General features: G+C 42.6%; 2 protein-coding genes, 4 non-coding genes and 1 pseudogene across 8 annotated transcripts; 1 reads left to right on the top strand and 6 right to left on the bottom strand.

Moving 5' to 3' along the window:
- Positions 1-35,357: 35,357 nt before the first annotated feature.
- On the bottom strand, positions 35,358-35,484 carry LOC119243865 (small nucleolar RNA SNORA54). The gene has a single exon (XR_005124867.1). It is a non-coding gene; the product is annotated as a small nucleolar RNA SNORA54 (small nucleolar RNA).
- Positions 35,485-36,313: 829 nt separating this feature from the next.
- LOC119243050 (UPF0729 protein C18orf32 homolog) lies at positions 36,314-40,518 on the bottom strand. 3 transcript variants are annotated; one of them, XM_037508534.2, is made up of 3 exons: positions 40,466-40,518; positions 37,670-37,860; positions 36,314-37,051 (listed from the first exon to the last, which is right to left on the bottom strand). In XM_037508534.2, exons 2-3 carry the CDS (start codon positions 37,832-37,834, stop codon positions 36,986-36,988), a joined length of 231 nt encoding a protein of 76 aa, XP_037364431.1. In that variant the 5' UTR covers positions 37,835-37,860; positions 40,466-40,518; the 3' UTR covers positions 36,314-36,985. The 3 variants fall into 3 exon arrangements, with proteins under 3 accessions (XP_037364431.1, XP_037364433.1, XP_037364432.1); XM_037508536.2 differs by lacking the exon at positions 40,466-40,518 and adding an exon at positions 39,827-39,957; XM_037508535.2 differs by lacking the exon at positions 40,466-40,518 and adding an exon at positions 39,711-39,757.
- A 2,299-nt stretch (positions 40,519-42,817) lies between these two features.
- LOC119243049 (60S ribosomal protein L17-like) lies at positions 42,818-46,180 on the bottom strand. The gene is made up of 6 exons (XM_037508533.2): positions 46,090-46,180; positions 45,159-45,210; positions 45,027-45,067; positions 44,468-44,602; positions 44,122-44,220; positions 42,818-43,136 (listed from the first exon to the last, which is right to left on the bottom strand). The coding sequence occupies exons 2-6, from the start codon at positions 45,196-45,198 to the stop codon at positions 42,900-42,902; spliced, it is 552 nt and encodes a 183-aa protein (XP_037364430.2). The 5' UTR covers positions 45,199-45,210; positions 46,090-46,180; the 3' UTR covers positions 42,818-42,899.
- Positions 42,828-42,891, bottom strand: LOC119243847 (small nucleolar RNA SNORD58). The gene has a single exon (XR_005124849.1). It is a non-coding gene; the product is annotated as a small nucleolar RNA SNORD58 (small nucleolar RNA).
- LOC119243845 (small nucleolar RNA SNORD58) lies at positions 44,315-44,378 on the bottom strand. Its single transcript, XR_005124847.1, has one exon. It is a non-coding gene; the product is annotated as a small nucleolar RNA SNORD58 (small nucleolar RNA).
- LOC119243849 (small nucleolar RNA SNORD58) lies at positions 45,287-45,352 on the bottom strand. Its single transcript, XR_005124851.1, has one exon. It is a non-coding gene; the product is annotated as a small nucleolar RNA SNORD58 (small nucleolar RNA).
- A 337-nt stretch (positions 46,181-46,517) lies between the features above and the next one.
- On the top strand, positions 46,518-57,330 carry LOC119242781 (L-lactate dehydrogenase A chain-like; annotated as a pseudogene).
- Positions 57,331-60,070: the final 2,740 nt, after the last annotated feature.

Raw genomic sequence — 60,070 nt, 5'->3', positions numbered from 1 at the left:
GTTGAGTTGTACCCTACCATTCCTGCTCTGTTCCCTGTCCCACGGGGTGGGGGGACGAAAAACAGCCCCCCAAGGACAATAAGAGAGAGATCTCTGGCGCCACCTAGTGACCAGGAAAAAAAAAGTCACTAACACCCCATAGAACAGGAAATTTCTTAAGACTGCTTGAAAAGGCAGCAGAAGCTTCTGCAGTGGCCAGCCGGGAAGTTATTCCACGCCAGGCCCCTTCCGACCAGCAGTCTGAGCCCACAGAGGGAGCAGGCACCCACGTCCGGGGCAGACGGGGCGCGAGAGAAGAGTGTGCCTGAAACCGGAGGCGCAGGGACTGCATCCCGCTTCACCTTTGAGAACAGGGACATTTCTTCAGTAAAAACTGCCTAAAACCAGCAGAAAGCTCCCCCAGAAGCCAGAGATGGCTCCTGGAAGAGCCAGAGGGGAGCGGAGAAGTTCACCCAAGATGCCAGTCAGTCGAGCATCACAGTGTCCCAACGCATACGACAAATTAGAAAACAGACAGTAGGGAGTAGAAGAACCACACGCAACCTAACAACTCCTCAGGAAAGAAGCACACCACAAAAAGAAAACCACTCCCCAGATTGCAACGACAGCAACTTGGAAGAACTTCTGAGCCTTCCAGAAAGAGAATTTAAAATTGCCATGATTAAAAAAGTGATAGATCAGAAGAAGGAAATTGAGTCCCTAAAGAGGGAAAACAATGGTCAGAAGAATGAAATTGAGTCCCTAAAAGGGAAGTAAAAGAATGCAGGAGATCAAAGAATTAATGGAGGAACTAAAGAACTCCGGGAAAAGCAAGGAAAGCAGAATAGATGAAATGGAAGAACGAATAAGTTCTCTTGAAGACACAGAAATAAAAAGAACCAAAACAGAAAAGGAAAGAGAAGTACGAAGGAAAAAGAATGAAGAAAGACTTCGAGAAACTATCTGACTCCATGAGGAAAGGAAATATAAGAGTTATAGGAATTCCAGAAGGAGAGGAGAGAGATGTAGGAACAGAGAAAATATTCCAGGAGATAATTGAAGAGAACTTCCCAAATGCGAAGAAGGAGCTGAAAATTGATATACAAGAAGCAAGAAGAACACCAAACTTCCACAACGAAAGGAAAAACACAGCAAGACACATAATAGTAAAGCTCCCAAGAATCCAGGACAAGGAAAAAATAATGAAGCTGACAAGAGGGAAGAAAAGATAACATTCAAAGGAAAACCAATCAGGCTGACATCAGACTTCTCTGAAGAAACACTACGGGCAAGGAGAGAGTGGAGGGACATAGTCAACAGACTCCAAGAAAACAGATGCCAACCAAGAATACTCTATCCGCAAAGCTCTCTTTCCTCCATGAAGAAAGAATGTGGACCTTCCCAGACAAAGAGAAACTCCGGAATTTCATTACGAATAAACCCCCACTCCAAAAAATACTACAAGGAATCCTAAAGCCAGAACCTCAGAGGGACGAATAACAACGAAAGAAGACCAAAAAAAAAAAAGTTATTAAAAGAATAAATAAAATCAAAGGAAAGACAAACATAATGGCAAATACAGATGCTAACATATCAATATTAACTCTAAATGTAAATGGACTAAACTCTTCAATAAAAAGACACAGAGTTGCAGCCTGGATTAAGAAACAAAACCCAACCTTTTGCTGTCTCCAGGAAACACATTTAGCTACAAAAGATAAAAATAGGCTCAAAGTCAAAGGATGGAAAACAATCCTACAAGCAAATGGGCCAAAAAAGAAAGCAGGAACAGCTATACTTATATCAGATATAAACAGACTTCAAACTCAAAAAAATAAAAAGAGACCCCAATGGTCACTACATTATGATTAAGGGGACAATACTTCAAGAAGAAATAACACTCATTAACATATACTCACCAAACGAAAGAGCACCAAAATATATCAGACAACTGTTGTCCTCTCTGAAAACAGACATCAGAGAAAACACATACGTAGTGGGAGACTTCAACACACCACTATCAACAATGGATAGATCAACAAGACAAAAAATAAGTAAAGAAACTAAAGCTCTAAATAAGGACCTAGAGCATTTGGGCTTAACAGACATCTATAGAACACTAAACCCAAAAAAAAAACGGAGTACACATTTTTCTCAAGCGCACACGGATCATTCTCCAGGATCGATCACATACTGGGGCACAAGACAAACATCAACAGATACACCAAGATTGAAATCATACCAACCATCTTTTCTGACCACGAAGGCATCAAACTAGAAATAAATCATAAAAAGAAGGCAAGGAACTATCCTACCTCATGGAGATTAAAAGCCACACTACTGGAAGACCACTGGACTAATGAGGAGATCAAAGAAGAAATTAAAAAATTCTTTGAATTGAATGACAAGGAGGACACCAATATCCTAAATGTATGGGATGCAGCAAAAGCAGTAATAAGAGGAAAATATATAGCAATAGAAGCTCACATCAAAAAACAAGAAAGAACTCAAAGAAACAACCTAATCTCGAAGCTCAAAGATCTAGAAAAAGAACAACAAAAACACCCCAAACCAGTAGAAGAAAAGAATAATAAAAACCAAAGCAGAAATAAATGAAATTGAAACTAAAAAAACAATCCAAAAGATCAATGAAACCAAGAGCTGGTTCTTTGAAAAAATCAATAAAATAGACAAACCCCTAGCCAGGCTCACAAAGGAAAAAAGGGAGAAAGCACAAATACACAGGATCATAAATGAAAGAGGAGAAATCACACGGACACAGCAGAAATCAAAAGAATAATCAGTAACTACTATGAACAGTTATATGGAAACAAGTTCAACAATCTAGAGGAGATGGACAAATTCCTACAACTCTACAATCACCCAAAGCTAGATAAAGAAGAAATAGAACACCTAAACAGACCAATTACAAGCAGCGAATTGAAATGGTAATCAAAAACCTCCCCAAAAACAAAAGCCCAGGACCTGATGGATTTACAAATGAATTCTACCAAACATTCAGAGACGAATTAGTGCCTATCCTTCACAAACTCTTCCAAAAAATTGAGAAGGAAGGGACAATACCAAACACGTTCTATGAAGCCAATATTACACTAATACCAAAACCGAATAAGGACAACACAAAAAAGGAAAACTATAGGCCAATCTCCCTAATGAACACTGATGCAAAAATCCTCAATAAAATTTTAGCTATCAGAATCCAACAATGTATCCATAAGATAATTCACCACGACCAAGTTGGATTCATTCCAGGGGCACAAGGATGGTTTAACATCCGAAAATCAATCAACGTTATCCAACACATCAACAAAAAGAAATATAAAAACCATATGATAATATCAATAGATGCTGAGAAAGCTTTCGACAAAGTGCAACACCCATTCATGATAAAAGCCCTTGAAATTCTTGGGATACAAGGAACATACCTCAACATCATAAAGGCCATCTATGACAAGCCAACAGCCAGTATCATTCTCAATGGTGAAAAGCTGAAAGCAATTCCTTTAAGATCTGGAACAAGACAAGGATGTCCACTCTCACCACTGCTTTTCAATATAATACTGGAAGTCCTAGCCAGAGCAATAAGACAAGAGAAAGACATCCAAGGAATCCAAATAGGAAAAGAAGAAGTCAAACTATCACTATTTGCAGATGATATGATAATATACATAGAGAACCCCAAAATCTCCACAGAAAAACTAATTCAACTCATCAGTCAGTTCAGTAAAGTGGCAGGATACAAAATCAACACGCAAAAGTCAGTAGCCTTCCTATACACAAACAATAAATCTGAAGAAGAAGAAATCAAAAAAACCACCCCTTTTATTATTGAAACAAAAAAAAATCAAATATTTGGGAATAAATCTAACAAAAGAGGTAAAGGACCTATACAAAGAAAACTATAAAACACTGTTAAAAGAAATAGAAGAAGACACAAAGAAATGGAAAGACATCCCCTGCTCATGGATTGGAAGAATAAACATTATTAAAATGGCCATCCTACCAAAAGCGATATACAGATTCAATGCTATTCCAATCAAAATCTCAATGGCATTCTTCAAAGAAATAGAACAATTATTGATGAAATTCATATGGAATCACCAAAAACCCCGAATAGCCAAAGCTCTACTGAAAAAAAAAGAAGGAAATGGAGGCATCACACTCCCAGACTTCAAACTATACTACAAAGCCATAATCATCAAAACTGCATGGTATTGGAACAAGAACAGACATACAGACCAATGGAATCGAATAGAAAATCCAGAAATAAACCCACAGATTTATGGTCAACTAATCTTTGACAAAGGAGCAAAGACTATGCATTGGAGCAAAGAAAGTTTGTTCAATAAATGGTGCTGGGAAAACTGGGTCGCTACATGCAAAAGAATGAAGCTTGACCACTACCTCACACCATACACAAAAATCAACTCAAAATGGATTAAAGAACTAGACATAAGACCTGAAACCATAAAATACATAGAAGGAAATATAGGCGAAACACTACGGGATTTGCACATCAAAGACATCTTTACAGACACATCACCCAAAGCAGTGATAGTGAAGGCAAAGATAAACAGCTGGGACTACATCAAATTAAAGAGCTTTTGCACAGCAAAAGAGACAATAACAAAAACAAAGAGAAACCCCACCAACTGGGAGAACATTTTTGCACCCAACACTAATGATAAAGGACTGATCACAAAAATCTGCAAAGAGCTGATGAGACTCAGCAACAACAAAGAAATAATCCAGTCAAAAATGGGCAGAAGAGCTAAAAAGAAACTTCTCTGAAGAGGAAATGCAAATGGCCAACAGGCATATGAAAAAATGTTCAACATCACTTGCAATCAGGGAAATGCAAATCAAAACTACCATGAGATACCATCTCACACCAGTGAGAATGGCACATATTAAAAAAACTAGCAACAACAAATGTTGGCGAGGATGTGGAGAAAAAGGAACTCTTCTGCACTGTTGGTGGGAGTGCAAACTGGTCCAACCACTATGGAGAGCTGTGTGGAGATTTCTGGACCTACTAAACATAGAGCTTCCATATGATCCAGCAATTCCACTCCTAGGTATTTACCCAAAGGACACAGAAACATCAATTCCAAAGAGCACCTGCACCCTATGTTTATAGCAGCACTGTTTACAATAGCTAAGCTTTGGAAACAACCCAAATGCCCAAAAGTAGATGACTGGATCAAGAAGATGTGGTACATATATACCATGGAATATTACTCAGCATTCAAAAAAGATAAACACATGCAATTTGCAGCAACATGGATGGCGCTGGAAGGGATCATGCTCAGCGAAATAAGCCAAAAGAAAAAGAAAAATACCGGATGGTCTCACTCATAGCAGGAATCTAGAAAACTTAAATAAGGGACCAGGAAAATGAATATAAGAAAGTGAAAATCAAAATCAACAAAAAACTATGAACCAGAGACACATTTTGGGGGGTGGGGGGGCGGGAGGGGAAGGATTGGGGTCAGAATGGGGCGTTTGCAATTGTATGGGGAATATAAAAATAAAATTTAAGATTAAAAAAAAAAAAAAAAAAAAAAAGACACAATCTATGAAGCTAACAGCAGCCACTGCAGCACGAGTTCAATTCCTGGCCAGGGAGCAACCCACATGGCAAGGCAGACCTCTCCTGACTCGCCCGCTGCTCCTCTCAGCAGTGTATTTCAGTCAGTCTGCCTATTCTGTTCCCCACTCTGTCTCTGGTGAATCCTCTCACCCCCCCACACCTCTGGCCTGTAACCTCATTCTTGTATATGCATAAATTAAAAAAAAGAAGGAAAGAAAATCTTCAATTGTTTTCCACTGACACTAGCTGAAAGGTGAAATTCCTCACTATTTTTTTACAAGATTCCTCAAATCTCCAAACGTCCTCGCCTCTCCATTTCCCTTCAGCTTCACATACTTGACACGCTCTTCCTCATCCTGGGCTTTCCTCATGTTACTCATCTACCTGGGCCCGTCTTCCCCCATCCCCAGAGCCCCTTCCTCTTACTCAGAATCAGCTTAGGGTCTTCAATCTACAGGTCAATTTGGGAAGAAATGACATTCCACAAAAATCTTGTAATCTTTAAACATGGGATGTGGGCCATCCTGGTGATGCAAGGGATTAAGCACTGCACTACGAAGCGGTCCACAGCCTCTGTAGCATGAGTTCGATCCCCGGTCGGCCAGGCAGCAACCCACATGGCAAGGCAGACCTCTCCTGACTCACTCACTGCTTCCCTCAGTGGTACACTTCGGTCAATCTGCCTGTTCTGTTCCCACTGTCTCTGGTGAATCCTCTCACCCCCTGCACCTCTGGCCTGTACCCTAGCTCTTGTATGCATAAATAAATAAATCTTTAAAGAAAATAAAATTTAAAAAAAATAAACATGGGATATAACTCTGTTATGTTTAGTCCACTTCAATGTCCTTCAAAAGCGCACAAATTGTACTGCAGTCTACATAAAAGGAAAAATTATTACGGGAAATAAATGACACACTTTGCCCTTTTTTCCTCTAAGTCTTATTACTAAAATATAACCAGTGGTACTTAATCCTTTGCAAGGATTAAGGGGAAATCTGTGGATGCTAAAGCTCAGCTCCAGTTTGATCTCTTCCAACAATCTGCGGACACCTTTACTTTTCCAAGGATCCCTGAAGCAGCAATAAGTAGCCACACATCACACAATATATAACTAATTCATTCTATCACCTAAGTTACAATAAGTTAAACTCCTTTTTGTTTTCTTAAATGAGGTAACAGTGGTTTACAACACTGCATATGATTTAAGGACTCAGTTAAACTTCTGAAGGCCATTCGAAGTACATTTTATAGCCTTGTGGCTTTTCTGCTGGTACATGTATGTCAGATAAAGAGGGTGGGTGGAACAAAATATTTTAAATTGTTTTTAATAATAATAGTAATAATAAAACAATAAGTGAGCAAGCAACCATAAATAAGAGACATTCTGCAAGGGAGCGGGAGGAAAAGGGATCAAAACAGGTGAGAGAAGAGCACAGGGGACTATGGTAAAGGTTCACGGGTGAACTGGTGGTGGGAATTTTATGGGGACTATACAATGATATAAAAGATACAGATTATAAAAAAATGTAAATAAAATTATTTTAAGTCAGCACACCATACAAGTTTATGTGGTACTCTGTAAGAATTTTCAGTCTCCAAGTAATTTCTTACCTGCTGGTTGGTGCAGGGAAAGAAAATGAGAGAAGCTGATTCCAGAAGGGGTCATTCTCAGAGACAGATTCTGTGCCTGATAACTTCTGTAAATACTCATTTTTAGGAAGATCACCAAGCCTGCTGTTATTTGATCCCATCTTCTAATTTGGTAAATAATTTGTTATTAAACCTTCATTTCCACAATACAACCTATAAGGAATAAAAAGAAATGTCAAATTTATTCAAAGTTCAAAATAATCATTATACTTTTCCTACCCCTGACCTAAATATAAAAACCTGTAAACCTCCTAAAGTAAATCACATCTCTCTTTATCTTTAAATAGATTAGACATCGGAAACAAAGCTACAAAGGGAAAAATGGAACTAAAATCTGTCATGGTCAACACAAACATAAAAGACCAAACCTATACTGTTACTGTAAATTTCAGAAAGGACCCAAGAAAATACCTTAAGGCAAATTCATAGCAATGGTAACTTATTAACAAATAGTTTAAAAATGAAACTAGTTTACAACAAAAGCAATGGTAAAGAAAAACCGAAAAAGGGTGTCACCAATATGCTGAGAAGGGGAGACAGTAAGTAGTTCAAGTAATTGCCATGTGCCAGCTACACTTCAGGGCAAAATGAGGACTAAAATGAGCTATCTGCTTAAAGCGAAAGAGCTCCCAGTTCCAGAGGAATCACATTTTGCATCTCATTTTGTTGGGGTGCATACAGTATTTGGTGACATGCCTCTTCTCCAAAACCCTGAGGTTTTTTTGTTGTTTTTTTACAGTAAAAATGTTCATACTCAATTTCTATCCCATTTACAGTATAACAGGCATTAAAACCATGTAAAGGTAGTGAGGAAAATTACCACAGTTGGCAGGTTCTCATCCATGCACTTACAACTACAAGTGAGGACATGACTCAGACTCAGGGTTCAACAACAACATGGTTTATTTACAAAGGGGAGAGAAGTTGGGGGAGAGGAAAGAGAGGCAGGGCCAGAGGGAGCAGCAATGGTCACGCAGCAGTTTGAAGCAGAGATCAGATAGATGCCAAGTTCTAGAAAGTCAAAGGTCTCTGCAAAAGTCTCTGCAGAGGTGGCACCACAGAAGTTCGCAACAGCAATCCAAGGCCAGGCAAGGCAGCAATGGACACTGGACCAGACAGCGCCAAAGGCAAGAGCACCAGGGGTAGTGCCGGACACATCAGAGGCAGGCACCAGTGTTACAACTCTCAGAGACGCTGGGCAGAAAGCCAACAGCAAACACCTTTTTTTTTTAACTACTAATCAATTTTTTATGAATTACTTTATTTTTTAATTGTGGTAACATCGGGATTCTCTCCATCATGTACTGCTGTAAAGAAACTTTTTAGTTTCATATAGTCCCATTTGTTTCTGTTCTTTGTTTTCCTTGCTGCTGAAGAGGAATCCACAAAGATGTTCCTGAAGCATATGTTTTGCCTATGTTTTCTTCTATGTATTGTATGGTTTCAGGTCTTATATCCAAATCTTTCATCCATTTTGAATTAGCTTTTGTGTGTGGTATAAGATAGTAATCTAGTTTCATTCTTTCACATGAGGCTGTCCATTTTTCTCAGCACCACTTGTTAAAGAGGCTTTCCTTATTCTAGTGTATATTCTTGGCTCCTCTGTCATAGATTAACTGTCCATACAGGTGTGGGTTTCTCTCTAGGCTCTCTATTCTATTCCATTGGTCTCTGTGTCCAAATAGCTCTTTTAGAGCTGCCTAGCACAATGCCAATGGGATCATTTAGCAGGTGATGCCAGAGTCAGAGTTGAAGGTCAGGTCTGCAAAGGAATGGTGCCAGAGGACAGGGACCAGTGTCACAGCTCTACAAAGGTCTTCCCAGGAGAGAGTCCAGACAAATCTGACTGACTGACTTTGTCAAAGCTGGCTAGAGCCTGACTACTCTTCAGGGTGCCCGCCTTTCAAAGCTGATTGGTTCCTTTTTAGTTGTTTGGCACCCATGGGAGCGCCAATCAGACTTGCCCATTTTCAATCCTGTGCTGATTTCATGGCCTATTCGGACAGTATCCCTAAATACCATGTTGAAGAAGTAAGTAAGTGAATGATCAGTATCTTCAGAATTTGCTTTTGGTTACTAAGAGGAAAATTAATAGCTGAGTTAAAAACATAAATAATTATCTTGTTAGTACTTACTATCTTAAAAATCACACTTAACTTAGTTCTAGATATTTTAGCTCCACTTATTCAGAAAAAGTCTCTGAAAATAATAATTTACACTATGTTAAAATTACCATCACAATAAAAGGAAACTATATGTTGGCTCAGTGGCCAAAGGAAACTGAAGTCAAACATATGCATTAGTGACTTTCTTACTTATGTCCCTCCTCATTTCTCAAAGGCATCAAAGTCATGATCAGAATTAGGAAGCATACTTTCAAGTTCTCCGGGAAGTCTGGGACTGGCCTAAACTGCTTATCTGAGGACATGAGGTTTTCCCAGTGTACATGGACAGTTGGGTCTTCTGAATATAAGTGAGAAATACTGGTCCAGCTTCTTAAATCCTAAACCCAAGGCCATCCTCTACTTTCTTCCTCCCTATTCATGAGGACAGGCAGGCCAGTAACAGCTGACTCCAACTAAGCCTCCATATCAGCCAACTCTATAATTCAGTAAGTGGCAAGGCCAGAATTTAAACCCAGGATGTCTAATTCCAGAGCCCTGGGTCTTGCCACTTTATTATGCTGAGTCTCCAGTGACATCAACAAGTCCTAGGTTCTTCCACAAGACCTACAATTCTACACAGCTTTTAAATCTCTCTCTTTCTTTATATTTCTGTACCTCCTTCCTAGAGCAAGTTTCTGCAACCTTGCAGTAAGTTTGACAGTATTCTTATTCCTTGGCTTCCAATCGTTCCATTTCAATTCACTTTGCACACTCCACTACTGTATTTATCAATTCTTAAAGCTTGAAATTCAGTTCAGCATCACAATTAAGAACAAAGGTTCTTAGGGCCTCCCTGGTGGCGCAAGAGGTTAAGCACCGCACTATGAGGCAATCCACAGACTCTGCAGTACAAATTCGATCCCAGGCCAGCCAGGGAGCGACCCACATGGCAAGGCAGACTTCTCCTGACTCACCCGCTGCTCCCCTCAGCAGTGTATTTTGGTCAGTCTGCCTGTTCTGCTCCCCACTCTGTCTCTGGTGAATTCTCTCACCCCCCGCATCTCTGGCCTATACCCCAGCTCTTGTATGCATAAATAAATAAATCTTTTAAAAATATAAATAATATAAACTGAGTTCTAGAAACCGTCCTCCTAATCAACACACATTAAAAAAAAAAAAAAAAAAGAACAAAAGTTTTTAGCAGGTAAGCTAGCCCCACTAAAGTCCGTACAGAGTCAGTTTGAGTCCCCATTTTACCACTTATAAAACCCCACTATGTAGCAGATAAAGCAGCACTTGTAACTCATAAGATTTTCTGAGAATTAAGTAAGATGATGCATGCAAAGCATTCAGTAAAGGAGTTAGCACAGAGAAAGCTCAGCCAAAGAAAAGTTCAAATATAATTTATTTTTAATATTAGTAAAATTACCACTCCCATCATTTCTCTCACCAGCTCAAAAATATTCAGTGATTCTTCATTAGCAAAAAAAAAAAAAAAACAGAATACTGACATTCAAAGACCCTCCATAGTCAAAAAGCTCACTGTCCAATTTTATTTCCAACTACCTTCCAAATCAGTGGCTCTCAAAGTTAAATGAATGGGGAAAAAAAAACCATGTGTGAGAGGCACATGGTTAAAAATGCAAATTCCAAAAAACTCAGAATGTTAGGGTAGGGCCTAGGCATTTGCATTATTTAAAGCACTCACAGTAACTGATATCAATGGTCTGTGAATTTACAAACACAAATGGTCTCAGTTTGCAAATAAATATAGCAAAGTCTTCTCAGTATCTAACATGCCCATCCACACCTCTGCCCCTACCATCCAAACCTGTCTTCCACTACTTCTGTCCCTCTTTACTAAGCACCAGGTGATGAACGCTCAAGATCTTTACTCAGAGATCCTCATTCAGAACCTATTGCCCGTCTACTAATGCCTCTGTTTTGCTTTCTGGTTCTTACACTGCTATTTTTCAGGTCAGTTATTTCTACAAGTTAATTCTACCAGCATAGTCAAAAACAATACTTTGAACAAGAAATCATATGCACAGTATTCTGTATTTAATTTATGAAATATTTTATATATATATAATTAAATCTCCTGTTGTATGTGTACTGATTCACCATCTCCTGATTTAGTATGCCTCACCTGGAAAGTAAAAATTAGTGGATCTGAAAACCCATGAAGCCAATTTTTCTCCTGACAACCTCAAAAAAATGCAACCTAGTGCACATTGTCCCAACTTAGGTTGAGAATCCACAAACCACAAGCTACATTCAAGAATCACCTGCTTCTTTAAAAAGAAAAAAATACATGTACAATTTACATATATAATTTTTAAATGTTTTAGGTAGATTAGCTAGATAGACAGATGGACAGGCAAAACAGATCTCCCTTGCATACTCCAGAGACTTTAAGACAAACCTCATGATTGAAACAGGAGACAGGGAAATAGTGAGCAACTATCGCTAGCCAAAGGACACGCTAAATGCCACAGGTCCCACTAGTCCACCAAACAATGAACACTCACCAAAAGGTTAACTATGTTCCAAGTGCACAACTGGATATTCCACTCCAATGAAATGAGTGATGAAAATAAAAAATTACAAAAAAAAAACCATAAACCCCACAAAAGTAAGATCAGAGAGGTAGAGAAGAACAAAAGGGGACCCAACTGGCAGACTGAGAAAGCCCCAAGTCAAAGTGTCTGCCAAAGGGAACACTACCAAGCAGCAAAGTCACTCCACCCGGTTGGGGCCATGGGAAGGTGAAAGGCTGAATGAAGGAAAGCACCATGGGGCACTGTGCAGGGCTCAAGTCCGTGGCTCTCACCCCCACCCCAATCCCCCAGCAGGAGACTCCATGTGTGCTCTCTGCGTCTACTGGAAAGACTCAAAAGTTCAAAATCAAGGTTGGGGAGGGTAAACCTTAAATGGAGGATGAAAACAGGAGAAGGAGTAAAAGTCAGCTTGCTACAAAGTTACACAGTGGGTTTCCCAGCCCCCAAGGTAGGAGACAGGAAGATTCTTCTCAATGAAAGGGGACCCAAGGAAAAGATAACAAACATTTGGGATTCCCTGCCACCTACAGCAACGAGCACCACTCAACAAAATCCACTCACACAAAGAGCTTCCCATCACTTTTTTGGGGAGGAGGGGGGAATCTCAATCTTAAGAATGGGAAACCAGAAAAACCCCAATATTAAGAAACTGAAACAAACCAAAGAAATCTCAGTAACAGATGATTCTGAGAAAAGAAAAACTTCAAACTAAAATTAATGTCCTAAGAACAATAATAACAGTAAGTACAAACACATATGTAGAACTGACTATCCTGAGACCCTATTTAAGTACACATCTTGACTCATTTAATCCTCACTACATCCTATGAAGTAGTGCATTTATTATTATTATTGCCTAAATCACGAGTTAGCAAATTATGATCCAAAGGCCAAATATCCAGTCTATTTGCTGAAGAATGATTTTTACATTTAAAATGGTTGAATAAAGGAAAAGGACATTTGGTGGCATGTGAAAATTGTAAATTAAATTTTCAGTATCCATAAACCTGTAAAAGAACACAAAAATGCTGCTCATATATTATATATGTCTACTTTTGTGACAAGAGCAGAGTTGAGTAGAGTTGATGCTCTCCTTCCTTCGTACTGCTGTTATAGGACAGAGAGAGGGGCAGCCCAAACCCCGCAAACCTGCCTATTCTAAATGGGTTCTGCCATCCGCCGCATCAACACAAAACATAGGAGACTTTAATGGGAAGGAACTTTAATAAAACTAGGAAACAATACAGGTAAGGCAAAGAGTCTAGTTTCTAAATGAAGCACCCAAAGTTACCCGTCCCCTCGTGGGTAAAAGTCCATCCATATGGGATCGGCCCAGAACAAGGCCCCACAGCCTGCTACAAGTCTAAAGCATCTTCCAGTGGGGACCCACAGCAAAGGGTCACAAACAACCGGACAAGCCCGGAAGGAAAAGAGCAAAATCAACATCAAGATAAAAGCTGCCATTGTCACCTCCCCACGGGTCTCACCCACATCTGTGTCACCCAGTCCACGACCAAAAGACAAGCGCAGTTTCTTCACGTGTCTCTAGGCTCCATGCGCCTCCTCCAGGTCTCCTGGCTCCATCCTGCTTCCTTCCTTCCTCAGTCTCTTCTGCAGCTTCTCCTCTTCCTGCTCAGCTCCACCCTCCCTTGGGTGGGGCAGGGAAATTCCCCCTTTCCTGGGGACCACCCTGTTACAATCCCCCCTTTTAATTTTTATTCCACCATATCTATGGTGGCACAGATCTCATGGTGTAATCTTAGGAGACAGTCTTTTTTTCAGGGTTACAATGTGTGTAAGAGAAGCAACAATTAGTCAGCAGCATTGTCCATGAATGTTCAGTATGACAGTTTTATTACTTAAAAATAGTCCATCATCCAAACCAAAAGAAAAAAAAATTGGAGCATTGGCTAAAACAAGATAGCAAATATATCAAAATCACAGGGAAAAAATGTTAAAAAATCTCACCAACACATGTGACAATGACAACACTTCAAGTGTTGTGCTTACTGCAACACTACAATATGTATTTTTACCACCAGTGAGTATCTATCACATCAAAACAAGAAAAGAAAAAAGATTTGATGTCACATTTTTAAGTCAGAATGGAGTGCAGATTTTATTATCTAGATGTCAAAGCGTTATGCTTATTATATAATAGCATTATAGCCATGCCAGAAGAACACAATACAGGAAGCCATTAACAAATAAACACTCATCACTGTAGCCTGACAAGCCCTACCATGCAGCTACTCCCAACTCAAGAGAGCAACGACCAGGAAAATTAGAAAATTTAAAACATGACAGCAAAATACCTGCCAAAAAATAAAAATAAGGCTGCAACCAAAGTAAGTTTCTGAATGGCTTATTTGTTAACTAAGCAAAGAAAGTCCTAAGCTAAATGAAACTGTTTAATTATAGCAACCAAAGAAATGTATCCAGAGAAAATATCTTCAAGACTTGTCTTTCAGTGAAAATAGTTGTTCAAAGAACAGTCTGTATGGTATAACTACAACCATAAAGATTTTTCCAAAAAGTTGAAAACCATTATCAGTCAGCAGGTATTCTGGTAAAATATTTCAATCTATGTGTTACTGAATCATCTGTAACAGTTAACTTCATTCACTCTCATAAACTTAACTATCATAAACTTAACTCTCTAGGAAATTTCTGTCAGAAATAGAAGTTTGAAAAGATTGATATAATGTGAACTTCTACTGCTACTTTGTCACCCATCCACCTGATCATTACCTCAGCTTTAACCTCTTCCTTCCTTTCCTCACTATTAAAAAAAACCCTGACTTTTGTTCTTCTGAGAGACACTATTTGGGTTTCTACTTGAATCTCTGCTTCCCAAATGGCAATTCTCTGATTCCAAATAAACAAGTTTTGCCTTTAAAAAAATAAAATCACCATCATGATATGCACCACTCAACAATATGATTGGTTTTGCACGAGTATCATTTTACTGAGTTTTTTCAAGCTCAGGGGTGAGAACGAAATTTTTCTGAATAAGAAGAACAAACCCAACACTATTACTGAATACTGAATGGCTCTGGAAATTAGTTTTTGCTGCAGATTTGACATTCCTCAAATCTGAATTCCTCAAATTCCTCAAATTCCTCAAATTCCTGAATTCAAATTAAAATTAGAGGCCAAAAACACAGGTAAACGTATACAGAGATAATCTTTTTGAGGACAACTGACATTACCTGAATCACAAGTAATATAAAGCTGCTCTATATACTTCCTGTAAGTATATAAAATAAGACACAAGTTCTCCAGTTCAAATCAAGCTATAGTTCTAGAAGCACTTTTCAGACCTCAATGCAAATACAAAAGTACTTTTCACAACTCAAAAACTATTTTAACTGTATGATGAGGGGCTTCCAACTAACCCTTAATTGGAAGTGATTAGTCTGTAATGGAATGATTTGCTAAAAAGTAAAAATAAAAAAAGAATTTAACAGAATTCTACAGTTGCCTTCCAAGTAATAAATATGCTCTTTTAAAAGAATATGTTCTTAGAGCAGTATCTATATCTGGCAGTACTTTTCTGTATAAGAAGATATTTTCAAAGGTGAAATACATAAAATCTCATTACAAATCAGCATTCAGTATGAACATTTGTAATTAATTTTGAAAACAGGGAACACTAACTTTAAACCCTAATTAAGTAAAATGTTATCCAATTCCCTGACTTAAAAAAAAAAAAAAGATTTCAGCAAACCTTTATTACAAAACAAATTGTTTTGTATTAAATAATTGTTAATACTTTATTTTAATCCTATATTTTTAATTTCATCAATGAAAAAACTTGTGGAAATTTTTGTTCTTGTTACATAAGGTTTTTTTTTTTTTTAAAGATTTATTTATTTATTTATTTATTTATACAAGCACTGGGTACAGTCAGAAGCACAGGAGGGTGAGAGAATTCACAAGAGCTAGAGCGGGGAACAGAACTGGAGACTGACAAGTACACTGCTGAGGGGAGCAGCGGGCGGCAAGAGAAGTCTGCGCGTCATGTGGTACCCTCACTGGTGGGTGGCCGGGGTTTGAACTGGCGCTACAGAGGCTGCAGGCAGCTTTACAGCCCAGCGCTCAACGACTGCGCCACTGGGGAGGCCCTTGTTACATAAGTGTAAGGGCAGGAACTGGACAAGGTGCAGGTTTTCTGATCCCATGCAGACCGGGTAAAGGAGTCAGAGTCCTCAGTGGTTTTTTGCAGGTCTTTTATTGGGGTTCACCAGGCATATGGCAGGCAGGGGTGCTGGCTAGGGGGCTGCTGGCTGGGAGGCTACTGCTGCTGCTACTGCTGCTGCTGCTGCTACTGGCGTCCCCGTGACGCCGCCCTTAAAAAAGCACAGTCTTAACTCAGCTGAATCCCATCTACCTATGCCCACACCCTATTCCAGGTGCCCGCCATCAGGCATGCATTCAGGACAAGGATCCATCATCTATCCTGATGGCGGAAGGGCAGAAAAGCCTGACATTTTCTTTACCCTACAATAAGTTTTTGTTCTTCATTTTGCCTCTTGGCCTACAAGGCCTAAAATATTTATGATCTAGCACTTTATACAAAATGTCTGCCATACAAAATGTCTGCCAATTCTTGGCCTAGAAGAGTAAACTGAGGCAAAGAAAAGTAAAGTGACTTGCCAAAATGACAGACCTAGAAAGTGACACTACAAGGTTTCAGAGCCAGGCAGGCTGGGTACAGAGACAATACTCTTCACCACTTAACTATATTGCTTCCACAAACCAATAAGAAGTCATTTTAAAAAAGAAAAATAACCAAAAAACATGAAAGGACACTCAAGATTAAAAATAGGATAAAAGATGCAAAAAAAGGAGAAAGGTCGAGAAAAGGGCCATAATAAAGAAAAAGAAGACAAGTCGATGAAAAAGAGGAGACAGAAAATTAGAAAATCAGAAAACCCACTGAGCAGGGGTTAATATATTAATAATAGGAGTTCCCCATGCGCCCACAAAAAGAGAAAAGAGGGAGGGATGTTACTTTGTTGAGCTGAGAATTGTGAAGTGCCTGAAATTTTACCTTACACGCACACTAACAGAGAAGCTCCTGGGACAGGGCGGAAAAAAACAATGCATTGCTCACAGCAACAGCAGTAGCTTGCATCAGTTTCCTGAGCCCCAATCCCCACAGGTCTTCCAAAGTATTTGATAAAAATTAGTATGGGCATGGCAAAATAAGGGGGACGGGGGAAGGGCAAGGTAAACTACTCAGCTCAGCAGTGAGCAATATTTATGGAGTCCTAATAATCTAAACAGTGAATATTAAATTAAGACGCTTATATACCTGTACTGGAAGGGCTGGGAGGGAAGAAGAAGAGCACCTCATCTACCATAACAAGGAACAGACATTATCTAAAATTGATAAGCCACAAAATAGCCAGTAGACATATTATTTATAAACAGAGTTCAAAGCAGTTGCCCTAGGGACCAGATTAAAAAGAAAGGATAGGTAAGGCAAAGGACTGCTGACTTTTTATAATGTGATTTCTAGTAAGATTTATCTTTCCTAATAATATACAAGTATTATTTTACATTGGAAAAAAATAAATTTTAAATAATCATTAGTTCATATAAACAATTCAATGTGCAAATACCAAAAAACAGTGCTGGGCTGAAAGAACAAGCTAGCAATACCCAAGCTACCTAACACTATGAGCACATTAGCAAACAGAGTCGGTCAATACTTCCTGAGTGCCCACTATGTGGCCAGCACAAGGCTAAGTACCGAGGTTAAAATTGCAAAGAATGTATTTTATAGTCGAGTAAGACATACAGATAAATCAATATGAAATTATAATACAGCAACTATTCAAGATTCAGTGAAAGTTTCCCAAAAGTCACGTTATGAAAACTAAGGCCTGAAGGGTAAGAAGGACTGGCCTGCTTGGGCATGGGGTTTAGAAAATGTTCAAAGTAAAGAGAATAACGCAGATGAAGGCCTAGGGTTGAGAGAAAAATAGGCAGGATCATTCAAGGAACCAAGGGAAGTCCTACAGAGGTGGGGGAGAGAATGAATCAAAGTGAAAGCAATAAAAGCCAAAAAGGAAGCTGATGTTTTATGAGCAGACTTGCTGAAGGCTGTGTGTTCTACCTGCACACAGTAGCCGTGACACTGCACACATTCCTAAATCTTCCACATCAGTGACCTCTTCCCCTATATATTGATGATTTCAAAATATCTATATCCAGTCCAAACTGTTACTGGGAGTCAGACCATGCAACTGACTACATGCCATATATCACCAACTGGATGCAGACAGGCCATATATCACCAACTGGATGGAGACAGGCCATACACTAGGGATGAGAGAATAAGGAACTGGAAAGAGGCTGGGTTCCTAATGACAGTTGAGGTCACCATACCGGACCAGACCTGTCTACCTCCAGAATTCTTTCATGAGAAACAAATAACATGTTTAAGCTATATTTTTCCAGTATCTGTTACAGTCAAATCTCATCCCAACTTATATAAGAAGCTTTGATAAGTTATCTAAGATGAAGGGTTATAAGAGATATTTTGAAAGAATTGTCAATATTCAGTGACTGACTCAACCGAAAAAAAAAATTTTATTACCAGTCATGGGAGACAAAAGATTTTTTTTTTAACCTCCACCAGTATTCTTACTGGAGAATTCAGCCACTTTTGGCATCTGCAGTTTTTGAGATATGACTAACATAACTTTATATTAGTTTCAGGCATACAACAAGGATTCCATGTATGTACATACTGCAAGTGGAGTCAACATCCATCACCACACATGGTTACAAGTTTTTTCTTCCCAGGAGAGCTTTTAAGATCTACTCTTGGCAACTTTCAAATATAATATCTGATATCATTAACCATAGCCACCATGCTCTGCATCACATCCCCATGATTTAACTATTTTATAACTGGAAGTTTGAACCTTTTGACCCCCTTCACCCTTTTTGCCCACCCCCTACCACCTATCTGGTATCTGCATTTTTAAGCAACGTGATAAAAATTAGGGAAGAAAGCAAAAGGTCCTAATCAAACTAATGGGGAAAAAAAAACAACAGAAAAGTTTAGTAATAAGACCTGTTTGTAAGTTGTTCTCAACCCTACTAGTAGAGGTTATTTTGTCTAGAAACATGTGAAGGTAACTTAGAAAATGTTTACAAGCAGTTTTTAAGCAGAAGTTTAGAGTCTTCCTGCAGAATTGGGGATGCTTCCATCACCCAGTGGGACAGACAGTCCCTGCCTGCTCACTCTGGGCAGGGCATGATTGCCCCAGAACAGCCTGTGACTTATCAAGTAACAGCTAAGCATTATAAACACTCTGATGTAAGTATACAAAACTTAAAAATGATGACTATGAAAAAGAGACCAAAACAAAGAAAAACTTTAAATGTTAATATTTCTTTTACACTTGATCAGTTTTAAAAGTCTTCTTTTACTAAAGATTACATTTCATGTGTCACAGGTATTTTCCCCATATATTTGTTTATAGTCACTAGAAGGAAACTGGAACAGTCATCTCTAGCAGGAGCCGCTCCCATTACCCACAAAGTGAAAGATGACACTTGCATTGCATTTGTGGCTGCAAAGGAAATTACTTCCTTTCTTAAGTCTCTGCATAATATCCCAAAACACACTATGGTAGGCATAACAGACTCCAAAGATATTAAATTATTCTATGCAACCTGTGATTATGTTACCTTACATGGCAAAAGGGATTTTGCATGTGCAATTAAGGACCTCAAAATGGGGAAATTCTTCTGAATTATCCAGGTAGGCCTCATTTAACCACATGGATCCTTGTAAGTGGAGAACCTTTCACAGATATGGTGAGAAACAGCACAGAATAAGGGTCAGAGAGACTTAATGTTGCTGGCTTTGAAGATGGAGGAAGGGGCCTAAGGCACCAAATGTGGCAGCATCCAGAAGCTGAAGAATCAAGGAAATAGACTCGCCTCTGAACTTCCAGAGAGAAACATAATGATATTAGCCTAGTGAGACCCAGTTTGGATTCCTAGGCTACAGAACTGTAAAATAATAAATTTGTGTTGTTTTACACTACTAAATTTGTGGTAATTTGTTACAGCAGTCACAGAAAATTAATACACACACATTAAGCAATTCCTAACAATATGTGGAATCATCTAAAAAAGCATAAACAAATTGTCCCAAATAGTTAGATGATTAAGAGATAACAGTTATTTGTGCATGTTGCAATATATTTCACATCTCTTTTCTCCTCTCCTCACAAAATCCCTTACATTAAGAAATCAACCGAAGTTACAACTCTTCAAACTTTTTGTAGAAGGTTGATCCATATTAACCAAGAAAAAGAAATAGTCAGGGGCCTCCCCGGTGGCGCAGCGGTTGAGTGCTGGGTTGCGAAACTGCCCAGGCTCTGTGGCGCAGGTTCAATCCCCGGCTGCTCCCCGGCCACTGGAGGAGGGTCCCGCATGGCGTGCAGACCTCTCCTGCTGCCCACTGCTCCCCTCAGCAGTGGACTTTGGTCCTTCTGCCTGCTCTGCTCCCCGCTCTGGCTCTGGTGAATTCTCTCACCCTCCCGTGCTTCTGACTGTACCCAGTGCATGTATAAACAAAACAAACAAACAAATAAATAAATAAATAAAACATGCCTCTATTAAAAAAAAAAAAAAAGAAATAGTCAGGACATCAGATCTACAGGAAAAGTCAGAAAGTAACTATACAATATTTTTAAGTCAAACAACAGTGTGCACATCGCTTATTGCCATTTAAGTAGACACCACGTTAAAAAATAAGCCTTCTAAATACCAATGATATTAAGTGCTTACTATTAATTTTTTAAGTGTGATAATGGTTTGGGGGTATATTAAACAAAGAATGATTCAATCTTCTATAGATACATACTGAAATATTTATCAATGAAATGATGATGTCTCTACCATCTGCTTTTAAAAACTGGGGGGTGGGGGTAGGAATAGATAGCGGTAAAGGTCAAACTAAATTAGCCTGAGTTACTGTTGGGACAAAAATAATGGGTACACGGGGGAATATTATATTATTCACTGTTTGGAATTTTCTATATTTAAAAGGTAAAAGAGTCCTTGACCTAACATAAGTATATAGACAATATATTTAATAACTGAAACGCCTTACTGTCATGCTGCCCCACCTCAATTCTCTGCCACCTAATCCACAGGCAACTGGGTTTCATTAATTATTCTCCCTTAATCCCCATCTCATTTTGCCTTATTTACTAACTTTATGAGCTAACCTAACCTCTAAAAAACTGGTTCTTCATCTGCAAAATGGGAATATTTGTATTTGCCCAGCCTATACCGGGCTTCCTCTGTAAGGTCTTGGAGCAGAGCAGCTTCTCTCTACACCCCTCTCCTTCCAACTTCCCTGATCCACTTCAAGGACCACACTCCATATGCCCCCTCGTGTGTCCAGCACACCCCTTGGTGACTGTCAGTCACTCCATCGCTCCTCGACCCCTTTCAGCACCTTCAGCCTGCAGCTGTATCAGTGCATCCTGCCAGCCGTCCCCAAGCACCAGAGCTAACTTCCCACCCTTTCACCCCTCGGTTAAAACACAATTGTTAGCTATCAGGGGTGGGGGAGGGGAGAATGAAAAGTGACCACTAACAGGTACGGGTTTCCTTTTTGGGTGATAAAAACGATCTACAATTAGACAGTTGCTCAACCCTGTGAATATGCTAAAAACCAGGAGCTGCGCTCTCGTTGTACTTCCCAAAACGTGAATTTGAAGGTATGTGAATTACATCTCAATAAAAATGTGTATGTCAAAAAACAACAACTAATACTATTGCTCACCCTGCCCACCCCACGCCGATGTGTCAGACCAACGTCGCCCCATTTTCCAAAGCATCGACTTGCTCTACGGCAGCCCCCGCCCCCCAACTCCTAACGCCAGACTCCGACAGAGGTCCCCCTCACGCTCCCGGGTAACACACCCCTCCACTCTGCGCGCCAGGGCACCCAGGGGGGCAGGAGGAGGCGCCGGGGCAGGTCTCCAGCTGAGGTCCAGCCCCCCCAGAGTGGCCCCGCGCCCCCCCGGCAGGAAGGGAAGCTCCCCCCGCCCTGGCCGCGCAGTCCCTCAGCAACCGGGGCCCGCCGGGGACCCGGGTGTCCCCTAAGCCGCTCAAAAGGGGCGGGGGCCCGCCCGGCCGCCGGGGCCGCGCTGCCAGGGGCGGCGCCTCAGCCCACCTGTCTGGGCCGGCGGGGAGACCGCCCCGCTCTCAGGTCGACGAGCGGGGCCAGGAGGGGTCAGGAGGAGCCGCGGCGCCGGCGAGACCCGGGTGGCGCACGCCGGCTCAGGCCTCCATGTTTCCACGTCCTGAGGCTCCAACTCCGGCTCCGGCTCCGGCTCCGGCTCCGGCTCGGGCTAGGATTCCGCCCCGGCCGCCTCGGTGCAGAGGCCGGGAGGCGGGGAGAGAAGGGGGAAGAGGCGGAGAACGCGGCTAAGGACCGAACGGCCAGGCGCAAGCCAGCCGGTGGTCACGTGATCCGCCGCCGCGCGCGCGGACCTGTGGGAAATGTAGTCCGGCCGGCGCTCGGCGTCTCTCCGCCCCTCGCCTCCAGGGCAACGGCAAAGCCACGTGGCGAAGTCGTTCAGCTGCTGAGCCCGGACCACCCCGGTGCGGCGGTGCTGGAGTCCTCGCCTACCCTACACCAAGTGTTCCTGTGGCTTAACTTTATTGAAATTCCTGATAATTTTAACCGTGTAATCATCCCGAAATCAAGCAATTTCTTGTAGGGCTCTGAAGAATTGGGAAGCAGGAAAATAATTGTTGGTGGAGGCAGTTAGCAGGACTAGAAGTGCCTTCAGTATTGTCAGAAAGGTCAGGTTCCACAGAAAAGAGTATCCATGTGAAGCAATGCCAAAAGTATGGGGTTTGGAGTCAGATGAGTTGAAGTGACCAGATTGATGTCCTCGAGTTAATCACCAGTCCCAGGCAGTTTCCTCCTCTAAAGCGTATACAGGGTGGTGATATTTCCCATAGGGGACAGTTGATGTTACCAGCTCACACTATGGGTTGCTTCCTATGTCCTGTGCACTGTTATCTTGTTTATGTCTCCAAATAATTTGAGAGATTTGAGAGAGATACCAGGTATTTCCATTATATAATCAGTGTGTGCCACTGTTCTCTAAAAAGTATTGTACAGGGCCTCCCTGGTGGCACAAGGCGTTAAGCTCTGCACTATGAAGGAGTCCGCAGCCACTGTGTTAGGGGGAAAGGATGTCCTGAGCTAATTTCATGCAGGCTTTGTGGACTCCACCCCCACTCCAGGCCAAAGCCATCAAGATATTGGGAAAGACAAATGCCGTCACCACCAAAGGGAAGGTGGCTGGGACCTGAGGGTGGAGTTAAGCAGCCGGGTTTGGTATAAAAACCAAACACATGGGCCTTGGGGGTCTCACTCGCCTCCTGGCCTCACAGCTCCTGGCTTGAGGCCAGCCCTCAGAGGGCCGTTTGGGATTCCAGATCAGCGGATCAGGTAGGACGCATTTAAAACTTTGTCTCCAGCCACCTTCTCTTTGGTGGTGACGGGATTTGTCTTTCCCAATGTCTTGATGGCTTTGGTCTGGAGTGGGGGTGGAGTCCACAAAGCCTGCATGGAATTAGCTCAAGACATCCTTTCCCCCTAACAACTGCAGCACAGAGTTCGAGCCCCAGCCGGCCAGGGAGCACCCTACATGGCACAGCAGACCTCTCCTAACTCGCCCCCTGCTCCCTTCAGCAGTGTACTTCCATCAATCTGCCTGTTCTGTTCCCCACTCTGTCTCTGCTGAGTCCTCTCACCCCCTACACCTCTGGCCTGTACCCCAGCTCTTGTATGCATAAATAAATAAATATTTAAAAAAAAGTATTGTACAGATCTTCGATATACTTTTCCATCATATATTACTGTTCAGTTTCCTGAACTTGTAGGATTACTACAGGGAAACATACTAAAACACAAAATACCAGGGGTCCTACCTAAAAGAGGTGGGCACTGCTGTGCAGCCACTGTAAAGAATGGTAGACACGTGTTCATGATATAAAATGCATAGAGCATTACCCAACTTTCCTAAATAAGTTATATTTATGATACCTTTGTACATATGCATGGAGATGGCTAAAAGAATACCAACAGTCATTAACTTTCAGGAATTGTGCAAGATTAGAATTAGTTTTCCCCTGTGCATTTTCTAACTTTTCTGTAATGAGCATGAATTACATGTATAATTTTATTTTAAAATTTTAGCAAGGGGCCTCCCTGGTGGTACAAGGGATTAAGACTCAGTACTATGAAGCTATCCGCAGCCACTGCAGCATGAGTTTGATCCCTATGTGCAACAGACCTTTCCTGTCTTGCCCTCTACTCCCCTCAGCAGTGTATTTCAGTAGATCTGCCTGTTCTGCTCTCTGCTCAGTTTCTGGTGAATCCTCTCACCCCTCCCACCCCCATCTCTGGCCTGCACCCTAGCTCTTGTATGCATAAATAAATAAATCGTAAAAAAAAATTAGCAAAAAGGAGAGTCAGTCACCAAAGTCAAATTCATAGTGCTTTATAATTTTTCCTGCACCAAAAAATTATACCCTCTACCTACCCTAAAATAACGTAGCAATAATTGTGGGTATCTCTTTGGAACTGGCTTTATAGACAAAAAAGGCCATTTATTCTACTTGAAAGCAGCCCAGTCAGTGAACTTTAGTATTTCCACTCTATTATCCAGATAGCTTAAAATAAATGTATAACCTTCCCAGCCCATTTTGATTAGAGTGCTATGAGAAGCAACAATATCCAGAAATGTGTTGATTTAAACAGGAAAGACAATCAAACAGTGAAATATCAAGTTACATTATGGTGACAGAAATGCAATTCTGGGTAACCTCTTCATCCTACTCACTACTCAGTGACTTTCCAGAGAGATCCTTGAAAGGAGAGTTGGTACTTCTGATGGAGGTCATCCATTTGACTCATTCATCCAATGAATATTTATTTAGCAATTCCTTGTGTCCTATGCTTCAAGAAACTTACGGTCTTGTGGAAGAGACAGGCATTATAAAAACTGGGTTAAACTGCCATAAAGGACAAGAAACCCAGCACAGCCTGGTATCCAACTCTAAGGGAACAGCTTTTCCAGAAATAAGTGGTGACAATTAGTCACCTATGACTAACAGAATTTTCACCAACATCTTAATAATAACATGGATGCCTGCAAAACTGAAATTCAGGGCCTCCCTGGTGGCGCAGCAGTTGAGCGCTGGGTTGCGAAGCTGCCCGCAGCCTCTGCAGTGCCAGTTCGATCCCCAGACCCTAGCAAGGGTCCCACATGGCGCACAGACCTCTCCTGCTGCCCGCTGCTCCCCTCAGCAGTGTACTTCGGTCCTTCTGTCTGCTCTGCTCCCCACTCTGGCTCTGGTGAATTCTCTCACCCTCCCGCGCTTCTGACTGTACCCAGTGCTTGTATAAATAATAAATAAATAAATCTTTTAAAAATAAATAAATAAATAAATACATCTTTAAAAAAAAAAAACTGAAATTCAAAACAAACAAACAAAACAGAGCCAATCTAAGTCATCAAAAATGCCACCCTGACCCTTCAGGAATACATAGCTAAAGACATGAAATAACCTTGCCTGTGGACTCATGGAATTTTTAGTGGGCTTACCCAGAAAATGAAATACAAAGCCAATCTTAGATTATGTTTACTATTTAATGCTGATTTTCTCTGAGCCACTAGCCATAATTCTGGCTCTTCATCTACATACAAGAGATCATATTCCTCATCTCGTAAAGGACTTCCAGGGGCATCCTCCCTTATTCAGAATTAAAGCCAAAGCTATTAAGATGTCCTACCACATGCCTCAATGCCCAGAACCACCCCACCCGACTAATCCATCTCCACTCTGTCTCCTTCAGTCTCAGGCTGCCTTGGATTTGTCTCCTTACAGTTGTTGGAATACACTGATGACAGTCCCAGCTACAGCCTGGTGTCTGTTATTACCTCTGCTCAGACCATCCTACACCTTTTCTTTAAATAGTGAATATTTGGGCCTCCCCGGTGGCGCAGCGGTTGAGCGCTGGGTTGCGAAGCTGCCCTCGGCCTCTGCGGCGCCGGTTCGATCCCCGGCTGCTCCCCAGCCACCAGAGGAGGGTCCCACATGGCGCGCAGACCTCCCCTGCCTCCTGCTGCTCCCCTCAGCAGTGTACTTCGGTCCTTCTGCCTGCTCTGCTCCCCGCTCTGGCTCTGGTGAATTCTTCACCCTCCCGCGCTTCTGACTGTACCCAGTGCATGTATAAACAAAACAAACAAATAAATAAATAAATAGTGAATATTTTATTGCAGTCCAAATAAATGTCAGATATTTAAGCAGGCAAGCTACTAAAAGAATTTGCTTGATTCCAGAGTGTTCAATTTACAAGTGATCAAGTACATGGGACAGAAAAAGGGCTAATCATTCATTTGTTGGTTTGTTTATTCTCTTCTTCTGAAAAGCATTTAAGGTGACTTGCAAATGTACATGAGATACACAAATTGCTGCATTCAAACAGGAAGAAATGAGTGGAAGCAGAAAGTGGAGCTGTAAGGGTAGACCAGGTGTCCTTCAAACCTCCCCTAGTCTCCACTAGGTTTGCATGGTCTGGAGTGCAGCTCTTCAAACTTCAGTCTTCACCTTCTCTTTTTAGAGACTAAAGAGTCAACAGGACCTTTGCCTAAGAGAAAGCCTCTCTACCAGCAAGATCAAAACTATCTCCAAATTGTTGTTTTGAGCCTGTTCCAAGAACAATGCTCAGGTTTTCATCTTCCCTGAGAAAGAGACTCTGGAGTCAGACCTACATTTGAATTCTGGTTGCATAATTTATGAGCTGGATGATTCTGGGAGAGCTATTCAGTCAATTCAGACTGCTCTAACAGCCTACCATTGGCAGGAGTGGGCCTCCCTGGCAGCGCAAGGGGTTAAGTTTCAGCACTATGAAGCTATCCACAACCACTACAGCACTGGTTCAGTCCGGGGCCAGGGAGGTACCCACATGGCTCAGCAGACCTCTGCTGTCTCGCCCGCTGCTCCCCTCAGCAGTGTATTTCAGTAGATCTGCCTGTTCTGCTCCCCACTCTGTCTCTGGTGAATCCTCTTACCACTGCTCCCCCCCACACTTCTGGCCTACACCCCAGCACTTTTTTTTTTTTTTTTTTTTTTTTGTGGGACCCTCGCCGGTGGCCAGGGAACGAACCAGCACTGCAGAGCCTGCGGGCAGCCTTGCAGCCCAGCTCTCAACCGCTGCGCCACCAGGGGAGGCCCCACCCCAGCTCTTGTATGCATAAATAAATAAAATAAATAATTAAAAAAGAGAGAGATTCAGCAAGGATAGGGGCAGTCTGTTGCAGCCTTGTTCCAGCATCTGAGCTACCTCATCTAACCCTTTTGTCACTTAGTTAATATGAAAGAGTTGGGCTAGATGGACCCTAAGTTCCCTAACAGCTTGACATTTGAAGGGTTTATTAGAAAAAAGAGCATGTAGAGTTGAGGGCAAGGAAGAGCATTTTGCTTTTTACAATATACTTCTGTATTGTAATTTTTTGAAAGAACACTCGTGATTCATCTCATAAATATTTATTGAGTAACTATTCTGGGTAAGCACTATAATAGGTGCTGGGAATTCAACATCTACTATTCTCAGAATAAAAATCAAAATTAAATATTGAGACTAGATAACAGATAATTAGGTTTTGAAACAGATTGTTCATGTGTTCATTTCTTTTCCTTCAGATGGTTTAAAGTCTTTCTTCAAATCAGGAAAATAAAAAGGCATCATACCTATATTTTTAAAATAACTTGTAGTTAGGGGGTGGCATAAAGGTTAAATCTCACCTCTATCACCACTGCAGCACGGGTTCAGTCCCCGGCCAGGGAGCTACCCACATGGCACGGCAGACATCTCCTGACTCGCCCACTGCTCCCCTCAGCAGTGTATTTCAGTCAGTCTGCCTGTTCTGTTCCCCACTCTGTCTCTGGTGAATCCTCTCACCATCTGCACCTCTGGCCTACACCCCAGTTCTTGTATGCATAAATAAATAAAAATAAATCTTTGAAAAAATAAAACAAAATAAAACGCAGCCAGGGAGGATTGTTTTTCTCCTTTGAACCAAACTAAAGAACTTTGGGCAAGGTCAGAAAGCAATTATTTTAATTAATCATTTCAAGACATCAAGCAAGCAATTGTTTGACGTTATAAACCAGGAACAGAGGTCAAATGTACAGGAAAAGTATATTTTGGTCATCTATGTTAGGCTAAAAGTTCAGGAGACCATTAGAAAGGACACAAGAACTAAAGATTATGGAACTTTTAGCAGGAGGATAGAAAGAGTTCCCTTTCCAGCCTTTTCAGAGAACCATAAACCAATTACTCACAACCAAGGATAGTGTAAGCTTTACCACTAATCAACCCTTCATTAACCATTTAACTCACCTTCCTCTCTTTGTTTCCAATAATTTTACTGACTTTGTCCCTTCATGGGAACATATTTTAGGTTTTTTACCTGAATCTGTATACCCTAAACTACAATACTTTTATCCCAAATAAGCACATCTTGCCTTTCTAATGGTCTCCTGAACTTTTAGCCTAACGTAGATGACTAAAAAATATTTTTCCTGTACATTTGACCTCTGTTCCTGGTTTATAGCTCCCCAACCCCCTAGAATGTCCTAAGTGACAAGCACACAATGGTGTTTTGTCTGGTTAATGGTAACTTCTGGAATTCACTTGATGATGGGAAAGGACGCTGTGATTGGAAGGTTGGAACTTTTAGTCCCCACCCTCCTCGCATCTCCGGGAATGGGGGGAGGGGCTGGAGATAAAGACCAATCATCAATGACCAAAGAACTCATCAACTATGTCTATGTAATGAAACCACCATAAAAACCAAAAGAGATGGGGTTCAGAGCGCTTCCAGGTTGGGGAACCAGATGCTTCCGTGGGCCACTATGCCAGGTCCCAAGCTCCATGAGGACAGAGCTTCCTTATGTAGGACCTTGCCCTATATATCTCTTTTGCTGTCTGTTGATTTGTGTCCTTTAATATCCTTTGTAATAAACCAGATCTCTAGTAAGTAAAATGTTTCTGAGTTCTATGAGCCACTCTAGCAAATCACTCAAGCCTAGGAGGGGGTCCTGGGAATCTCTGATTTATAGAGCTAGTCAGTCAGAATCACAGGTAACAGCTGAGGCTTGCGCTGGCGTCTGAAGTGGGTGGGTCAGGGGTACAATCTTATAGGACTAAACCCTTAACCTGTGGAATCTGCTGTTATTTCTGGGTAGTGTCAGAATTGAGCTGAATTGGGTTAAAGTGTAGATACCCAGTCTGGAGAATTGCTTTATGTGTGTGGGAACTCTTCCTGCTACACACACAAATTGAAACTTGGTGATCAGGGCACCCAACTCAGACCCTCATGCCAAGTGACTGCAAACACTCCTCTGAACTACAAGAGCAGTCCCTGGCAGACTGAAAATATAGTGGGGACTTCAGTCCCAAGACCACAAGAAAAAGAATAATGCTGACAAGTCAGTAGCCTTCCTATACACAAACAATAAATCTGAAGAAGAAGAAATAAAAAAAACTATCCCTTTTATTATCAAAACAAAAAAAATCAAATATTTGGGAATAAATCTAACAAAAGAGGTAAAGGACCTATACAAAGAAAACTATAAAACATTGTTAAAAGAAATAGAAGAAGACACAAATAAATGAAAAGACATCCCCTGCTCATGGATTGGAAGAATAAACATTATTAAAATGGCCATCCTACCAAAAGCAATATACAGATTCAATGCTATTCCAATCAAAATTTCAATGTCATTCTTCAAAGAAATAGAACAATTATTGATGAAATTCATATGGAATCACCAAAAACCCCGAATAGCCAAAGCTCTCCTGAAAAAAAAATGAAGGGAATGGAGGCATCACACTCCCAGACTTCAAACTATACTACAAAGCCATAATCATCAAAACTGCATGGTATTGGAACAAGAACAGACATACAGACCAATGGAATCAAATAGAAAATCCAGAAATAAACCCACAGATTTATGGTCAACTAATCTTTGACAAAGGAGCAAAGACTATGCATTGGAGCAAAGAAAGTTTGTTCAATAAATGGTGCTGGGAAAACTGGGTTGCTACATGCAAAAGAATGAAGCTTGACCACTACCTCACACCATACACAAAAATCAACTCAAAATGGATTAAAGAACTAGACATAAGACCTGAAACCATAAAATACATAGAAGGAAATATAGGTAAAACACTACATGACAAACACCTCAGTAACATCTTTAAAGACACATCACCCAAAGAAGTGATAGTGAAGGAAAAGATAAACAGCTGGGACTACATCAAATTAAAGAGCTTCTGCACAGCAAAAGAGACAATAACAAAAACAAAGAGAAACCCCACCAACTGGGAGAACATTTTTGCACCCAACACTAATGATAAAGGACTGATCACAAAAATCTGCAAAGAGCTGATGAGACTCAACAACAACAAAGAAAATAATCCAGTCAGAAAATGAGCAGAAGAGCTAAAAAGAAACTTCTCTGAAGAGGAAATGCAAATGGCCAACAGGCATATGAAAAAATGTTCAACATCACTTGTAATCAGGGAAATGAAAATCAAAACTACCATGAGATATCATCTTACACCAGTGAGAATGGCACATATTAAAAAAACTAGCAACAACAAATGTTGGTGAGGGTGTGGAGAAAAAGGAACTCTTCTGCACTGTTGGTGGGAGTGCAAACTGGTCCAACCACTGTGGAAAGCTGTGTGGAGATTTCTGGACCTACTAAACATAGAGCTTCCATATGATCCAGCAATTCCACTCCTAGGTATTTACCCAAAGGACACAGAAACATCCATTCCAAAGAGCACCTGCACCCCTATGTTTATAGCAGCACTATTTACAATAGCTAAGCTTTGGAAACAAATGCCCAAAAATAGATGACTGGATCAAGAAGATGTGGTACATATATACCATGGAATATTACTCAGCATTCAAAAAGATAAACACATGCAATTTGCAGCAACATGGATGGCGCTGGAAGGGATCATGCTCAGCGAAATAAGCCAGAAAGAAAAAGAAAAATACCGGATGGTCTCACTCATAGCAGGAATCTAGAAAACTTAAATAAGGGACCAGGAAAATGAATAACTGTAAGAAAGTGAAATCAAAATCAACAAAAAACTATGAACCAGAGACACTCTATGGGGGGTAGGGGGCGGGAGGGGAGGGATTGGGGTCAAAATAAGGGGGTTGCAATTGTATGGGGAATATAAAAATAAAATTTATTATTTAAAAAAAAAAAAAAAGAAGAATGCTGACAAGTGAGGTTGGAAGCCCAAAGAACCACAGAGAGGCCAACATCCTGGCTTCAGCACAGTGAGCCCTGGAAATCTAACCATACCATACCCAATATCTGACCTACAGGAACTGCAAGATAATGACTATGTTATTTTAAGCCACCAAGTTTGTGGCAACTGTTTTATAGCAGAAAACTAATACACCAAGGATGCACACAACTTCACGCATTGAATTACAAGGCAGGAGCAGAACCTCTGTGTTTGGTTGTAGGTATGCATCGTATAGGTCAAGGAGTATCATTTACATTGTTTTCCATGTGATTGGTGCCCTCTGAAATTGAGCAGTGCACACTCAGAACAACAGTGCACAGCAACCCTGCAGGGGAGTCCGTTGCAGCCTTTTTCCAGCATCTGGGCTACCTCATCTAACCCTTTTGTCACTTAGTAAATAAGAAAGAGTTGGGCTAGATGGACCCTAAGTTCCCTAACAGCTGGACATTTGGAGGGTTTATTGTATTTAGTGCTGACTAAACTATACACTGATCCTTTGCAGTTCATCTACAGTTCTCAATTCAACCTCTTATTGCACCTAAACAGCTTGGCCCTCGTCTTTGCTGCTTCTCCAAGGAGCTGTCAATACATCCATGAATATATGGCTTTGAGGAAACAACCAGCCATGAGCTCCATAGGGAGGAAACCCTGAGGATTCTTCCCTCTCTTGCTATTCTTCATTATGAGTGAAGCCAGGACATTTAGCTTTTGAGTTCAAACAGCTCAACGTTAGTGAGTAACTGTTGTTTTCAATCCAGTCAGTCTGTTGAAGAGAACATGCCTAGTGGTCATTTTGAGAACTCGACCACTTGTTTCTTAGGAAGGCAGCTTGGTAATGAAAAAGAGAATGTGACAAAACCCAAGTCTTTCAGGCAAGCCTAGAATAATTACCCTAGACTATGACCCTGACAAAAAAGAAGAGGCAGGAAATGTAGTTAAAATTAGGTAAGCCCAAAAATAAACTATTGACAATTAGCTAAGTTAATATGTCATGGTGAAGGTGAGCAAAACTGAAACCAGTACACAAACATTGGTTAGTCCAACCCTCCCCTCCTCGTCACTTCTGGCCAATTATTTCCACACTAAGGTCTTTTTTTTTTTTTTTTTTTTTTAACTTTCTTTCAAAGAGCCCACATTTAATCACCGGGCCAGGTACAGAAACATACCAAGAGAAAATCCACAAAGCAGTGATATTTTCAGTGTGATATGGCAGATGCTACTGATCTTGATACAGCAAAAATATGTGCACCAACTCATGTGTGCATCCTTGCAGACCCAGCTTGGTTCTTCTCCAGTGTCTCCTTTTGGAGCTGTACCTGATTTTATTACTAATTTTCATCCCTATCTACTAGGGAATGGGGTGATTCTGTTCCTTGGCCAGGAATCACTTGATCCTGTGAGAAGTTCTGTGAAAAGATGCGGTGACGAAGAGGCAAGCCCACACAGCCCAAGGGCAGAGGGAAGAAGTGAGAACCCCTACAAGGTCTTACAAGCTATCAGGAGCTCTGCTCATTCTGGAAGGGGTCAATATTTTTAAAATTGTGTAATTGAGTATGGCTTTGACATCCTAGATTCTCCATTTAACACATTTAAACTCTAGGAGCCTATTTTCTTTTCTTTTTTTTTTTTTTTTTTTAAAGATTCATTTATTTATTTATGCAAGCAGTGGGTACAGTCAGAAGCGCAGGAGTGTGAGAGAATTCACCAGAGCCAGAGCGGGGAACAGAACAGGCAGACCTACGAAGTACACTGCTGAGGGGAGCAGCGGGTGGCAGGAGAGGTCTGTGCACCATGTGGGACCCTCCTCCGGTGGCTGAGGAGCAGCCGGGGATCAAATCGGCGCCGCAGAGGCTACGGGCAGTTTCGCAACCCAGCACTCAACCGCTGCGCCACCAGGGAGGCCCAGGAGTTTATTTTCTTGACTGTATTGCAAAATTTTATAAGGTTCAGCTAAGATCTGGAGTAAAATACCTTTGCATGGTGCCAGGCATGTACCTTTAACAAAATGGTAGCTCTCACTGAAAAGCCAACCTTGAAATATAGATTACAAGATGGTAGAATTAATATATTTTGGGAGTACACAAGTCTAGGGCCTCCCCGGTGGTGCAGCAGTTGAGCGCTGGGTTGCGAAGCTACCTGCAGCCTCTGCAGCGCCGGTTCGATCCCCGGCTGCTCCCCGGCCACCAGAGGAGGGTCCCACATGGCGAACAGACCTCTCCTGCCGCCCGCTGCTCCCCTCAGCAGTGTACTTCGGTCCTTCTGCCTGCTCTGCTCCCTGCTCTGGCTCTGGTGGATTCTCTCACCCTCCCGCGCTTCTGACTGTACCCAGTGCATGTATAAATGAATAAATAAATCTTTAAAAAAAAAAAAAAGAGTACACAAGTCTAGAACAGTGGCTACCAAATCTAGACTAAGGTTAGGTAATAAGAGTTTTCACCAAATCAACCATAAAAAGAAAGAGAAAAAAGGACATCATAGTGAATTTTTCAAAAAAAGATCTTTCCTGAACTTACTCAAACTAATGTGTTGTCACCCGTTTTTTTCCTTTATTCTCATGATCTTTTTCAATCTTTTAGTGTCAAAATGTCTTTTGAAATAATGTTAATATAACTTTTTAATGTGTTCCTGCTTCACAAAATACAAAGTCAGCAAATATATACGTCACCTCAATTTCTTCGAAAATGTTTTCACTAGTATATAAGTTCTCACTTAATATGACATAAGGGTTCTTAGCATCTCTCTGGTGACAAACACATCATCAAGCTTCTAAGCAAAGACCCACAGCACTTCTAATATTAAAAGAATAATTTGTAGGGTCTCCCTAGTGGCACAAAGTGTTAAGTATCAGCACCATGAAGCTATCTCGAGCCACTGCAGCATGAGTTCAATCCCCGGCCAGGGAGTTGACCCACATGGAGCAGCAAACTTGTTTTGCCCGCTGCTCCCCACAGCAGTGTATTTCAGTCAATCTGCCTGTTCTGCTCCCCACTCTGTCTCTGGTGAATCCTCTCACTCCCTGCACGTTTGGCCTGTACCCCAGTCCTTATATGCATAAATAAATCTTTAACGTGGGAGTAAATCAAAAGGCAGGTGTGGGACCCAGGAAACAAGAGATCCAAGACAGGACCGGTAAAGAAAAACCCCAAGGGTTGCCACTGCACCAGGCTCAGATAACAACTAGTAAAGAGAGGATGGGGAGGAAAGAGTAATTTATAGTTTCAGGAAAGTTCTGGGAAACTCCGTCTCATCACAAAATCTATGCTGTGGGCAGTATTTACTTCTATAGCAGTGTCCCATCTAGAAGTAGACCATACACAGAGACAAAGCAGTGACCCAGAGCCAGCATTAAGAGATGCTATCAGGCCCAAAAGAGCAGGAGAGGGAGGTTAGGTGAAAATGAAAGGAGTCATGAGTCTTGCTGGTGTTGGCCACCTTGAGGTGCGGAGACCTTAGCTGAGGAACACTTAGCCTGAGGAGGCCCTGAAAGGAGGGTGCCAAGGGAATATACCCTGACCTCATTCCTTCTTTCTCTCCCTTCCATCTCTTTCTGCAGATTCCCACTGGCCAAACCCAACAGAAGTCTGTTGATGCTGGTCCATGGGTAGAAAAGTACAGTGGAGGGAGCAGAGATTGGGGGGAAAAACTCACCTGGTATATTTAAATAACTTATAATAACTCAACCAAAATTTACAATAACATAATGGGAGATGTAGAGGGAATGCAATATAAGATAGCCTATGGTGGGAAGTCAGTGATGTAAAAATATGTTTCAAAATATAGCAGAGTATTATCTTAGAAATATGGAGATAAAGTACAAGACCCCAAAAAACAGCTAAATGAGTAAAGCCTTTAGGGAATAAGGGATGAGAACATTGTAAGCCTTGTAATATTCTCGCATTACCTTCACGGAGCTAGAATAAGGGAATGAGGAGAGAAAGAAATTTTTTACTTAATTTTCTTTTGTATTGCTTTACGATGATAGCTGCAATTTTTTTTTTTTTCTTTTTCCCCCCCTCACCCTGCAGCCCCACGGGAGCTGTCTCCAGGGCCTGAGACCGAGCGCCACCAGCCAGGCAGCCAGTCACGAGTCCTGGGGGTTACTCTGGCACTGGAATGGAACCCGCCAGCCACAGCCAGGCTGATGTGTCACGAACAGTGCTCGATAGCTGCAATTTTTATAATATACTTCTTCTATCTTAAAAAGCAAACTAAACCAATCAACTAGACTGTTGCTAAAGGGAATTTATCTTATCCCTCAGGTGGGTTGGGGACAGAAGTTTAAATCTGCTGATTTACATCCTATGAAGTGCAGGGGGGAAATCAGTGACTTGACCATGAATCAGCAGACACATAGTTCAACAGAGCCTCGGATAAGTCCTAGGGCTTCACTGGGGGCCCCCGGGCAGGAGACCCTTCTAGCCTCTCCTTACTTTATTTTTTTTTTGAGATTTATTTATTTATGCATACAAGAGCTGGGGTACAGACCAGAGGTGTCGAGGGGTGACAGGATTCACCAGAGACAGAGTGGGGAGCAGAATAGGCAGACGGACTGAAGTACACTGCTGAGGGGAGCAGCGGAGCGAGTCAGAAGAGGTCTGCTGCACCATGTGGGTTGCTCCCTGGCTGGCCAGGAATCGAACTCATGCTGCAGAGGCTGCGGATAGCTTCATAGATTGCATCTTAACACTTGTGCCACCAGGGAAGCTCTCTCCTTACTTTAGAGGGAACAAGTAGATGTGATATAAAGGTATATAGTATAAATCTATATATTGTATAGATTCCTGCACTAAAGCCCAAGGATGAGAGACCATGCAGGGTTCACATAAGCAAAGAACTGCCTTATCACATCGCTGTTGTAAAACACCACGTGTTGTCATCCAACTATTGGTAACTGATTAAAAAGGGAAAGAAAATATTGTCCCCCAACTATCCAGATGCCATCACAATTAGAATCCTGATTTCTGAGGTGGTAAAAAATTTTCCTTTTAAACTTAAAAACAAACAAAAAACCCCATGAGCTAAACTGAGTATTTATTTGTAGGAATACAAAGAATGCAATAGGATTAGAATCGTATAATACATTAGACATTTATGAAAAAGATGTTCCATTTTTAAAAAGAAGTATCCCTATTTTCCTGCCATTTCTATCTTCTTCAGAACAATAAATAATATTACTACTCTCACAGATAAGTTGCTCCATCGTGTTGGATAGTAATAGCTTTGTTTCACATCATTATCCTGCCAATACTCACTGCTCTGCTTCACAGTAAAACTGCACTCTACTAAAATTACACGAGTCCAAAGAAATTAGGGCGAACAGCAGTCAGAATCGTGTGAATGAAAGCTAAAGGCCCAGGATTTTTAAGTACTGATTTAGCAATACTGTCTCTAGTGGTACAACCTTCTATTTATTCGTATTATTAAAACTGCAATAAGGAAATAAAGGCTAATTAATGAAAAAGGAACTGAGGAATGAGGTCATTAAATATAACTAAATACATCCTAACTATAAATACCATGTATTTCCTGATTGTTATCAGGTAAATACCTAATTTATCCCAAATTCTGGTCTCGGAGAAAAAGGTCAGAGACAATTACAAAGAAGGTGCTTCAAATCATCAAGTCCATTTTTGAAACAGTGAGATCCTTTGGGAAAATCCCTTTAGTCTTTCTTTTTATCTGAGATTTCTATTGGTCCTTTTATTGGTAATCCATTTATGTCTGCACCCTAAAAAAAAAAAAAAATTAGGTATTACAACAAAAAAAAACTTATAAGGGAATTTCTTTTTAAAAACAGACAACAAACCTCAGAATGAAAAAAACTGTGCCTCTAGAAATATTCAGGATGGCTCAGTTAATGCAAATGAACATTCAAAGTTCAGCTTAACAAGCACTGATGTTAAAGGCAACAAACTGTCTAAATATTCATTTTAAAAAAGACTTGATTTTGTTTTTTACATACTTGTAATTAAATCTTTTGTCACAGTTATCAATCAGTAAAACTGGTCCATATTAGATACTAAAATATTAGTATCTCTTCTCAGCCACTAGCTATATACTATTACTGTTACCACTCAGAAGTTTATTAGTTATATTTTAGCCAAAAAGCCATTAGGCAAGGAACAAATGCATTAATGAGAGGCCAGTTTAAAACCTTCATTTAAACCAAATGTTAATTACTTAAAAGAAACCCCAAAACCCCCATTTGGGGGGAAAAAAAAGAAGGAAACTAAGACACTAATGAAGCCTCTAGTCCTAGAAACTTGTTTGTACAAAAACCAAGTATTTTGCCTTCACTATACCACCACCTTACCAGCTCTTACTCAGGGCACTGCAATGCTCCTACCTTATAGTCTCCTTTGCCTGTGTTTTTATCATTGGATTCTTGTAGAGCTTTCCCAGGCCACATCCAAGTAACAAACGGGGAAATCAGAGGGTAGATGTATGGCTCCAGGAATTTTTTGTAGACCCACAGCAGAACTGGAATGACGATGCAAGGAATGCAGACCATTTTCTCAGATTTGAGCTCGTTAACTACTGATGTAAGTGAAGAAAAAAACAAATTAGTTTATTGGAGATTAATGACTAATGAAATTTATGGGATTAATATTTCTGAAAGGACTACAATCATTCCACATTGAAAGAAAAACTTTAATCATACTATTAGCTAAAAGTAAGTCTATTAAGTAAAAAGCCTATGTGTAAGGTAAAGGAGTAACAGGTGATAGAAATGAAAACAGTGAGGTTGCCTACCTCCAAACTTCTCCAACCACAAATTTAATGATAAAGGACAAACAACATTTACTGAGCGCTAGGCATTAAGTCCTTTGCATGTATCAACTCATTTAATACTCAAAAAACCCAGTGAGAGTAGATGATACCCTTCACAGATAATGAAAATGTAAGGAATTTGACACCTAATCATCTCCAGACTGACAATATTAATTACGAAAACTTATGGAAGGGTAAGTCTTGGAATATAGAGCTCTTCTTTTTTCTTTTTTAAAATATTTTATTTATACATACAAGAACTGGGGTCTAGGCCAGAGGTGCAGGGAGTGAGAGGTTTTACCAGAGACAGAGTGGGGAGCAGAATCGGGGGAGCTACTGAAATACACTGCTGAGAGCAGCAGTGGATGAGAGAGGAGAGGTCTGCTGCACCATGTGGGTTAGCTCCCAGGCTGGGGATCGAACTCATTCTGCAGTGGCTGCTTATAGCTTCGTAGGGCTGAGACTTATCCCCTTTTCCTACCAGGGAGGCCCCTTTCTTTTTTTTTTTTTAATGGCAATTATGGTGCATATGCAGTAAAAAACTGAATTTGTATCATTGTTATAAGAAAATTGTCTCTTTCCAAAATCAACACCTTTAATTTCCTTGATTAGAAGTCATCTTAGACTTTCTCAAAATCAGCAATTTCTTGAAAAAAGAACCAATACTATGATAATATACTATTAAGTCAAAGATTTAAGATTAGAATAATTTTTAATGCCTTAGAGTAGGCCTGAAAAACTAAGAAGCTGGGGTCTCTCTGGTGGTGCAGGGATTAAAGACAGCGCTATTACGCTACTGCCAGCCACTACAGCTGTTTGATCCCTAGCTGGCCAGGGAGCAACCCACATGGCACAGCAGCTCTCCTGTTTCACCCACTGCTCTCATCAGCAATGTCTTTCAGTACATCTGTCTGTTCTGCTTCCCACTGTCTCTGGTGAATCCTCTTACCTCCCGCACCTCTGGCTTAAACCCCAGGTCTTGTATGCATAAATAAATCTTAAAAAAAAAAAAAAGGAATTTACCAAAATATTTTGTTTCAAAAACCTGAAGAACATATAGTCTGGTTAGAATAAGACAAACAAGCAATGAGTGTTTTTCAGCATTTTTAAAGGAATCATTATTTCTGACCACAGACACTGAGAATCAATCTGATTTGAAGACATATTCTAGATTAGGTCTTACAAGTGCCACAGTCTATCAAGTTGATTGGCTGATGCTGCCTGCACTGAGACCTGCTTTCACCACTTTGTAGATGGTGATCTTGGGCCAACTGTTTAACCAATGTGTGCCTTCATTGCCTCAAGTGTAAAATGAAGACAACAGTATCTATCTCACAGGAATGTAGTGTTGATTAAATAAATTAATAAGGTTGCAAACGCCACAACAGTGTCTGCATATATTAAGGGGTATGTAAGTGTTATCAGAGGAAGATTAAAAAGAAAAAAGGATCCACAAGTTGTGGCCTGCCCAAAGTTCATACAGAAGTCACTAATAACTAGAAGTGGCTAAGAACAGCATTTGCAGTTCTGGTTTCCTACCTCTATGCTCTGGTCTTTTCCCTTGCCCAAAACTACAAGAATCGATGACTGGCAATCCGTCCATCTTAAATACTCACTTTTACCGTTGCAATTGGTGGTGTAAGTCCGAACACATTGACTAAACTATAAACTACTGGACAGTATTAAAGAACTAATCACCAGCGGCATAATCACGGCTTTTAGAAAACTTAACTGTCTTCAAAATGAAGCGTCTGTATTTTATCTCAGGTGATGTATTTTACTTCATACATGTGAACACTGTGACTGCTGTAAAGGCCTCGGTGACCATGATAAACTGATGAAACTATCAATTTATTTCATCTCTCCGAACCCACTCTCGACTGCAAGACAGCGAGTAAAATGGATTAAACCTATCGGAGAGGCATTTCCCATCGGCGTAGCTCAGGCTGCATCAGAACCGGGCAGGAGGGCGGGGATCGCTGTCCCGAGGGAGGCCGGTTCGGCCGACCCTTTCGCTGGAGACAAAGGCGAGCGGGGCCGGGTTCGGCGAGAGACGACGACTGAGCGCGCAGAGAGCGAGAGGCAGTGATGAAGGGGAAAGGCGAGGAAGGAGCGCGACAGCGCAGAACGAAGACAACAGCCGTGAGAGAGGAGAGGCGCGGGCCAGGACGGCGGACGCGGGGTGCAGGGGGCGGGCGAGGGGAGCGCCGCGGGGCCGGGGCCGGGGCGCGCGTTCCGAGCCGGAAGCGGAGCCGACCCGGAGCGCAGGAGGAGCCCCGGCCCGGCTGGCGTCCGCGGAGCATTGACACGGCGCCGCGGCCACAGCCCACCCAGACCCCAGCCCAGCCCAGCCCAGCCCAGCCCAGCTCACCGGCGACCACCGAGCCCAGGTGAAATGTCCGCCCTTCCGGAGGGAGGCGCACGGCGGCCAGGCCAATGGAGACCGCAAAAAAAGGTCGACAAAGGTGCGCATGCGTCAGCCCCAGGACGCACAGGACGTAACGGTGACGCCCGGGCGGGACGTGGCGCGGCTTCCGGCGGCCCAAGGCCTGTGGGTCGCGCGGAGAAGCCGGGCCTTCCAGCGCTGAGGCTCATGGGTCCCTGCCGTGCTCCGGATGCAAAACTCATTCGGCAAAGAACGCCCTCGACGGACGGCCGCCAATCCTGGCGGGGTGTCCGCCTGCCTTAGGCCGTTTTCAGACGCAGTTGCGGCTGAAAGGCCTTCACTCTTGTTAAAGGCCTCAGAATACACGAAGGCCCACAGCAGTGCCATTTGTAACCCAAGAGCCCCAGATGCTCACTAATTTTCATACAGTGAATTTCTCAATAAATAGGACACGCGCTGCGAGGATGCACACTGAATGTAAGCTGTCACAGTGATACCGGAATTGTCAGGCCTAGTCTCCCAGCCAGGAACGGATTCCAGGCTGCAGGGCAGCGCTGAGCCCCAGCCGCTAGAGCCCCCACGGGTTGGTGTCTCACGAAGCCGCAGCAGGAACTTCGCAGACGCTCAGGCAAGCAAGTGAGAAGAGGCAGGGCAGGTTTGTTTAGAAAAAGTTTATTGAGGAGAAAAAGAACAGAAATAAAGTGGGACTCCCAGACCAGGGAACCAGGCTGGGAGGGGCAAGGAAGCCCAAGTGGAATTGTGTTTCAGGGAATATATACCTTTTTTCCCTCATTATTCTAAAACTTTACCAGTCTCTTTGTGATTGGTTAGTTCTTGGCTGTCTCACTTAATTTGCTACTGAGTGGGGATCTTCACATTCCTTATCTAACAGCTTTCTCTTTTCCCATTTGTTGCATTTTTAAATTTATGGCCCAGTCTTCTGGATGGGCATCCCTGCATTGAAGTTAAACAGCTGCCCTTCTAATGTGACCATAAATTAAACCACTCTCCATTTCTCCAATCTCCGCCTCCCTTTACCACCTGAAGGAAACCAGGACCAGCATTAACAATGTTGTCCTTGGTCCTGGCATGTTTGTTTTTCCTAATGTAATTGGTTATATTTCTCTGGTTGTCCTTATCTCTGAAGCCTCCCTAAATTCTTCAGAGGTCCCCTCCTGCACTGTCCCTAAAACTGCCTAATAACCCTAGCTTGCCCTGTCTCAACAGGATGGTCGGAAGGGGCCTGAGGACCCAGTAAGTTCACTGTGATTCCTCGTGCATTAAATGTACAGGTCAAGGGCCTCCCCGGTGGCGCAGCGGTTGAGCGCTGGGTTGCGAAGCTGCCCACAGCCTCTGCAGCGCCAGTTCCATGCCCAGCTGCTCCCCGGCCACGTGGGAGGAGGGCCCTGCGCGCAGACCTCTCCTGCGGCCCGCTGCTCCCCTCAGCAGTGTCCTTTCGTCTGCTCTGCTCCCCACTCTGGCTCTGGTGAATTCTCTCACCCTCCCGCGCTTCTGACTGTACCCAGTGCTTGTATAAATAAATAAACAAATCTTTAAAAAAAAAAAATGTACAGGTCAATCTGTAATACAACTGAATATTGCCAGAGGGTTGCATGGGAGTTTATTAACCACTGACAAGGTACCTTTTTGGTATAAATGTTCAAAAATCGATGTAGGTGATAGCTCCATGACTGAAAATACTAAAATCTACTGTTACTGTTAATGGGTGCATTGTGGTATTAGCACTATAAAGCATTTCATAAGTTTCCTCCATGTTCTAATTCCATCTCTCAGCATCCAGAGACTCAAAACAATGTTTAAAAACCAAAATAAATGGCACAGGACAAATAATCTACTCAGAAGAAAACTCATTTGATCCAATTTCGAAGATACTTGAAATATATTTACTAATGAAAAGATAACCAACATTTTGCTTTTACTTTTGCTTCCTTTTATTTTACGTTGAACTTATTCCCTTGCCATAAGTTTTTGTTTCTTCAGTTTCTTCTGCGATATCTGGGGAAAGAAAGAAAAAAGACATCAGGTCTCCTGGAGAAACCCATACTGCATCTTAAAGGAGTAGGGTTATGTCTTTTGTCTTAGAGAAGTGGGATGGGAAGGGAGGAAATCTGAACAAGCAGGAGAGGAGAATTTACTCAGAAGACTGGAACAAAGTGGCAACAAGGATGGAGGACATTTAAGTGATGAAAAAGGTGTGACTTGGGGAGAGTAGGGCCCATTTTTGGACATGTTACATTGGAAGTGGCTATGGACATCTAGCTGGGTCATCAGAAGAGAATCATGTAGTTCTCATATACTAGTCAACATGCCAAGATGTGTTAAAGAGGTTGCTCAGAAAAGTTTCCTTTCATGGTTATTCCAAAGGTGTCCTAAGTTAATCATCACAGCAACCACAAATTTAGTTTCCAAAGATGGAACCCAGCAATAAAATTAAGTAACTTACCTTTTTCTTTTGTGCCACCTCCTCTTCTGGTTTAGGAACAATCTGCTCTTTTTCAGTAAGGATCATTTCAATGTGGCAGGGGGAGCTCATGTATGGGTTAATCCGACCATGAGCTCTGTAAGTTCTGCGACGCATCTTAGGGGCTTTGTTCACCTGGATGTGCTCAATGACCAGAGAATCTACATCTAAACCCTGGAAAGAGGGGAGAACAAATTATCAGCTAACACCTTCGTTTTAATTCCACAAACCACATCACTGGAAAATCAACCTGTAAGACTTTAAGTAGCACTATCTGTTTATGCAGTTGTTAGCTTTCACCTTTATATGTTCTAAACATCCTTCCATCAAGTCTTAAGTTCCCATAGAAACTGCCAAACACAGATGTTCATAACTGACTCCATATTGATTTATTAGAAGGGTAGAGTTAGGAGATCTATGGCAGTCTCAAATTCTAAGCCTTAATGATTAACAAGACTGGCATGGCTTAGCAAGCTGAAAGGGTTACTAGTCAGACAAGCCTAAATTTCAGGTCTCACCCAGATTTGCAAACACAGAAGGTATGAAGATAATGGAAAATAACCCAAATGGGAACCTGTTTTAACAACATCACTATTTAACCTTCTGACATAGCTGTTTCCATTAAGAATGAAGGCAACAGGGCCTCCCCTGGTGGTGCAGTTGTTGAGCGCTGGGTTGCGAGGCTGCCCGCAGCCTCTGCCTCTGCAGCGCCAGTTCGATCCCCGGGCACCGGTGGCGAGGGTCCCACAAAAAAAAAAAAAAAAAAGGGGCAACAAACTACATTTACCATCATATTAAGGCAATCATTTCATTAATTGTATTGACTCCTTTATATTCAAACAATATTCTGAAGGGGTTCATATTCATAAACCACACTTCCAAAAAAGTTCATGGCACAAGGTTAAAAACTACTGGTGCTAAGATAGAGAAGGGGAAAAAAATGAGTTACAGGAGAAAAATTTCTTAGGCTTGAAGAGAGCACACCATGCTTCTGAAAATATTCAGTCAATATTTGGTCTGCTGAATATTGGAGTTAGGAAAAAAAACTTGATATAGTCCAAGGAAGACAATCAGAAAAAAAACAAAACTAGGACAACAGCAACACAAATTGAACTACTATCCAATTGCATACACATAAGGATATTAATGGCGTCAGTACCTTAAGTTCAGCATTACTCTCTGCATTTTTAAGCATGTGCAGTAAAAATTCAGCACTCTTTTTGGGCCACCGACCTTGCGTCCAACCCCACTGTTTGGCCTGAAAAAAAAAAAAAAAAAAAAAAGGGTGTTAAGCCATTTTTCTGGACTTAAATCATTTTACAACTCAGAGGAATTAATTATCTATTACCAAGGTTGCTCAGAGTATTTTTTTTTCACGGTTATTCCAAAGGTGTCCTAAGATTGTCATCATAGCAACCAGAAAGAGCTTGATTTAAAGGTAGATCTAAGCCATCCTCATCCAAGCTGATCACATTATATGACTTTCAAGTGACAAGAATTCTCACCTGGGCACATCTGCCAACGCCACCATTGTAACGACAGAATGGCACGCATTGCTTCTGTAGAGTAACATCCTTCAGATACTTGGTGGCTTTTCGGATATGCATACCCTTGATGGCCTGGGCAGTTTCACGAGTGTTCTAAATATCAATAATGCAGACTGTTAGTAAACCCTGTCAAATAATTGTAATTTTCAAACTAAACATTCCTTCCATTCTTGGGAGGGTGAGAACAAAATACTAAGACCATAAAGACTTGGTTTAAAGCTAAGTAAAAGAATTCCAAATTGGTCTATTCACTATTTTAATTTCAGTACCTACAATTACATGTACCTTAATCTACATATTCAGATTCTCTAAATAGTTTTGGGCAGTTTTATCCAATTCCAAAATCCCTGAATTAAAATCCCAATGACCAATATTTAAAAGCTGGCTACTCAGAATTTTCATGGTAAACCTAAAGGTGTCCTTAAAAAGGCAGCTTTGCAACTACTTAACAAAAAGAATGGTAAAAATACTCAATAAAACACAGAAATCTTGTACAACACAACTATGATTCACATACCTTAAAATGAACACGTAGATTTGAACCTCTTGATTTGCATGCTGTAAAAAATAAGAGGGATTAATTTTTGACATCTTATAGTTTCTCATACCCCCAAAACAGGGCATATTTATGTATCTCTTGTTCACTTACACTTTGTAGGGTTTTCTGGGTCAAGTGAGTAGCGAACCATTTTCAGAGATCACTGAAGAGAGAAGAGCATTTCAGTCAATTAATTTACAGTAACGACGACAGTTTGCACGTGGTAAAGGCTGCTACAGGCTGCTCAGAGTAGTGTTGTTTTCATGATTAATCCAAAGGTGTCCTAAGTAACGTCATCATCGCAGCCATGCACGTCCTCATCCTTTTTCCTCTCTTATCTAGAAAGTTGTGCTGACACTAGACTAGTGACCATGTTATAGGGCAGCCCCTTTGGTCTGGAGTGGGGGTGGAGTCCACAAAGCCTGCATTGAATTAGCTCAGGACATCCTTTCCCCCTAACAACCGGACACTTCCCAATGCTAGTCCTCTCAGCTTGGGGAAAACAGTCTGTCTCAACCCAACTCTGGGCCTTCAGACGGAAAATGACACGGGGGCACGGGGTCCCTCAACTACAGCTGCACACAGATAACCCCCTGGGCAGCTGCTGCTTTCTTCCCACACACTTTTTGGTCTATTACCCGCGTGATCGCTATCAAATTCTTACCCTAGTGATTAAACAAGAAAAGCCTCGATCGGACTTTACACCCCCGAATTTACACAAACGCGCCGCATACTCGGCGACCACTCACCGAGAGACACTGGGCCTTCGGAGTCGAGGCGGCCAGGCCAGGGGCCGCCAGAATCCCCGCGGACCACGTTCCCACCCATCGCACGCCCCTGTGGGCCTCAGAGCCCAAGGGCCCGGGCGCACCAAGCGGGGCACTCTGACACGTCCCCACACAGAGGGACACCGCCATCAGCGACTAGTGGGTAGCCCGGGAAGTCCTCCTCACGGGGGCCTCGAGACTGTAGCCCCCGAGGTCAGGATGGCGGCGATGTCCAGAGGATTAAGCTCCACCAGACACCCCTACAGGATACTCACCTAAGGCCGCATACGGGAAGAGAAAGAGTGGTGGCTACTGGGAGAAGTCTTGAGGACTCGACTCTCGCGAGGTTTCCAGAGGGCAAACGAGATCTGAGGGAGGTAGGAGTAAGGGAGCGTGGATTATGTTTTAGATTTGAGAAAGAATGGCTTCTTAGAGACTGTCTCAAAATTCTCTTTTTTATTGAATTCAGAAATAAAGTTATGGGTTTTAAATATCAGTCCATTTAGTCAGTTTTGTAGCACTGGGAGAAGTCCGTTTCTATTACTAGGCAGAAACGAGACATTTATCCGTCAACATTCATTAGGTTTGATTATATGATTACAAGATCCCTGAAAGTGCTTTTTAAAATGACAAGCAACAGCAAAGGGAGGAAGCACAGTGCTCCATGGTGGTGGGATATGGGTGATTTGGTGCTGGGTGCACTATGGTGGTAATGTTGCAGAAATAAAGTCTAGCCTTTTACTCAGGCAGGGGAAGAACAAGCGCTACTTCGGGAATGTTGAGGTCAGGAGAAGCTTTATTTCTCATGCATGAGGTCTCAGACCTGGGTAGCCCCATAAGGTCTGGGCACCTGTCTAGAGACAAAGAGTTTCTTTTATACACAACCATCTGACACTGGTAACATCAGTTAGCAAGCACAAAATTTCCAAAGGATGGACATTCGGGGTTGTCCTTTGAGAGATAAATCAGCTTGGCTGGCTGTCCAACCTTGTTAAAATGTAACCTCGTTTAGATAAGCTAAAACTTAGCTGGAAAGCTCTCTAAGGAAAGGTTTATTAAGTAAGCAAACTTGTTATTTACAATTGCATTGGATTATTTACTGCACCATGCCTAGGACCCATTAGCAGGACACAGGAAAGATTTATTTGCTCAGCAGTTCCCTTTCATACCTGAAGGGGGCAACCCAATATTACCCCAGTCAAAAATAAATTAATCCAGGGCCTCCCCGGTGGTGCAAGGGGTTAAGATGCAACCTATGAAGCTGTCGGCAGCCTCTGTAGCCTGAGTTTGATATCTGGTCAGGGAGCTACCCACATGGCACATCAGACCTCTCCTGACTTGCCCACTGCTCCCCTCAGCAGTATATTTCGATCAGTCTGCCTATTCTGCTTCCCACTCTGTCTCTGGTGAATCCTCTCACCCCTCACACCTCTGGTCTGTACCCCAGATCTTGTATGCATAAAAAAATCAATCTTAAAAAAATTAATTAATCAAAAAAATGGGGCAAAAGTAATCATGATAATCTCCTATCCAATTAATTGTGTAGTAACCTACGTGAAGGGTGGCTAGCTGAGGGTTGTGGTTCCCACAATAGTGGGATCTGGTTCCCACTGCCATGCCTAGATCTTCATCTGGTGGGGATAAAAAATCCCTGTGGCATATTCTTCCCTTTCCTCCTCACCCAGGCCATTTATTTGGTTATCCCTCACAGTCACTGGTGGTTTTAGCACTGAGCATTAGGGGTGCTCTAGGCAGAGAGGGGCTGCTGTCGCTGTAGGCAGTTTCCACCACTTCCAAGTGAGTGTGGGCTCTGGACAACTCTCTACTCAGAACTGTTTCCTTGACCTCATTTCCAGAGACCTCAATGCGTGGGCTCACTCCCAGATTCCACTCCCTTTGCCAAATGCTGGGTTTCATGGTTTTTCTAAGTTATTCCCTCACATGACTTCAACCACAGCCTGAGAAATTCCAGAGTACCCCCCAAAATTACTATCTACTTGATCTCTCTCTCTTGAGCTAGCCCCATATTTCAAGGTGCTCCGTGGTCATCTTTCCTGGGAGGTCCTCAAGGCAAATATTTGAAACCTAAAGTGCCCTTAAACAGAGCTCATTATCTATTTCCCAGGTTATTTTCTGTTGCATAGTAATACTAATAACCAATGCTTTTATTATTTTTTTTAGTTTAAGATTTATTTATTTATGCATACAAGAGCTGGGGTACAGCCCAGAGATGCGGGGGGTGAGAGGATCCACCAGAGACAGAGTGGGGAACAGAACAGGCAGACTGACTGAAATATACTGCTGAGGGGAGCAGCGGGCGTGACGAGAGGTCTACTGCACCATGTGGGTAGCTCTCTGGCCGGCTGGGGATCGAACTCGTGCTGCAGAGGCTGCAGATTGCTTCATAGTGTGGTGCTTAACCCCTTGCGCCACCAGGGAGGCCCAATAACCAATGCTTTTAAAAGTTTAGTATGTTCCATCATTTGTAGTGATTTTACACGCAGTTCCTCAATTCCTAGGCCAACTGCTGAGTGAAATGTTATTGTTATTTCCATTTTATAAACAATGAAACTGTGGCACAGAGGAATTAGGGAACTTCTGCCCAAAAATCTCACAACTTTCTAACTTTCCAGATCCATAAGCAAAGGCAAACCCCAGAGACAAAGCTTCTCATTTCTAGGCTGTCCTGCCTCTCCCCTACCTTGGCCTGTGACTTTTCTGTACACCTCAGTTCTTAAAGTTGGGGGACAAATGTACCCTCTTCTTGTCTTTGCACATGTTTAAATATTTAACAAAATTAGATTTCTGATAGAGTCATCTGTGTGGTCTTCTTGCTGTAATTTCCCTGCTTCTAATTGAGGCTCCGCTCCTGGTAAAATTATTTTTCTGAAATAGCTGCCAAACGATCATGTCATTTTTCAGGTTCCTTTTTTCTTTCCTTTCCCCGCCCCCCACCCCTCTGTGGCTCCTGTTCCAAATTCCTGGGAATTTACTTAAGAGCTCTCAGTGGCTGGCCTTTGCCTGCCGGATCTCTTTTTTTTTTTTTTTTTAAGATTTATTTATTTATTTATAAAAGCACTGGGTACAGTCAGAAGCACAGGAGGGAGAATTAATTCGCCAGAGCAGGGAACAGAACAGGCAGACTGACAAAGTACACTGCTGAGGGGAGCAGCGCGCCATGTGGGACCCTCGCCCAGTGGCCGGGGATCGAACCAGTGCTGCAGAGGCTGCGGGCTGCCTGCTTGATCTCTTATCCCTCCTTTCTCCTTCCTCTACACATTCTACCCGTACTTTCTCTGATTTTAGGAGAAGTGTGAAATCTATGGTTAAGAATGAAGTATGACATCAGTTTGAGTCTATGTCATTCAGCACTGAATTAGACTAGAAAGAACTCAAACCTTTAGGTATTACTTTCTTTTGATGAAATGGTTTATCTTTAACAGTTTCAATGCTTTTCTTAAAAAATTTAAAGGGGGCCTTCCTAGTGGTGCAAGGGGTTAAGCATCAGCATTATGAAGCAATCTGCAACTATTGCAGCATGAGTTCTATCCCTGGCCAGGGAGGTGACCCACATGGCGCAGCAGACCTCTCCTTCTCTCCCGCTGCTCCCCTCAACAGTGTATTTCAGTATTTCAGTCTCCCTGTTCAGTTCCCCACTCTGTCTCTGGTGAATCCTCTCCTGCCCCCCACCCAACCCTGCACCTCTGGCCTACACCCCAGTACTTGCAAGAGGGAGCAAGCCATCTTCATTTCATCAAACATAATATAAACACCTTCCAATTCATCATTCCTAATGTTGTAAAATACAGCTTATACTGCTGCTTGCTTGTTGTTTCCAAACCAGTGAACTATGTGACTTGGCTGATAAGTGGCTTTTCCAAAATCATATTATTGGAAGTGGTTGCAATATGGATTGAGTCCCATTCTGTTACCTAATGGAGGAAAGACTGGGGTCTACCTATTCAGCTGTGGACCCTTGGGAGCATAGAGACTCTGTGTCTGTTTGGAGTTAACTGAAGGTTGCTGCAGTTTCCCTGAAGAATCTGCACCCTGCTTTAGGCACTGATGCAAATAGGGGACAGTGGAAAGAGGTAAACAAATAAGTGTCTGACAACACCTATGAGGTGATAAAATGGAAAGTCTTTGCATCCTGGGTCATTGGATTCTCTGTGGCAGATTTGGCAGAAGTATAATGAAGAATTTTAAGTGGGTGTATCCAACTCCCATCATGACTATAAGGGTCTTTATGAAATAAAAGATGTTATCTTCCTCAGTGTGCCTGGCATATGGGACAGAATGGAATCTCAGACGTTGTGAAGGTAACTCTGGCACCTGAGGAAGAGGCTTGTTTGAAGAGTGCAGGTATGCGTTGGGGCATCCAAAAAGAGCTGCAGTTGTTTTTGTTTTTGTTTTTTTTTAAGATTTATTTATGCATACAAGAGCTGGGGTACAGGCTAGAGATATGGGGGTGGGGGGAGGATGAGAGGACTCACCAGAGACAGAGTGGGAAACAGAACAGGCAGACTGACTGAAATACACTGTAGAGGGGAGCATCAGGCGAGACAGTAGAGGTTGCCTCGCCATGTGGGTTTCTCCCTGCCAGGCTGGGGGGGATCGAACTTGTGCTGCAGAGGCTGCAGATTGCTTCATAGTGCGGTGCTTAACCCCTTCTGCCACCAGGGAGGCCCAAGAGCTGCAGTTTTGTTTTGTTTTTTAAAGATTTATTTATTCATTTATACAAGCACTGGGTACAGCCAGAAGCGCGGGAGGGTGAGAGAATACACCAGAGCCAGAGTGGGGAAGAGAAACAGGCAGACTGATGAAGCACACTGCTGAGGGGAGCAGCGGGCGGCAGGAGGGGTCCGCGCGCCATGTGGGACCCTCGCAGGTGGCCGGGGATGAACCAGCGCTGTAGAGGCTGACAGGCAGCCTCGCAGCCCAGCACTCAACCACTGCGCCACCAGAGGAGGCCCAAGAGCTGCAGTTTTAAAGTCTTTTAATGGTGAACCACTTCATTGTGTAGGGTACAAAGAGCTTTAGCTGGAGATTGTGTATATGGTACTCTTTATCTGATCTGTAACTAAAGCACTAATACTAAGATAGCCTGAAAAAAACCCACATCAATTTCCTAAGAGGAAATGATTCATAAAACCCTACAATTATATCCTGATCTGGATGGCAGTCCTAACCTGGTTAGTGTAAAATAGCATTAGTTCCACCATTTGGAGACACCACCGCCAGTGTTGCACATGCTGCGGTTGCCCTTCTGATGTGTGGTTATGGCATGTTTTATAACTTCTGGTGCCTTCACCCAACATGTCTAGTCCAACTTTTTGTTCTCCTGTCAGTCACATTCTGGAATCCAGTTTATAAATCCAGCATTGCATATCTTGTGTGTAACTCTTCTTACCAATCATATCTTACGTATGACGTGTACTTGTAAGCAGAAAAATCTACGTGTAAGCAATGTAGCCAACTATCCAAGGGTATGAACCAAGATCTACCCTCCATGCCTGCACTCTTTTCCACCGTCCTCACTGCCACATCTGCCTTCTCACTGCCTACCAGTGACCTCCAAGTTTCCTCATGAACTATTGCTCATTCTCACCAGCCTGGCACCCCGTCCTGTCTGGGGTCTGTCCATCTCTTGATGGGCTGTCAAACTTTGCTCTAACTTTTTGTAATGCGCTCTAGGGCCTGGTCCATAATACCACTTTTTCAGTCCACTGCTGCCTGAACTTATCATAACGGACTCAAGGAAAGCAGTGTGGAGGAGGATTATTCTGGCTCTGAGGTCCTGAGGTGAAGCCAGGAACCTGGGACTGGATTCTACCACAGCACCAGAAAAGCTGTAATACGAGTAATATTAGTAATAATAATAATAAGGTAATATCCCAGCATGAAGTAATAAGAGTTGGCAAGGGCAACAAAGGAGTAAATGAAACAGCAGATGCTTTAACTCAAACTTAACTTAAACACAGCTCCCCTGAGACCTTCTATTTGATTCTCCTTAATGTTGACCACCAAGGCCTCCTTTACCATGTAGATCTCCAGGGAGCAGCAGGAAATAGCAAACCCTCAGCCTTTCAAAGTGGAAGCCATTCTTCTCCCTGACCTGACAAATACAGATGTCAAGTGGGCTCTGCAGGAGTTTGAAGGTTTGTTCAAACAACTGGTTTGAGTTGAGGTTGTAAATCTCTGGGTGAAAGGTTTGTCTGCCTGGGCTTCAATCAGTTGGCCAATATGGATTAGTCTGACCATCCTTCAGAAAGGAATGTCCATGGGGATTTTCAGATGAGTGGGTAGCCAATGCTCTGTCTTTTATCATTGACATCCACCTCCCCAGCCCCTTATTATAACACTCCCCAGAGGATCGGCTCCTGGACATGCAGAGGAGCCAGGGAGGATAGTCTGAATCCCTCCATGGGGATTTACTGGCTTTGCTCAGACTGAGCCTCGAATACAATGCTATTTGAGCTTCCCTTAGAAATTGGTCTCATTCGCCAGGAAAGGGGAATTCTTTACATGACAATAAGGAAAATGTAATCCCTTACTCAGGGGGTCTGAGTCTTTTTCTTTACTTCTCTGTACTGTGTGCTGTTGCCTCTCCTCCCTGCTGTGGGTTTTGTCTTTTCCCAACCTCACAGAGGTAGTTCTGGGGTGCAGGGGGATCAAGAGAGCAGTGTTTGGGAGGGGGACATTAGCATCCATAACGGGGTGGAATTCCACTACTTTCTAGCTGGGTGTCTCCATGCAGGTTACTTGATCTGGAAAAGGAATAAAAAGAGCCAATTGCTAAGAAAGGGATAAGAGAAAGTTGAAAGCTTTAGGGGCTGGGATGGGGGGGTTCTTTCTTGGACTGGACTAGTGAACAAATTAACATAAGAAAGACACATAGGAGAAAAACAACAAATTTTATTAGATACTTATGGAGAATTTACATGGCTGTACATTTTGGAGCAAATGAGAGACTAAGAGTTTCTATCCTGAGCTGAAGAACAGGACAGGAACCTGGGGTGTCAAGGAGAGAGGGTCTCACAATATGAGGGAAGGGTGACTCCTATGACAAAATTAGGTATTTTAGAAGTTTGCCCTTCCAGCAGATAGGTTTCTCTGATAAAAATTCTGTAGATGACTCTAAATCTGGATGCTCTTCCTTCTGTCAGGTAATAGTGACAGTTTTTCTTGAAGACTGCAGGACCTCGACTGACTTCAGATCCACATGCCAAGGTGAAATGGATTGGAAAAAATATGCTCTTGGCCATTTGGGGGAGGTCTAGTCATAGTGCACATTCATAGTGCACAAGTCATAGTGAATAGCAGAAAATAAATCTTCAATAAATATGGCTCATTCCTCTTTTCTCCCTCCTTCTTCTTGGAGTTTATTTTTGGACATCACCTGGTCTTATCCTTTTCCCGAAGCAGGCGTGTTCTCTGCATCACCCCTCCCCCCTGGAGGGTGTCTCCTCTAGGTCTATTCTGTGGTGTCTGGACCCTGCTCTGAGCCCTGTGAGGCTAGGCCTACTTATCCTCACCAGGTGTCCCTGCCAGCTGTCTTGGGGTTGGGTGTGATCACTGGTGGGCAGAGGCAGGAGTTGGGAGGTTAGGGGAAGGGTCGGGTGGGGAGGGCTAGTCCAGCCTCCTTGATTTCTGGGCCCCGGGTTCTAGAGCGATGGCCTCCCTCCAAGACAGTAGCCTCTGCCAGATCGCCCCTCTTCCCAAGCGCAGGTCTGCCCAGGTTCCTTTACAGTCCCTCCTTCCCTTGTCTCATCCACCGGTCAGCGGGTGGCCTCGCCTTCCTGTCACTGCTGGTTCTGGGCGCCTCCATGTCCTGGGTTAGTTCCCTTAACTTTGCCTGCACTCCTGAGTTCCTTCAGGCCTCTTGGGATGAACTCTGCATGGAATTGTCTCCTGCAGGACCCAGAGACGGTTATGTACCCTCTACTTGGAGACTTCTGGGGATCATAGCTCAACATTTATTTTGTTTACTCCTATGTTAAAAATCATATGTACTAGAGAATAGAACTACTATTCAGCACGTTCACTATATGTTTACTGTTATGTACACCATGTCACACTTACTTCCCACAACTACTGTGAGAGATAGACTGTGCTACCCACATTTCACAGAGCGTGACTGAAGACAGGAAAGTTTGCTAATTTGTCCAGGATGTTAGGAGCTAACAGGCGCCCAGGGTGCCTTTGGTCTAGAGCTGGGTCTGCCTGAATAACATTTACTCTCCAGTACACCTGTGCGTCATGGGGGAGCATTCCAGAAAAGGGAAATTCGAAATATGGGAGGATTTGCCTGGGCTTTCACAGTTTTGCCCAGGGCGAGTCATGAAATTCTGTTTCCCAGAACTTCTGCAGGTCACGGTCCTGCTGCGGGGTGACTGAGTGACACCTATGGTCACTAGGTGGCGCCAGTTCAGCGTTGGAAAAGTTATTTCCCGTCATTTTTGTGGACGGAGGGTGCGTGGAGCAAGTTCTGTTTACCTTGACTTGTAAATGTGACTTGGAGCTAATGTACTTTGTATTTCCTCCAAACTGGGTCGTCTTTTAAGGTTTTCAAAGATGAGGGTGTGAATGGGCAGAGGAGGGTAGGGGACAGCCGGGGGCAGTCCATGGAAGCCTGGCAGGGGACTGGAGTGAAACAGTTCTCCACCTATAATTAGAATCAGGTAAATTTGTCATTCAAAGACCATGAGAGCTGGAAGGGGCCAATAAGGTGTTCCAGCCAGCCCACTCATGACCCAGATGAAGAATCTTCCTTTGCTTTCTGTGGCAGTGTCTCCCTGGCTTACCAATTACTCCAATAAAAATATTGGCCTATGGGCTTCCCTGGTGGCACAAGGGGTTAAGCGTCAGCACTATGAAGCTATCCGCAGCCACTGCAGTGTGAGTTCGATCCCTGGCCAGGAAGGTGACATACATGGCACAGCAGACCTCTCCCGCTGCTTCCCTCAACAGTGTATTTCAGTCAATCTGCCTATTCTGCTCCCTTCTCTGTCTCTGGTGAGTCCTCTCCCCCCCCCCACACCCCCCTCCCCAACACCTCTGGCCTGTATCCCAGTTCTTGTATGCATAAATAAATCTTTAAAAAAAAAGTTCAGAAGGAGAATCTGTATTTCTCAGAAGATACGAAGGAGGAATGTGCAGGTGAGTTAAGCAGCAGCGGAAGAAATATCAGGGGGAAGAGTTGAACTTCACCCTGCTTGTGACTCTACCCAGGTCTGAAGCTCCCTGGAGAGGCCCCTCAAATGCTCCCTGTTTTCCCCACTAACAGTCGCTGGGAGTAAAGGTCGAGATGATGGCAGCAGTAGTTTCCACGTGGAAGTGCCTGCCCAGGGGGCCCAAGAAACTTTTCTTAGAGTTTTATAAGCCTGAGTGTGCAGATAAGCAGACTGACCATCTAAGGTAGGGACAGCGGAGGCCACTGTCCGGTACCGCTTGGCAGGCCACACTCCATTCTTTCCTGCTCGCATCAGCTGGGGTGGCAACAGCTCCAGTTAGAGTGTATCTGAGCTGGTCACCCGATGGCACCATCTTGTCCATGTGGCATCTCAGACCAATGAGCTGAAGTGAACACCTCACCCCACTCTTTCCTGCCCCTAGACACATTCCTTGTCTTGCTGATAATTCTCCCTTGTGTAGCTGAAATTGTGCCAAACTTTATCAGTTTGGGGACAATGTACATAACTTCGTGTCGACAGTAAATCTCCTTTTCTTTCTTTATTTTGCTGAATAAAATTACTATTGCTTCCTTTCTGAGTTTCTCACACAAAGTCAGATGGATGCAACTGGAAGCTTTTGTATCATCATCTTAATCCCACTGGATGGATTTGAAGCTGGGTTCCTGTGGGGGGCAAGGGCTTATAAGTCAAAGCTCTCCTTTGGAATCCTGGCTTAGCTGATGCGTGGTTAATGCTTTGCTTGTTGTTCAAACTCTCTGAGGCGGATGTGCAATTTGAGGAAAACACTGCGTGTATTTGTGTGTATGTGTGTGTGTGTCTGGGACATACACACACTCACATCCCCTTTGGGATTGGTAGTAGGATCCCATTTTCTTGACTTCTCTTCCCCAAAGCCAGCGTATTATCTCACTCCCTGGGTGACTGGGTTCTTGTGCCTGTTGATGCCCGTGTCTGCAAAGTCTGTAGGGAACAGAGCACCAAGGAAGGTATTGAAAAATCTGGCTCCAGCCCAAATTCTGATCTTCTGTGTTGCAGTCGTCTAAATACCTGGCCTCTTTGAACATTCATTCCTGATGGTGGCAGGAAATAGTGGTTAACTCAAAAGGAACTCCTTGGACAGTAGGAACACCTGCCTGAACCACCCACCCTGCTGGGTAGCAGGGGAGGAGGGGTAGGGGGGTTTACTGATGTACAGAAGTAACACTGGGATTACTTCTTGATTCCTATCCATCATCAATGCCCAGGTCACAGCCTTCAGAGATACTTCAGCACACAATGATCACTCTCCTCCTTTTTGTCATTTATCTGCCTTGCTAATTTCTGATCTATTTATGTGCGTGCTTTGCCTACTTATACATGAGCTCTTTTCTGCTTCTTTGAGTCCTTTTGCTCCCTAGGGTGATGCCTTTATCATAACTGGGTTTAGTCTTTTTTTTTTTTTTTTTTAAATAGAGGCATGTTTATTTATTTATTTATTTATTTGTTTGTTTTTGTTTATACATGCACTGGGTACAGTCAGAAGCACGGGAGGGTGAGAGAATTCACCAGAGCCAGAGCGGGGAGCAGAGCAGGCAGAAGGACCGAAGTACACTGCTGAGGGGAGCAGCGGGCGGCAGGAGAGGTCTGCCCGCCATGTGGGACTCTCCTCCGGTGGCCGGGGAGCAGCCGGGGATCGAACCGGCGCCGCAGAGGCTGCGGGCAGCTTCGCAACCCAGCTCTCAACCGCTGCGCCACCGGGGAGGCCCTAACTGGGTTTAGTCTTAATGGAAGCTTGGATTCATGGAAGGAGACTTATTTTAAAGGGACTACCCACCTTATGTTTGAGATCGTTTTATGACCCCTTTCATGGTGGAATGAAGAATGAATAGAACTATCTAAAGGAATCATTTAGTATGTCAAGAGTTGGGAAGGGGAAATGCTATTTTCAAGCATTAGAATTATTTCAATCATTTTCAATCATAAGAATTACCTGTTCTTATTTGTTCAAATGACAGAAACTGGAGAAAATGGTCAAATTTACTACTTGGGCTTTTGAGACAGAGGAATTGACTGATTGTCTTTTCTGTTCAGCAGAATCAGAGGCCACAAATGGCAACTGAACTGAGGCACATAGGAACATACATAAGGAAGGAACAGCAACCTGCCAGCCTCTTTAATTTTGCCTTATGGTATAGCCTCATCACAAAGACATGGAAGAGAAATGACTTGGAATGTGGGGGAGGAGAGAGTAAAGAAAGTCAGATTGTGAGGAAAGGCCAGGAGGATGCTAAGGACCTGATCACTAATGCTCAGGGACTGTCCAAGCTGTCATTGGCAGGCTGACCCCTCATATTGACAGAGGATGGACTAGACTTTCTTCCCTCAGCTTTGCTCCCAAAGTGAAGTCTATCCCACCAGAGTGCTTCTCACATCCTCCCTTTTCCCAGCAGTCAGCACAAGTCTCCTCACCTCTCACCTCTGCCTTTGCACAAGCCTTATCTCAGGGATTCCCTCAAGCCCTCAAGTCAGGGTTTTCCAGAGAAGCAGAACCAGAAAAAAAACCCACCCCAAAACATGATTTGTGAGAGATATAACATTTATACTTATATATGATATAGAGAGATATGAGATTTTATATACATATATGGATATGGATGATGGTAGCCATTATTTTTGTATTAAAGAAAAGTTAAAAAAATAGAGTAACATACTACACACTTCACATCCTATTCCTTGCTTTTTTCCTTTACTTTACAAGAAATATTGGAGTTTTTCTGTACCAGTCTATACTCTTTTATTTATAGCTATCACATTTCTTTTAATGGCTGCATAATATTCCACGGTGCATTTAAGCATGCTCCTGGTGATGCAACTGCATGTTGTTTCCAATCTGTTGCTGTTGAAGGCCATGTTGCAACAACATCCTTGCATGTCTGTTCTTGAAGTAGCTCTTTCCTTGGGGATCTCAATCCAGTTTTCTAATTTAGCCTCCCTCCCTACGGTTCACACCCTGCCTTCACTACAACCTTTGTATATGAAGCAACTGCTTCTCCTGCAGGCTCCAGCCCTCCCTCCAGTAAGCAGTTAATCTCCCTCTGATTTCTTGAGACTTGACACAACTGGACAGTGTCTGCCTGTGTCTTTGTCCCACCCAAACACGGCTCTTTAGACAGACTCCACCAGGCTTATTCTTTGTTGCAGAGTGCCTTCTAAGCTGATTTCAGAGGCAGCAGCATTCAGATTCAAATTTCTCCCAGCACTTGGATGCAGTCAAAGTGATCGAGGAGAATAAATTGTAACCAGACAGGCTGCTCAGTCCTCTTGCTGGCAGAGGGTTTTGTTTGTTACAAATCCTGTCACTAGGCAGACAGACATCCTCATCCTCATGGCATGTCCCTGGAGGCTGTGATAGACGGTGAAGGTCTGGCCACCCCAGGCCATGGAAAGAAGCTCTGGAGCTCAGGGAGGGGTAGCAGGAATTGGAAGAGTTTGCAGGAATCCTGATGCCCAACTCTGATGAACCAACTCTGGGATGATGTATCTGTCATTCCAGTGCCCCTACAACTTTTGGGGTTGACAAGCCTCTTTGGGAAGCGTATGAAAACTTAGGTCCTTCTTAGCAAAATGAACACATGCATAGACACAATATTTTGGACACTCTGTTTGCTTTGGTTGGAATGGGGGAGGGGGTACTCTGGATTAAGAGTCAGATAAGGTGATACCTGTGAAACTTTCTCTCAACATGCTGCACAATGGCCAGCAATAGCATTTTCTTCTCCAGCAGTGTTCAGGTCAAAGTGTTCCTCCCTTAACCTGTTCTTAGCTGGAGTGGCTTTAAAATCATTGCATTAATGGAAGGTGCTGGTTGGAATATGAAGACTGAGTATAGCCCTATCTTCTGAGAGGAAATTGATTTCTCCGATTCACTGATCTGAAGTGTGGATGTGCTTATATTTCCATAGCTACTGACAAGATGTGTTCTTCTTCCACTGGGTGGTAACTGACCGTGTGAACTGTCACACTGAAGTCTCTGGCCTGGCGACTCAGACTAGTCCAGCTGGGACCCACTGTCCACTCAAGCATAGAATCTAACAGTAGTGGAATCCATAGGTGCAAGGTGAGAAAGGCCCTGTTTCACCTGTAAGAGAGAAAATTTTATCTCCCCACTAATCTTAAAATATTTATCTCTTCCCATGTTACCAAAGTAAAACCTGTACATTTTAGAAAATAAAGGCAGATTAAAAGAAGAAATAAAATCACCAATAATCTTAATCCTCAGAGTATTAATATTTGATATTTTGGTGTTATGGCTTCACACACACACACACACACACACACTCCACATACTTTACATACTGTAATCATACCATTAAGTCTCTTGTTTTAGATCTGATTATTTCTCTTAAAAAATATCAGAATCATCCAATAGTTAAGACATTTCAATAATGGAATTGGCTGCCTCTAAAGCAAACAGTGGGGACCCAACTCAGCAAGTAATGAAGCAGAAATTAGGCAGAGGCATCTAGAAAAGATTTATGCAGTGGGGGAGCAGTGATATGGGGTGCTTTTTAAGGATTCCTTTTACTAGCGGCCTTGGCAAGGTTTCCTCTGCAAGTTGAACCCGTGGGCAGGTGGCCACTGGCTCCCTCCCTTCCTGGCTCATCTTCCTTAATCAGCTCTACAAAGCCAGGCCTGGCTCACTAGGCGACCTCTTAGGCCAGACAACATGAAATCAGCATTCTTCCCTGCTCCTCTGCCTGCATTGTTACCAGCCCCTAGGTAACCGGCTTACTCTCAGAGGCCGTCATTAGGGAAAACTTTTGCTTTCTAGCTATGACCTAATTGGTTCTTTTCTTACCACAAAAAAGAGGATATTCCATTCCTATTCTGTTGCCATTCTACTGCTGTGGGCATTTTGGATTTTTATTTAGCCCTGCCCAGCTGGTCATTTTGTATGTGTGTGCGCGCGTCTATATGTGTTTGTGTGTGTGTGTGTGCATATCCTGCATGATATTTCAGTTGCCCAAATGATCCTATTCCAATTATTTCTTCACATTCAATGTTTCTCATGCTGACTTGTGCT

Source organism: Talpa occidentalis, unplaced genomic scaffold (assembly GCF_014898055.3).
Source record: "Talpa occidentalis isolate TD23 unplaced genomic scaffold, MPIMG_talOcc4v2.1 talOcc4.13, whole genome shotgun sequence".
NCBI classification, from domain to species: domain Eukaryota; kingdom Metazoa; phylum Chordata; class Mammalia; order Eulipotyphla; family Talpidae; genus Talpa; species Talpa occidentalis.
The sequence above is the reverse complement of the archived record's forward strand: the minus strand, read 5'-3'. Positions and strand labels throughout refer to the sequence as shown.

Coding starts and splice junctions, on each gene's coding strand:
- LOC119243050 (XM_037508534.2), bottom strand. CDS start 37,834: ATGGTCTGCATTCCTTGCATCGTCATTCCAGTTCTGCTGTGGGTCTAC. Junction 37,052..37,669: donor CAGGCAAAGGAGACTATAAG/GTAGGAGCATTG, acceptor TTTTTTTTTTAG/GGTGCAGACATAAATGGATT.
- LOC119243049 (XM_037508533.2), bottom strand. CDS start 45,198: ATGGTTCGCTACTCACTTGACCCAGAAAACCCTACAAAGT. Junction 44,603..45,026: donor ATCTACGTGTTCATTTTAAG/GTATGTGAATCA, acceptor ATTGATATTTAG/AACACTCGTGAAACTGCCCA. Junction 43,137..44,121: donor AGAGTAATGCTGAACTTAAG/GTACTGACGCCA, acceptor CCCTCTTTCCAG/GGTTTAGATGTAGATTCTCT.